The sequence below is a fragment of the Lampetra fluviatilis genome, chromosome 62 (genome assembly GCF_964198595.1).
Source record: "Lampetra fluviatilis chromosome 62, kcLamFluv1.1, whole genome shotgun sequence".
NCBI classification, from domain to species: Eukaryota; Metazoa; Chordata; class Hyperoartia; order Petromyzontiformes; family Petromyzontidae; genus Lampetra; species Lampetra fluviatilis.
In genome coordinates, this window is record NC_136336.1 from 5,439,301 (window position 1) to 5,511,389 (window position 72,089).

General features: G+C 48.5%; 2 protein-coding genes across 4 annotated transcripts in view; one reads left to right on the forward strand and one right to left on the reverse strand.

Annotated features, from left to right (window-relative positions):
- The window catches only part of LOC144951505 (uncharacterized), a 6,904-nt gene extending 4,255 nt beyond the window's left edge, over positions 1-2,649 (forward strand). The window contains exon 2 of the mRNA XM_078881830.1: positions 204-2,649. Within this exon, the coding sequence (XP_078737956.1) occupies positions 204-709 (506 nt within the window). The 3' untranslated portion in view covers positions 710-2,649. The remainder of the gene's footprint in view (positions 1-203) is intronic.
- Positions 2,650-13,215: 10,566 nt separating this feature from the next.
- On the reverse strand, positions 13,216-56,063 carry EFTUD2 (elongation factor Tu GTP binding domain containing 2). 3 transcript variants are annotated; one of them, XM_078881581.1, is made up of 28 exons: positions 55,882-56,063; positions 53,992-54,112; positions 49,666-49,825; positions 49,136-49,214; positions 45,204-45,279; positions 43,161-43,226; positions 40,522-40,557; positions 37,557-37,647; positions 35,898-35,980; positions 34,277-34,443; positions 33,944-34,071; positions 33,358-33,421; positions 32,143-32,233; positions 31,066-31,201; positions 30,504-30,631; positions 29,955-30,148; positions 29,127-29,238; positions 27,782-27,922; positions 25,935-26,036; positions 24,066-24,148; positions 22,875-22,961; positions 21,491-21,617; positions 19,991-20,078; positions 19,404-19,522; positions 18,673-18,767; positions 17,509-17,662; positions 15,651-15,758; positions 13,216-14,807 (listed from the first exon to the last, which is right to left on the reverse strand). In XM_078881581.1, the coding sequence occupies exons 2-28, from the start codon at positions 54,085-54,087 to the stop codon at positions 14,712-14,714; spliced, it is 2,907 nt and encodes a 968-aa protein (XP_078737707.1). In that variant the 5' UTR covers positions 54,088-54,112; positions 55,882-56,063; the 3' UTR covers positions 13,216-14,711. The 3 variants fall into 3 exon arrangements, with proteins under 3 accessions (XP_078737707.1, XP_078737705.1, XP_078737706.1); XM_078881579.1 differs by having other exon boundaries at positions 53,980-54,112; XM_078881580.1 differs by having other exon boundaries at positions 53,980-54,133.
- Positions 56,064-72,089: the final 16,026 nt, after the last annotated feature.

Here is a 72,089-nt window from a genome sequence, read left to right on the forward strand (position 1 = left end):
TAGCTACTACTACACGTGTAGTAGCTGCTACTACACGTGTAGTAGCTGTGTAGTAGCTGCTACTACACGTGTAGTAGCAGCTACTACACGTGTAGCCAATTGTGCTACTACGATACTACGATAATCCAACACTGCATCCCAGACTGCCTTTCCAACAATCCGCAGCGCCTCGTCGTCACCGCCCCTTCTCCCCCGCGTGCCAGACAGCGAAAGAGAACGGGACGCAGAACAAAGGGAAGAGGAACCCACGTGTCGAGAGGTGCGCGTCGCTCGACACGTGACCGAGGGCGCATGCGTGAGCGCGCGACCGCTCAAGCAAGTGCTGTGCTCGGGCCACTGCACCCCATCACGACTCCTCTCCAACCTCGCCGTGGCCGCGGGCATCCGACCGCACCTCGCCCGCGATCGCCGCAGGCCCGCCTGGCGCTGCGTGCCGGGACCGACGCGTGTCGCCCGGGTGTCCCTGAGCTGCCCAGGGGGTCACTGGAGGACGGCGAGAGTGACGGTGGCCAGCGCGTGTCGTTGCAAGCGAGCGCAGCGACGGCACAACGAGTCTCGCTCCTGGTGGGATCGCGTGGATGGAGCTGCGGTGGGAGAACACGGTGGTGGTGATGGTGGTGGTGGTGCACGTGTTGGTGGTGGCGGTGCACGTGGTGGTGGTGGTAGTAACAATGGGAGCAATCCCCTGCTCAGCAATGATTTTGAATGATTTGAGTTGTTCAATCTGGCTGTGACGGTCCCACCTGATGACGGAGACTTGTGTTGCCTCCGAAACGTCGTGATTTTATTGTTTTATTTTTATTAATTTTAATTTCATTTCTTTTTACCTACGTGACTTTACCGAAAGAACTAAGAGTACGAATCCTTGCGGTCACGAAAGCTTCAAATGTAGAATTGTTCAATCTTGATTTGAAGCTTTCGTGACTGCAGGACGTAGATAGAAAATAAGAATAAAAGAAAAGAAAACACGAAGTTTCGGTCGCAACACAAGAGTCCGTCTTCAGGTGTGAAAACATGATTTGCTGTTGCGGCTTCATATAGGCACTCCCCCCTCCTCTCCCCTGCCGAAATAAAGCCACAACAGCAGATCATGTTTTCACACCTGAAGACGGACGCTTGTGTTGCGAGCGATACGTGGTGTTTTCTTTCATTTTATTATTTTTTTCTTCATCTATCTTAGTGACTTGACCGAGTGAACCAGAGAGATTGAGTCCTTATCGTTGTTGTTGTTGTTGGGTGTTCGCGGTTGTGCTGCAGAGCTGGCCGAAGCGTGCTCGGCTTGTTCCGAGTCGTCTTAACTCTGACGTCAAGACGCTTCGCTCCACGTTCTTGCGAGGCTCCTCGGGAACCGAACGTCCGTCGTTGTCGTCGTCATTGTCGTCTTCTTCGCGGTTTTGGTTTCCCAATTGTACGAAGAGAACGGCTCGTGGAAGAAGCTGTCACAGAACTGCTTCCAAGATGCCATTGAAAGTGATTGCTTAACCCAAGGCCGTAGCCATGGAGTCAACATTGGGGGGGACCAAATCTTCCAGGGGGTCTGGGGGTCCCCCCCCCCCTCAGACAAAAAAAAAAATCTAAATTCGAAAACGAATTTCCTGCCATTTCCTACCTAAAATCTTAAGTTCACTAACACATGTGATGAACTTTTAATTTATTTTTTACAATAATGTCTAATAGTGTATTGTATTACATTGCTCTGTTTTAATTTTTTTTTACCTTTTCTTGTTTCATTGTATGTAATGGCAGAGATTAGAGATTCATAAAGTACAACCATAACCACAATCACATAAACAGAAATCTATTTTATAGCAATAAATTTGTCCCCACCCCCCCCCCCCCCCAATATATATTATAATTACGGCCTTGGCTTAACCACACGCAGGGAGCGCTGCACTTTCCCATGCGCTCCGTTACAGAGATAATCATCGCGTGGCAGTACAACTGAACGTTTTAATTCTCGCTGCTGGGATTTTTGCGAAGTTTAGTGCGGGGCAGAAAGAAAAACAAATGTATTCGCAATGAGCTTTTTTCGTGTACTCATTAGTGACCAGGCCAAGTTTGTTAAGGGCGCCACGGTGGCTGGGAGATGTTAACTACTTCCCCTGGTGTACAGGAGGTCGTGGGTTCGATCCAGACCCTGACGCCTGCTGCTGTATATTTGGTGTTTTCGTGTCTCTCTAATCATCATCACGGTGGGTAGGAGATGTTAACAACCTCCCCTGGTGTACAGGAGGTCGTGGGTTCGATCCAGACTCTGACGCCTGCTGCTGTATATTTTGAGTTTGCGTGTCTCTCTTTCTCTCTGTCGGTGGTCGCGTGGATTTTTCTCCGGGTCCTCCGGAGGTTTTCCCTCCAAATTTAGAATCGACATCACCACGCGTTTGGAGTATTTGGCTATCTTGCGATACATTTCCACGCGATAAGCCCACTTCGTTAACCTATCATTTGCGGCCGTGTCGCTTCATAGCTCGGTGAGCCTAACCCGTTGAAATATTAAGTTGAAACAGTTTATTCTTTGGTTCTTTCGGTTAAGTCACGTCTAAAGATAAAGTAATAAATTAAAATAATTGCATATTACGACGTTTCGATTGCAACACAAGCAATCATCATCAGGCATGAAAGAAATAGCAACAAAAATCTAACTAGAAAACTATAGACAGACATACAAGCAGACAGACATCACAAGGACACACAGAGAGAAGACATATCGGCACAAAGAGATATGTGTCCTCTCTCTGTGTGTCCTTGTGATGTCTGTCTGCTTGTATGTCTGTCTATAGTTTTCTAGTTAGATTTTTGTTGGTATTTCTTTTATGCCTGATGATGATTGCTTGCGTTGCAATCGAAACGTCGTAATATGCTATTATTTTAATTTATTATTTTATCTTTAGACGTGACTTAACCGAAAGAACCAAAGAATAATTCCTGCAGTCACGAAAGCTCCAAAATTAAGATTGAAACAGTTTATCAAATCGCTGACTCTTGGAAACCCAATTCAGCCTCGGGTGGTTGAAACTAAAATCCTAATCCAGGACCTCCGACGTTCCTGGCTCCGCACTTCACATCTTCCGTGGCATTTCTCGCGCCCGTCACTCGCCGACCCACAAGTTCACCGCTTCTCGCAGAGCAGAGGTCGCAAACGGGTTTTGATTCCTTACCCGTTACCCGTACCCGGCCGCACCAGGGTCGCAATCGGGTACCCTACCCGATACCCGGCTACCCGTACCCGGCCGGGTATCGGGTAGGGTACGGGTATCGGGTACCCGATTGCGACCTCTGGGATGAAGCCATGTTGCAGGCGCGGGTGGGTTGATTCTAGGAACTTGAATTGTGAGAAGAGACAAAACGTTGGGAAACGAGTGACAAACGGTGACTCACCAGTGACTCACGGCCTACCCGTACCCGGCCGCACCAGGGTCGCAAACGGGTACCCGTACCCGGCCGGGTACGGGTACCCGGCCGGGTATCGGGTAGGGTACGGGTATCGGGTACCCGGTTGCGACCTCTGTCGCAGAGACCGTCCCATCCCGCAATTTTTCCCCCTTTCTCGGGGCAAATGTTCATGATCGCTGAAAGCAGGACGAGCAGGAAGAAACATTCAACGTGGCCACAAACGAAGCCGCGAGCGTACGATTCTGATCTTGTGCGGCTCCTTATCGTTCTGTAACATCACCCTTCTACCCACCCCCCCAGCTATGATGTTTTTTACATTATTTTCTTACCTTAGTGAGTCTCTGGGTATATATGCGAGTCTATGGCTCTCTGTGTGAGTCTATGGGTCTCTGTGTGAGTCTGTGGCTCTCTGTGTGAGTCTATGGGTCTCTGTGTAGTCTATAGCTCTCTGTGTCTATGGGTTTCTGTGCGGGTCTATGGCTCCCTGTGTAAGTCAATGGGTTTCTGTGCGGGTCTGTGGCTCTCTATGCGAGTCTATGGCTCTCTGTGTGAGTCTATGGGTCTCTGTGTAGTCTATAGCTCTCTGTGTCTATGGGTTTCTGTGCGGGTCTATGGCTCCCTGTGTGAGTCTATGGGTTTCTGTGCGGGGCTATGGCTCCCTGTGTGAGTCTATGGGTCTCTATGCGAGTCTATGGGGTTCTGTGCGGGTCTATGGCTTTCTAGGTCAGTCTATGGGTCTCTGTGCGAGTCTATGGCTTTCTAGGTCAGTCTATGGGTCTCTGTGCGGGTCTACGGCTCTCTGTGCGAGTCTATGGGTTTCTGTGCGAGTCTATGGGTTTCTATACCAGTCTATGGGTTTCTGTACTATGCGAGTCTGTCGTTGTCATCAGTCGGAATCTATTTGGTGTTTGAACATTTTAACACAACACCTGTTTTATTGCCAGAAAGGCCTATTCTTTTTTTTCTCATCATTTTGATATTGGCAAAACAAAATAGGTCCCAAAGATGACTCTCCACTGCTGTCAAATGCCTCCCCTCCCCTTCCCCCCATTCACTCCCATTCCCTCCTTTTCCCAGAGGGCTCGCGACCAGTCGTGACCTCCTGCAGGGCCGTATTATCCCAAAGGTCACACAGGTAGGCACCGCGTCGAGGACCTTCGAAAACTAAAGGGGCCTAGGAAATATATGTGACCGTGTTTTTTTTTTGTAAGATAAAAAAAAGATGTAACCGAGATATCTTCCGGAATCAATATATTTATATATATATAGCAAGTATAGGCACAGTGTGTATACAAAGAGGCTGAGTCTTATCAATAGTTTATTGTTTCATAAGGTGAGATATACTCACACTGGAGATGAACTTCTCGGGACGTTTTTTTTTCATTGCAAAATTAGCTATTAGGGGCCGTCCATAAATGACGTCACGCACCTAGGGGGGGATCAAACATTTGTGACGATGTGTGACGAAATGTGACGTCACATAAAAATGCGCAACTTTAAATAAATATAGACAACACGTTCAACTTATGATAATAGTTTTTTTACCCTTCTATATGGCAACAAAACTGACACCTTTTTACAAGGAGTCATGTTTGCATAGACCGCAATACCTGCAGTCATAATACAAACAAAAGAACATAACTGATAATGTGCACTATGTTCTTTTGTTTGCATTATGACTGCAGGTATTGCGGTCTATGCAAACATGACTCCTTGTAAAAAGGTGTCAAGTTTTGTTGCCATATAGAAGGGTAAAAAACCAAGTATCATATTTTTACTGGCAAATGAGGTTCCCATAATGTTCAACTTAATTAAATAGACTTTGTAATAAATGTTTTCTCCTACAACATCAGAGTGCAGCGCCACATTAAATACGCACTACAATGACAATAGTTTAAAGAGATTCGAAGCATGTTTTATATATATTTTGGGGGGGGGGGGGTGGGGGCAGAGCTTTGTAACGTCATATTTGAGGGGGGGGGGGGTGGTCTGACTTTTTGTGACGCCGTGTGACGAAGGGGTGGAGAGGGGAGGTAAAAAATCGTCCAAAATCGCGTGACGTCATTTATGGGCGGCCCCTTAACGCCTTCAAATTGTGTGTTTTCCGCGCAATCTCCTTCTCAACGGAGAGCGGTGCAAGGGGAGACGAAGCGGCCTTGTTGTCCTGTGGTGGATCGGAGACAAGTCGGCTGTCGCCTGATGAAGCTGGTTGTGATTACTGGCGAAACGTCGAACTCGGATTGTAAATGTTGTGGCTTGGCTCTCCGACACACAACCGGTGGTGCTGTACTAGTAGACTACACTATACACTACTATACACCAGAGGTGGGACAAAGTCATTGTTATGCAAGTCCAAGTCGAGTCGCAAGTCATCAAATTCATGACTCGAGTCTGACTCGAGTCCAAGTCACATGACTCGAGTCCACACCTCTGCTATACACTACACTACTATACTATACCACTATACACTACTATACACTACACTATACACTACACTCTACACTACACTATACACTACTATACACTACACTAAACACTATACACTATAATCGATACTATAACACAACAATCGGCTGATAATGTGTTTAATCTAACAAATGCTAACCAAATTAACAAATTTTCTAGACTTTACAATAAACAAATCCCTATTAAAAATGAACAATTTAAAAACAAAACCGTAATGAACTTGACTAACACTGATTTAACCACTGACATGATTTCTGTCCTTTCTAAAGGCCTTAACTTTGCCGTTACCCCACACACAATTCCAGTGGATGAGATAATTGCTGAGGTAGAATCAGCAGTAAGACTCCTTCCACATAATGAGGCAGAGATGACTAGACACGAGGTTGCCAAAATTATTGAGAATAGTAAAGCACCTAAAGTAAATATTAGCTCGAACGAGGCAAAAGCCTTAAGAGAGCTTCGTCTAAACAAAGATATTAAAATCCTAGCAGCTGACAAGGGCCGCACTACAGTAGTGATGTCACGAGCCGATTATGATAATAAAATTAAAGATTTATTAGAGGAAAGTACCTACATTAAAATTAAACGAGATCCAACTAATACTTTGGAACGTAAGACTACTGCAATCATTGCAAATTCATTAATCCCAAAAAATGAGCAATTCCTAATTAAGCCAAGGGCTTCAAAACCACCTAGACTGTATGGGCTACCAAAGATCCATAAAGTCGGCATCCCTTTACGACCTATAGTCAGTACAATTGGCTCTGCCACATATAAATTAGCAAAATATGTAACTAAACAAATACAGCCTTACATCGGTAGGACATCATCATTCATAAGAAATTCAGAACATCTTGTGAATATGATCAAAGATATTAAACTTAACCCTAACGATATTTTGGTGAGTTTTGATGTGGTTTCGCTATTCACTAAGGTTCCAGTGAGCGAGTCGCTTAAATTACTTGATACACTGGTAAAGAATACAGGTTTACCAAAAGATATTCCGAAACTCGCAGACCATTGTTTAAATAACACTTACTTCTTATGGAGAGGCGAATTCTTTAAACAAAGGGAGGGAGCAGCAATGGGCTCTCCTTTATCTCCTGCTATAGCAAATTTGTACATGGAAAACTTTGAAACCAGAGCACTTGCCTCGAGCACATTAAAACCATCCTTTTGGTTTAGATATGTGGATGACACTTTGGTTGTCTGGCCACATGGTAAAGATACACAACGATTTTCTAAATCATCTCAATGCACAAAACCCGGCCATTCAGTTCACCATGGAAATGTAGGTGAATAACACACTCCCGTTCCTGGATATTTTACTTGGGCATGGCATAAATGATAAAATAACACACAGCGCTTACAGAAAGCAAACGCACACTGATGCCTATCTGAATGCAGATTCACATCATCACCCAGCTCAGAAATCCTCTCTTATCAAGACGCTCATACATCGGGCTAAAACAGTGTCAGATGGTGAAAGTCTAGTGAGAGAGATTAAACATGTTAAAGAAGCACTAAGACAGAATGGCTACAATAATGCTCAAATTAACAGAGCACTAAAAGCCAAATCACGATCGCAAAGCAACACTGCTGAAAGCGATCAGATTATTAAAACAATAAAAATACCATTTATCTCAGGAGTAACTGACAAATTAGCCCGTGTTTTGCAAAAGCAAAACATTACAGTAAGATTTGGTACAGTACACAAAATTCAACAACTAGTAACGTGCACTAAAGACGAATTACCTAAATTATCAACAGAGGGTGTATATCGGATTAATTGTGTATGTGGCAGATGCTATATTGGACAGACAGGGCGTAACGTTAGCGTAAGACTAAAAGAACACCAGAGAAATATTAAACTATCACAAACACAACTGTCGGCAGTGGCAGAACATGCATGCCAACAGGGACACTCAATTGATTTTGACAACGTGGAAGTGTTGTGTAAAACTAGTTACTACTGGCAAAGACTAATTAGAGAATCGATTGAAATTGAGAGAAACAGAAATAACTTTAATCGCTCAGACAGCTACAGGCTTAGTGCGGCCTGGAAGCGTATTATTAAATAAGATGCATTACAATTCCTTATAAGGGAAACAAACATTAACTGATTACTAATGTAGCATAATCACAATAAAACACATTCCAAATGATTACTAATCTACAACTCGCATCGTAACAATAGCCTGATTACTAATCTAGTATATAATTACAATCACTCCCCCCTTGAATCTTTGCACCTGATGAGTTAATGAGTTAATGATGACGTCACCCTGCTGCTGCTGCTCTATATAAGAACGGGAGACACAGCAGAGCCTCACCATTCTGGCGAATTGCCCGATGATGCTGGATGCAATTACCAGCGAAACGTCGTACTCAAATTGTAAATGTTGTGGCTTCAACACACCGGTGGGCTAAAGCAGTGAACTATTTGTCTTTTGTCAACGTGACACATTTTTACTGATTGGCCGTGTCGGGTGGTGGAGGGTTACGACACATTTATAAATAACGCGATCTAAACCCAAAAACGTTGATTATGAATACACTAAACACTACACTATACACTACACTGTACACTACTATACACTACACTGTACACTACTATATACTACACTATACACTACTATACACTACACTATACACTACACTATACACTACTATACACTACACTATACACTACTATACACTATACACGACTACACTATACACTACACACTACTATACACTACACTATACACTACTATACACTACACTATACACTACACTATACACTACTATACACTACACTATACACGACTACACTATACGCTACACTATACACTACTATACACTACACTACTATACACTACACACTAGTGATGTACTAGCGACGAATTGGCCACGTTCTGTTTACGTGACAACCCCTTACTATTTTTGGTTCTTTCGGTAAAGTCACATAGAAGGGAAACTAAAATTTTTGTATTTTATTATTTCCCTTCTAATATAATAAAAATATAAAACAATATATTTGTATTATTTTATTGCTTCCCTTCTACGTCACTTTACCGAAAGAACCAAGAATATGAATCCCTGCAGTCACAAAAGCTTTAAATAAAAAACAACCTTACTAGTTGGCTGTGTCGGGTGGTGGCAGGTTTTAACGACACACATATTTACGCGATCTAACGCAAAAAAAAACCTCGATTATGCATCAAGGCCCAACGATACAGAAGTGCCTAGGGCCGACAAGAACCTTAATCCGGATCTGACCTCCCGACCTCTCTCCCACGTCGTCTGCCCTTGCTGCCGTCTGCCCCCCGCTTCTCTTCCCACCTCCCTGACCATCTCTTCACGTGCCCCTTCTCATCTCTCATCAGCTACATCATGGGACCTCCTTTGCCAGTACCAAAATATACCAATAGGGGTTTTCCCCTTTTTTCTGGCAGTGGATTGAGCATCGGCAGAGGATGTGAAGCGAGTAGAAAGCGGTTGGATTTCGTTTTCAGTTTATTTTAAAAATATAAATAAAGAATTCATACTCATAAATACGTCAAAATATATTTGGCTCTCAGTTTTGTTGCCAGAAAAAAGGGGAAAAACCCTATTGCTCTCATCAGCTGTTATCGAGACGCATCCTGCCCCGGCTTTGCACGTGGTCGTCTTCGCTTACAACAGCAGCAACGCCTGCTGGTGCATCGATGACCGCTGTTTCTATGCCTCGAGTCTTCATTTGCTGCGCTAGAAAGTAAAAAGTTACGTTCGTGACGCATGAGAGAAAACCCCCATAAACGACCACGATCGGAAGATGATGATTTCAAAAAGAGCAAAGAGAAGTATGCATGCTGAACTTCTTTCACAACGTACGTAGCCAACCGTTGACATATAACCGGAGGTGCGGTGTATGTACGTGTTGAATTTCTTTCGCACCATACGTAACCAAACGTGCTAATCGGAGGTGCGGTGTGTACGTGCGTTGAACTTCTTTCACACCGTACGTAGCCAACCGTTGACATATAACCGGAGGTGCGGTGTATGTACGTGTGTTGAATTTCTTTCGCACCATACGTAACCAACCGTTGCTAATCGATTAACAGGACAAGGAACTCCACACAACATCAAGCAGAGAGGCGGTCTGGGGGAAGTGGATTGAGCATCGACAGAGGATGTGAAGCGAGTAGAAAGCGGTTGGATTTCGTTTTAAGTTTATTTTAAATATATAAATAAAGAATTCATACTAATAATAAAGTTTCAAAATAAAATTGGCTGTAAATCACAACTTGTATTCAGACGAGACTCGCCAGGAAGAGATAATAACGTCCTCCGATAAAACAGGTTACAGATGTCACCCGGTACTAAACAACCCCAATTATTTATCCAGAAAAGCCCTCACTCAGTCTCATGAGTTGCGTGTGTGGGGGGGGGGGCGGTGGCTCACGGCCAACAACCAGTGACGATTCTCTGAACCGGTCCACGGCCTCCTCCCCTAGGTCGACTCGGCCTCAAATGAGTACCCGGTGCGGCGTGTAAACATCGCCACTGGGGAGACAAAGGCGGTCGGGCGTGGTGCTGGCCACCCACCCCCTCGTGTACCGTGCCGGCCTCATTTATAGGTGCTCGCTAACAGCACTTGCCCCTACAGTCTGTTAAGGCTATACGGGGAGGGGGAATCTTTGTCTTTGTGAAATTCACGCAGCAGGATGGTGGTGTCAGCGTGAGGATGTTCATGGCCAAGTTCCATTCGTTGGCTTCGTGTTGCAGGAAAGGAAAGCAGAGAGGCAGCACGGATAGAACCCACCAGGCTGGATAGGGGGAGCGGGATGGGGGAGGTTCGGGAGAGGTTGAGGGGGGGGAGGTGAGGGGGAGGTGAGGGGGAGGTGGGGGGAGGCGAGGGAGAGGTTCGGGGGAGGCGAGGGGGAGGCGAGGGGGGAGATGGGGGGAGGTTCGGGGGAGGTGGGGCTGGATGGGGAAGGGCTGGTCACCCCGTGGTGTCCTAATAAAACAACGTTTAACCTACTCACGCCGGCTTGTGCCCGCCCTCACAGTCGGGCATATTTGCGGAATACACCACGCCGCCGTTGACCCTGGCCATTGACCGAGCAACCCAACGTTCCTACCAACTCCCTCCGCAGGAATGTGTTTTTTGTTCAGATTACAGGGCGTGATTTTTGAACGTTCATATAATTCGAACTGCTTTTTGTGTTAAATTTCTTGTGCTTCCCCCGCACCTCCGATTAGCACGGTCGGCTACGTACGGTGCGAAAGAAGTTCCACATACACACAGGACAATGCTTCGTCTCCATTCAGGCTTTGTAAACGAACGCTTTGAGGTGACCCAGCAGGAATCAGAAAAGGTTATCGATACTGATAATAGATACAATATTAACTTAAAGGATAAGCAATTAGTGTTTTAATGCCAGTGTTAAAATTCGATGAAATAACCATTCGTGTATGCTGACTTTTGGTCCACCCTGTATATTTTATATTCTTGTGGAGCCGTTGGTTGCAGTATACAAATACTTTTACACTACGAAACCTCCTTTACCAGTGGAGAAATATGGTACATTTTGACTGCTTGTGTTGTGGTTATTGCAAACATGATCCCTTGTTTATAGGTGTCAGTTTTTGTACCAGATGAAAGGGTAAAAACCTATTACTATATTTTGCCACTGCTAAAGGAGGTCTCATAGTGTAAATGCTTACCCCGAGCTCTCAATACTCTGATAGTGCACTGTTTTTGAGTTGTACGCCTTTTGGCGTCATCTGGTCCAACACCAATGGAGACTAGGCTCTAAGAAAAGCTGTCTCGGGTGTGGACCAATCAACTTCAAGGACAGTGCATATCATTATCATCATCAGAGTTGTTTCTTTTTGTTTGCATTTTGACTGCTTGTGTTGTGGTTATTGCAAACATGATCCCTTGTATAAAGGTGTCAGTTTTTGTACCAGACGAAAGGGTAAAAACCTATTACTATAAAAATACTTTATGAAGATGTGTACGACGCACGCACTATTTATCTTAACCGATCGAGTACAGCAACGGTTCCTCCGGCATCGCTGTCTTGAAACGACTAAATATTTGTCGCGTCCGCTTTAAAACGTAATATTGTGTAAAAGCCAAGGCCGTCCCCGTGCAAGAGGTTTTCTGGGTTAGAACGGGTAAATACAAATGTGTTGTTAAACCCGCCACCACCCGACATAGCCAATCAGTAAGGTTCGTCACGTAAACAGAATGTGCCAATTCGTCATTAGTACAGCACATTGGCACGTTCTGTTTACGTGCCAACACTTACGAATTGGCTGTGTCGGGTGGTGGCGGGTTTAAGAACACATTTATATTTACACGCTCTAACCCCCCCAAAAAAACTCTTATTATGGATAATATTGGTCGCGAGCCTCCTGTTAATATTCGGTGTTAAACTAGCTAAGGCCGTTTTGTGGCATTTCATTAAACCGCTATTTAATAATAATAAAACATGTATAAAATTACCGTACGACAAAATGTGCCTTAATATTTAAATCGACACCCACGACAACCCCTGGGACTCCAAACACCAGTGAGACCCCCACCCCCTTCTGGTAAGAACCTTCGGGAGAAACGCAAGAAACCATGGCAGAGGGAGCAGGAATCCGAGAAAGGCCCCAAGCAACCGAGGCACAGAACCCACTCAACGACAGTCCGCACACGGGGGGCCAAGTCCCTCCCACTTCGCATCGCTCGCAGCGGCGTTCACACTCTGCGACGCGTTCTCGCGATGATTTTTTTTTCCCATTCGGGGGAACACTTTTCGTACAACGCGGAACGCTATAACAGTAATGCATATTCTTGGTTCTTTCGGTAAAGTCACGTAGAAGGGAAATAATAAAATAATAATAAATATATAAAACAATAAAATTCTCACTTTACCGAAATAACCAAGAATATGAATCCCTGCAGTCACGAAAGCTTTAAATCGAAATTTAACAGTAATGCAGTTGTGGTGTACTCTCGGTTATTTGTCCCGCCCTCTCACTGTGCGGTGTGCGTAGTAGTGGTCGTATTACGTCGTTCCACGTTGCACGAAAAGCCTTCCCGAATGGAAGAACCCCGTGCTCGCTAAGACGCGCTGCGACGTGAACACTGGGCAATAAGCGAAGGGACTTGGCGTACGAGAGAAAACGTGGCAGCATTGGGTCGTCAAAGAACTTGCCGATGAAGCGCACGTCGAGAAAATAAAGCAAGCGGGTCGGCAGAAATAATGGCCCTTGCGATTTATGTTTTACGTACAAAAAAAAAAGTGGAACCACACCACCCGCTTGAACAGCACGAGTTAAAACTTTCACACTGTAAGACAGGATCGACAAAGAGGAGGCAAAGGTTCCAACGCATCCGTTTCTCAAAAAGAGAATGCATTTAATTGCGTAAAAACAACGTTCAACAAATATCACCTTCACAAACCTCAACCCACGTGGGGCGTGCCGGCGCGCAAAACGTAAAAAAAAGATCGTCGCGCGAGACCGAGCCGCAGAGGTCACAACCGGGTACCCGATACCCGTACCCTACCCGATACCCGGCTACCCGTACCCAGCCCGGTACGGGTACCCAGCCGGGTACGGGTAGCCGTTTGCGACCCTGGTGCGGCCGGGTACGGGTAGGCCGTGAGTCACTGGTGAGTAACTGTTTGTCACTCATTTCGGGTAGGGTACGGGTACGGAACGGGTACCCATTTGCGACCCTGGTGCGGCCGGGTACGGGTAAGGAATCAAAACCCGTTTGCGACCTTTGCCGAGCCGATGACCGCACCACAATCCCCTGGTTCGACACACCCTGCTCGCGGGTAAATAACGCCGGCAACGCACGCACGCACGCGTGTGTGTGTGTGTAAACGCAGCGGCTATTTGTATTTGCGGCGACAGCCTCCGATGTTTGGTCCACGATGCCGGGCAGTCGAATCGATCGCTCCGCGTAGCCGTTGTTTGTCGTTCGGGCCACGATGTCCGACGTTTCGCTCCACGCGCCGGGCACTTTTATCGAGAAACCGACACCACGCAAGAACGACTAAAAACGAAAATATTTTGTATTTTCCCAGGCAAGGCCCGCTGAGCTACAAATAGCTCTTCTTGCAGACGCGACCTGGCGATCACAAATGGCAGCTCAACAGCAAAGTGGCTTATCGTCATCATGTGGAAAATTATCGCAGCCAAATAATCTAAATGCGTGATGTCCGAGCGCACGTCGATTCCAAATGTGGAGGGAAAAACTGCGACCAGGGGGAGAGAGAGAGACACGCAAACTCCAAATATACAGCAGGGTTGGGATTGAACCCACGACCTTCCTGTACACTAGGCGAGAGAGTTAACATCTCCTAGCCACCGTGATGATGATGAGAGAGAGACGCAAACTCCAAATATACAGCAGGTGTCTGGGTCGGGATCGAACCCACGGCCTCCTGTATACCAGGCGAGGTAGTTAACATCTTCTAGCCACTGCGGCGCCCACAACACGCGATACAACACAGCCCCCCAAGTCAACAATCGGAGGGGCTAAACCTACGCTCACCTTGTGGATCTATTTCACTGCGGTTGCTGCTTTGCGCGATCGAGCGAAACGATGACGGACTGGAATCAGAGGCTACGTACGGGGGGGGGGCGGGGGGGGGGTTTGGTTTACCGCATGACGAGGCAATTCTCATCGCCGAATGACCGCGCGACAACGGCTACGGTAACGACACGCACCGATTTACAAGTGAGCGACCGTTGCGCTGCCGTGGGAAAAAACGAGTCGGGCGGAAGAAGGGGCCGGGAGGAGTTTGGCGGATGACGCGGGCCGCACGCACGCAAGTTGAACTTCTTTCGCACCGCACGTAGGCCCTACCCACGGCCAATCACATCGGGTAGTTGAACATGACGTCCTGTTTGGCCAGCTCCAGCAACATGGGGTCGTCGAAGAACTTGCTGATGCTTACGTCCTCGCTCAGCCCCTGCGGAGAGCGGAGGGGACGTGCCGTGGGGCACAGTGGTTAGGAAACGCAGCGAAACAAGAGCGGTCCTCCCCCCCTCCTCCCCGCCACCATCCCAGAACCGCTTGAGCAGTGGTTCTGCTTCTTCTTCTTAACCGGCGCGTCCTTCGTGCCGCCAACCCCGCCCGGGGGTCGGAGATGCCCCTTTCCGGGGGGGTGGGGGGGGGGTGAGCGAGACGTGGCCACATTTTTTTCAGAAGGTAAATCACCGATAATACAAATTGAGCACGGGGCACGCGGGTATACACGTGCTTACCACTGGGGGAGAGGATTTTTGCACCGGTTCAACCTCCTGGCGCGGCAGGTTGATACAAACGAGCCTACCTCTCCCTCGAGGAAGAGTAGGCCTCAAGAGGCCCTTCAGCCAGCGGTGGCGTGCGCAAGCAATTGCAGTCCTGCCCATTAACCCGATCAAGGTCACTCAGCTGTAAGCGTAGACCAGTGTTGTTCATCACAAGGGCCCGGGGCTCAACTAGCGGCCCCTGAAGGCCTTTAGTGCGGCCCCTGACGTGCGGCCCTCCCCCCCCCCCCCCTCCTGACAATACACAGCGACAACACCCCACACCATCATCATCCTCATCGTGCTGCTGTCACAAACCCCACAATGGTTTCAAATGGTGTGGCAGGCCGTCCTCACTCGCACTGATGATGTCTCATCGGTGCCACTCCCCCCCCCCCCCCCACCTTTTGACAACGTAGTGAAGACCGCCGGCGTAGAGCACTGCGTGAATGAAGACGCCCAACGTCATAATTGTTAGGCGGTGATCGAAAAATTAAAAACCCACAAGACGCCCGCGCGTGTACCTTTCGGCGACGAGTCTTGATCATGAATTCCCTGGCGAGGTGAGGGGCCGGCTGCGGCTCCAGTGGACGGATCACGATGCTCTTGTCCAAGGGATCTCCTGGCACGATCTTGGTGTGTGCGCGAAAAAAAATCAACGACAAACACTTGGCGCCGAGTTTGACACGTAGGCTTTCGCGACCAATATTATTCGATCGCGCAAGTACAAACGTGTCGTTCGGCCAGAATTCTGGCAAATTCGCTGAATGTGATTACCAGCGAAACGTCAGAGTACTCAAATTGTAAATGTTGTGGATTCACTCTCCGAATACACAAGCGGTGGGCTGAACTAGTAACGAATTGGCACGTTTTGTTTACGTGATGGTGGTGGGTCAACGACACATTTATATTAACGCCAACTAACCCAAAAAGCTTTACGATGGACTTGGTGCTTGCCTACTTAACTGGCCATTAAATAAGACATCAGTTGATCGATAACAAAGTAGGGGTTTCCCCTACGATGTACGCGGCGGTAGTAGTTAGTAATAGTAGCGGATGCGTTCCAAAAGAAGACAGCTGCCTGGCGAGTAGCGCACACAGTACACATACACAGTACACATACAGTACACACAGCATACATACAGTACACACAAACAGTACACACAGCAATACACACACAGGCAACATGGTACATACACAGTACATAGAGTAAACACAGTACACACACAGTACAAGTACACACACAGTACACATAGTACACACACAGCACACACGGTACACATACACAGAACATAGAGTAAATACGGTACACAGAGTACAAGCAGTACACACACGGTACACACACAGTACACACAGTACACATACAAAGTAAACACGGTACACACACAGTACAAGCAGTACACACAGGGTACACACACGGTTCACATACAGTACACACACAGTACAAATGTTGTCCACGTCCTGAAATGTTTTCCAAAGACGTCAAGGGGATCTTTAATGTCCACTGTGAAACAGACGGTTGTGCATTTCAGCTAAATGCACAAACAGCGAGAACCAGGGCAGCTTGCTGGCAGTAACCTATTTTCACACGGTGGTGTGTCATTTTCTGTAGGTGTTCACAAATCCGACCAAAGCTGTTGTATGTGTATATATATATATGTTGAACTTCTTTCGCACCGTACGTAGCCAAACGTGCTAATCGGAGGTGCGGGGGGGGAAGGACAACACACTAAACACAAAAACCAGCTCTAAAAAAACGAGTACTCAATCTCGATTATTTCAGTGCACAGCTCCTAAAATCGGAGGAGCGTTCCAGACGGCCGCAGAAGCTCATCTGAAAGCGCCGCGCGATGCGGTGGCCAGCTAAAAGCTGCTGCTGCTGCTGCTGCTGCTGCGAGGATGACCGGAGTTCGTGTGACGGTTTATTGCTCCTTGACGACATCGGCGAGGTATCGTGGTTCACTTGCGGCGAGAACTTTGCGTGTAACGAGTGCCAAAGATTTGTGTTTGTCGAGCACCGTCGTCATCATAATAATAACTTGGGAGACGAGAAACGACGGGAGGAGGGAATGCCAAAGTGGAGCAGTGCAGCGAAGACGAGGGCACACCTTCTCGGTTCTTTCGGTAAAGTCACAAAGAAGGGAAATAATAAAATAATAAAAATAAAACATAATCAAATACAATTCTCACGACGTTTCGGCCACAACGCAAGCAGCTGTCCTCAGGTGAAGAACAGGGCTGTCGGAAAGAGGGAACACGTCGTGACCTGCCGGCACGCGGCGGTACAGACCAGCGGCGCGACGGACACGACAAAACATCCGGCGCGTCACGCGGTGCCCGTGCGCGCACGAACGACACGCGCCGACGCAACACGGCCGTTACCTGCCAGTGGTGGAACACGGACAGGCAGAAGGCCTGCCCCTGCGTGTGCGTCCGAAGGTCGGTCTCGAACCCGAACGAGTCGATGGCGGGGATGAAAGCCTTGATGGTGTAGAGCGGCGAGCCGGGGATGGGCGCGTCCTGCGTCACGTGGCCTCTGCGCGCGGCGGGCAAAACGAAACGGTCGCCCTGGATCATGCGGGGGTGGGGTAGGAGAGAGACCTGGTGGTCCTCTATTGGTTAGGGCCGCTGGGGCGAGCGGCATTGCTACTCTCGAGCCCGGGCCGCCCCCCGCCCCCCCTCCAAGCGACGTCGCAGAAATACATCGAGCAAGCGACGAATGAGAAGGCCCGGGTCGTTGGGTTTTAGCAGGAGGGGTTGTTGTTGCACGTGCCCCCCCCCCCCCCGCCATGTGAAAACGAGTTATTGTGCCAACCCTCCACACCCAGGGGAGATCCCGATGGAATGCGGTTTCTATTTAAACTCCCATTCAATTAAAGCGATAACTTTCACGACGACGGAAAAACCAATCGCCCGGCTGCACACGGCGGAGGCACATCAATAAACAAAGCGAACCATGCTGAGCAGAGGTCGCAAACGGGTTTTGATTCCTTACCCGTACCCGGCCGCACCAGCGTCGCAAACGGGTACCCGTACCCGGCCGTACCCGTACCCTACCCGGCACCTTTTTTACAAGGAGTCATGTTTGCATAGAGCACAATACCTGCAGTCATAATGCAAACAAAAAACATAACAATTATCATATTTTTTACTGGCAAATGAGGTTCCAATGGTGTAAATGCTTATCCCGAGTTCTCATACTCTGATGGTGCATTGTCTTTGAGTTGTGCGCCTTTTGGCGTCATCTGGTCCAACACCATGTGAGACTAGGCTCTAAGGAAAGCTGTCTCGGGTGTGGACCGATCAACTTCAAGGACAGTGCATATCATTATCAGACTTGTTTCTTTTTGTTTGCATTTTGACTGCTTGTGTTGTGGTTATTGCAAACATGATGCCTTGTATAAAGGTGTCAGTTTTGTACCAGTTGCAAGGGTAAAAACCTATTACTGGAAGTCAGTTTTTAAACGTTCGTGAAAATAAACGCGGCAACACCGCGTCCCGAATTCCTGGGCCGTCGCCACACTGTGCCGCCACGGTGGTACATGCCTTCGCCGAGCCAGCACGGTGTAGACGGCAGACACGCAGTCGGCCGGGGCCTGCACCTCCACGAAGTAGTAGGGCTCCATGAGACGCGGCGTCGCCTGCAACAGACGCGGGCGAGCCGCGGGTTACAGGGTCGCCCAACGCGCGGGTTATCGCACTTCAAACTCGCGCACGTGACCTGCGTGCGTGTTGATCTTCTCTCGCACCGTACATGTAGCCAACCATGCTAATCGCAGGTGCGGGCGGGGGGGAAGGACAACAAACTAACACACGCAAAGTAGTTAGAAAGAAATGAGTTTTCAATGGAGATGATTTCCAAGTGCATGGCTCGCAGGGGATTCCTAATATCGGAATGAAGAGAGCGTTCCAGACGGCCGCAGCAGCGGTGCTTTCGCAGAACACGGCGCGGGTTGTAATAATCATAATACTTTCATTTGATACGGCGTCATTCGTGCTAATAAGCATGCCAAAACGCTGTACGTTAATTATATACGAGGACCAAATCCCGTATGCGGCCACTACCAAGCAAAGTGAAAACCCTGCTACGACCAAGTGAAATAAAAAATGAATCAACAAATGAAGAAATAGCACCAAAACAAAAAAGCGCAAACGACGATAGCAACAAAAGCAACAACAAGCCGCGCCGACCGTCGCGCGGAGGGCAGCGTCCAACGTCAGGTTGACGCGGACGACTTATTCGGCAGGGGAGGGGACACGCGCACGTGCGCACCCACCATGAGGAACGCCGAGTAGACAACCCGACGCGCCGTCGGGATGATCTGACCACCGCCCCGGTGCAGCGGCTCGTTGGCGATGACCGCATCCAGGATCTTGAACTTCACATTGCGGATCGCTGAGCGCCAGACAAACGCGCGAGCAGCACACACACACACGGCACGCGGCACTGCGTTAACATCGCTTTCTTCGCTGCCGCTGTGGCCGCTACTTTGGTCGCTGCTCAGACCCAAAGGGCTGTTTTTACGCGTGGCGTACGGTTCAAGCAAAGCCTGCGTGAAACAAGCATTTCAAATAATATTCTTAGGTTTTTTTTCCGGTAAAGTCACGTAGGTAAAAATGTTTAATTAATAAACAGAAGTGCAAACAGAAAATCCAAGAAAAGACAGCAAAATATTGCAGAAAAAAGCACCGTACACCAACACTGTGTGCAAATATCCCAGTGGGATGCAAGTCAAACAACAACAACCACAAGACAACTTCGATTAAGGCCATCAGTCTAACTGATGGGGGTGCAGGAGGGGTGCCCGGTGAGGTGGGACGGCTCAGCTGGACGGGGCGGAGGATGAGGTGGTGGGTGACTCACGCTCGTCGCAGAGTGGGCCCTCGCGAGTGCCCCACTGAAAGCCCTGCACGATGCTGTCCTTCACCGAGCCCAGCAGCGCCTTGTCCACCTGCGCACACGCGGAACCACAGACACAGGTCAAAGGTCAAGACAACCACCCTCGGTTGAAAGCTTTCGTCACTGCAGGGATACATATTCTTGGTTCTTTCGGTAAAGTCACGTAGAAGGGAAATAATAAAAATAAAAAATAAAAATTCTCACGACGTCTCGACAACAAGAAAAAGATTATTATGATGATTGATTGTGTTGCAGTCGAAACGTCGTGAGAATTTTATTGTTTTCTTTTTATTATTGTATTATTTCCCTTCTACGTGACTTTACCGAAAGAACCAAGAATAGATAACCGCCCTCCCCCACTCCCCCCGGTGTGGGGGCAAGTGCTGTTAAGCGAGCACCTGCCAAGGGTGGGGGCACGGCACGCCAAATGGCGGTGATGGCCGGCACCGCGCCATGGCTGCCTTTGTCTCCCGAGTGGCGACGCTTAATAACTAATTTCTTTACAACTTCTTTTTGTGTTTAGTTCGTTGTTCTTCCCCTGCACCTCCGATTAGCACGGTTGGCGACATACGGTGCGAAATAAGTTCAACATACATACATACATAGACTCACACAGAGACCCAAAGACTCACACAGACCCATAGAGTCACGCTTTGGCCCACAGACCACATCGAGACCCATAGAGACCCATAGACTGATATATATACACACCCCCGCAGAATTCACATGGGTGAACCAACTCTCTTGCCATCACTTGCCATGCCCTACAACAACCCACTGTGCGCCACCGGGTACAGGAACAGCCCTGCAAGTACGAACACACGCGCTGAATGACGGCGTCAATCTGCAGCTGTGTGGGGGACAGGGTAGTAGAGTATTTGGCTGCTGTAAATTTCCACACGGCGACGAGCCACTTCAATGAACCATCATTTGTGATAGCCAGGTCGGTTCTGAAAAAGAGTTATGTAGATTGCTCAGGGGGCCTTACCTGGTAAAATAAAAAAAATAAAAACTACGGCACTGCATTGCGCCGTTAATCGCCAACTGGCCTTTTGGAATACAGCCCTTTTAAACGAATATTCGTAGCGACCTCAGACCAGGCCTGAACATCATCCAAAAGCAAACCGATGGCTCAATACGGTCCGGGGGGGGGGGGGGGGGGGTTTCGCCACTTCTGCGCCGGTATGCCCCGAGTCAAAGAATAAACGCGCGTGTCTTCTTCACGTGCGCACGCACAAAAGCGGAAATGTAGAATTTTGATATTCGTAGGTTTTTTCGGTAAAGTCACGTAGATAAAAAATTAAAATTTATAAAAGTAAAATAAAAATTACTTTACTTTTATTAATTTTAATTTTTTACCTACGTGACTTTACCGACAAAACCTAAGAATATGAATCCTTGCAGTCACGAAAGCTTCAAATCTAGAAGTAGAATTTTGACTGTGAACACAAGTGGACGCAGCACCTCCGAAGGCAGGGTGTCGTCCACCAGGATGTTGGGCCCAGTGGTGTCGGGGCCGAAGGCCCAGATGGACCGGGCGGCGAGCAGATCCCAGTCGTACTTGGTCTGGAAAAACTCTCCGAGCTTCTTCCTGCGAGGGGGGGGGGGGAAGCCAGAAGGCGACGGTTAATTACCTGCAGGCCTCAAGGTGCACATGGCCTGGCACAAGCGTTGTGGTGACGTCACCACCACTTAGTGGCGAATGGCGGTTGTTGTTGTGTGTACGCGTGTGTGTATACGTGTGTGTATACGTGTGTGTGTGTACGTGGCCTCAAGGTGCACATGGCCTGGCACAAGCGTCGTGGTGACGCCACCACCACTTAGTGGCGAATGGCGGTTGTTGTTGTTGTGTACGTGCGTGTGCGTGCGTGTGCAAAGGGCACAGATGGTGCATCGGTCAGTCATCTCAGTCGAGCCATGGCGCCTGGTTCTGTTCCGTGACCTCCTGCAAGCGGCCGTTCGACATTTCACGTGGCTTTAAAGTGCACATAGCCTGGCACAAGCGCTGTGGTGATGTCACCGCCACATCGTGGCGAACGGCAATTGTTGTTGTTGTACGTGTGCGTGTAGGGAGCGGTACTGCAGCGGTTAGCGCGCTGCGCTACGAACCAGGTCGACCCGCCGTTCGATTCCCGCTCGCGGCCACCAACAGGAGTGACGATTATCTGAACCGGTCCTGGGTACTTCCCTAGCTTGACTCAAATGAGTAACCAGTGGTGTGGTGTGTAAACATCGCCACTGGGGGAGACATGGCGGCGTTCCCACTACGCGGGGGGTTAGCACGCACACAGTAAACCCCATAATTTGTGGCCAGGTCACAACTGAAAAATAAGTTAATACCTCAGTGGCCTTGGGCAGGTAAGATAAACAAAAAAAATTGTTAGTTTTATTTGTATAGATTTTGAAAAAAGAAGTCAAGACAGTGAGTGAGAGAGTGAGCGAGCGTGCGAGAGAGAATTCCACTGCGCGGATTTCGTGGTCGTACTGCGCGGCTCTCCGATGCGCTTTCTGGTCGTACTAACCGCGCGTCGTTTAGACGATTTGACTGCTGCTATAAACGTCCACGTGACGATAAGCCACTTCGTCGGGTTATCGTTTGTGGCCAGGTCGCTTCTGAAAAATAACTGATAGCTCCAGTGGGCTTTACCTGGTAAAATAAATATAGTTTTGGTTCAATTGAATTTTTTTATGATTTGCTTACCTTTCCTACACTTTGTAACGCTCTGACCCCCGTGACCTGCCTGAACATCTGTGAAAAAGAGCTTCATAGCTCATCGGATTCCTCCAGCATAAATAAATATTCTGACTTTGACTCTGAAACCCAGACCGCCTTCGGCAAGCGCGTTACCTGTTCCAGGTGATTTGCACCACCTCGTTCTCGATGTCCTCGGCCAAGCCTTTCTCCAGCGGCTCGGCAATCATTGTGATCTTGTTCCTGCGAAAGCAACGATCCACACACGTCAACAAACAACCGGAGTTGCTCCAGATGCTCCTCCGGTTTCCTCCCCACACCTAAAGCACTCATACAGGTAGTAACAACAGTTCCACACTGCCCACCAGGGATTATTTGTCTGTCTGTCGTGCATTGCCACGCCCTCGATTTGTATTTCATAGAGCGCTTCGGGCGGGCTGAGCACCACGTGACGCGCAGCCCCACGCAGCTTGCGCTGCGTGACACGGATCGCACGAATACGCTGTCCAACCAAGTTCCTACCTGCCCACTCCGAAGGAACGCGTTTAATTGTCCGATAATTATAGCTGAACATATACACAGTGGACCGCAGAGCTTGGGCAATTTGTTAGTGCCGGCTCATCGTCAGGCTGCCGCCTTCCCACTCGCCTGTGGTTCCTCCCCCTCGCACGCCCCAGTCGTTGCTCTCTCTTTCTTCGAGAGTGAACGAATAATACTTGGCAGCATCACGCAACAAGTTCAGATTAACACGTTCCTTCGGAGTGGGCAGGTAGGAACTTGGTTGGACAGCGCATTCGTGCACGACAGACAAACATGCTCGACAGACAGACAAATAATCCCTGGTGGGCAGTGTGGAACCCCGTTGTTCCTACCTGTATAACAAGATAACTTGACTTGAGGTAGCCAGGCAGCCAGCCAGGTAGCCAGCCCCCTTAACTATCGGCCCCTCCCCCTTGCTTAGGCCCCTCCCCTTAGCCACCCCTCCCTTAGGCCCATCCTCTGACCCCCCCTCCCTCAGGCCCCTCCGCTGACCCCCCTCCCTCAGGCCCCTCCGCTGACCCCCCTCCCTTAGGCCCCTCCCCTCTCCGTACCCGGCAGTAGGTCTCCACCAATCAAAGAGCTGTTTATATTATATATTTATTTATGCACGACAGACAGTCAGACAAGACAAAAAATCCCCGGTGGGCAGTGTAGAACATATTGTTCCTACCTGTATTATTGTTATTTAGAAGCGCCGTGAATTCTAATACGCCGGAAACCGGCGGAACGAGAGCCACCTGTGCAACCTCGCACTGGGGGGCGGGGGTGGGGGTGGGGGTGAGTGGGGGGGGACGAGAGGGGACTTACTTCTTGTTGGGAGTCTCAGCAAAGCACTTCAAGGAGGAGGTCTCCACCACGGTCTCACAGAAAGACACGACCGGATCAGCAACCTGCGGAAGGACGTGGGGACATAACCTTCATCACGCAGCACAGGAGATCTAACATTTATTTTTATTTAACCAGGTGTAGTGCCATAAGAGGGGAGGGGGCTGCTGGGGGCTCTGGGACCCTAGACAGTTAAGCCCCTTGGCGCCAGGCGCTGGGATCCCAGGCACCCCAGACAGTTAAGCCCCTTGGCGCCACCAACGGGGGGGGGCTGTGTGTGCTCTGTGGGATATCTGGGAGCGCACACAACCCCACCCCTCGTTGGGGACGAGGCATAAAAGGGCAGCTCCCTGGCCGATCGGGGCCAGTCGCAGCTCAAGACCCAAGACCCGTCAGCCAGCCAGCTTAGGACCCTGGACCCCCTCGTCCCGCTTGTTCTTGTAAGGGCCGGGACGCTGTGAGGGCCAGTGGTGGGACTCTGGTGCTCCCGGCTCTACGTCCTTGTAAGGGCGAGTTCCGAGGAAGCCAGAGTCCAGACCCTTACCTTGGCTGGGTCGGGTCAGGTAGCCTCCCCTAGGGTAGTTGTAGCCGGAGGACCCCAGAGCGTAGCCAGAGTAGTGTATCTAGGCTGTGTACCTAGGCTGTGTACCTAGGCTGTGTATCTAGGCTGTGTATCTAGGCTGTGTTCATAGGCTGTGTATCTAGGCTGTGTATCTAGGCTGTGTATCTAGGCTGTGTATCTAGGCTGTGTATCTAGGCTGTGTATCTAGGCTGTGTACCTAGGCTGTGTATCTAGGCTGTGTACCTAGGCTGTGTATCTAGGCTGTGTATCTAGGCTGTGTATCTAGGCTGTGTATCTAGGCTGTGTACCTAGGCTGTGTACCTAGGCTGTGTACCTAGGCTGTGTACCTAGGCTGTGTATCTAGGCTGTGTATCTAGGCTGTGTACCTAGGCTGTGTATCTAGGCTGTGTATCTAGGCTGTAACAGAGTGTCAGGACTGTTGGAGTGTTGGACTGTAATAAAGAAGTAACCTCTACAAGTGTCTCCGGAACCCATTACACAGGTAAGGCCCACTTCTGAGCTACATAAGCTCCGTGTCAGAAGCGACCTGGCTGTCACAAGCGTTAGCTCAACGAAGTGGCTTATCATCGCGTGAAGATTTAAAGCAGCCAAATGCTCTAAACACGTGATGTCGATTCTAAACGTGGAGGGGAAAAAAAATCGAAGAGACCACCAGGAGAACGTGCAAACTCCAAATATACAGCAGGCGTCAAGGGTTGGGATCGAACACACGACCTCCTGTATACCGGGGCGAGGTAGTTAACATCTCCTAGCCACCGCGATTGGTGCGGGCAACAGACCAGAAGAGATACTAGCTTAAAATTACACGCACACAGTGATATTAATCATGCCACTGGCTTTTAACATTATTGCGTGGAGAATACTTAAACTTGTTAATGCATGGCGATGATCGTGAATGTAACGATTTACCCCCTCACACTGGTCCGATCGCTCTCGGAGCGCCGGGACCAATGGGCTTGGTGCAATCGGTAAAGTGATAAAATAAACACTACAAGCCGTTTGCTGATTCAGCTGCACGTTGACTAGACAAGTTTTAAAATAAAATCCCCACAGCAGACTCGAGACCCTAAGATCTTGTGGGAGAGAAGACAGAGTTCCAGATTCTGGGGTCTGTTACACCGACAGGAAACAGCTCGGATCCCCCCCGCTCACGCCATCGACCGAAGCCTCTGTAACCCGGCAAAACGCAGCGAAGATTCGCATCCCCACGTCTTAAAGAGGCTTCCGTTCACACAGCCAGCGGTGCAACGGTCGCAAAAAGCGCAAACCTTGATGTCGATCTCGGAGTACATCTTGCGAAGGTCGTGCATCACGCAGTCCAGGTAGAGCTCCCCGGTGCCCAGGATGATGTGCTCCCCCGACTCCTCCACCTGCGCCCGACGACGAACAGAGCTGTCAACTCAAGTCGGCACGCCCGATTCCGCTTTTCCACTGGCACATCCGAGTCAAGCTGAGCCGAGCCAGCGCAGGAAGTGGGTTTTCCACTGGCCACCTGCCATGTGCCGAGGGCCAGAACTAGGCCATGAGTCAATGGCTTCGCCAGACATTCAAATCTGGCTCAGGGTGGTGGGGTGGGGCCAAGCAGGGCCAGGAGGGAGGCTAACGACGGGTTTGTCGCGAGCGACGTCGGCCTGTACGGCATCACCGGTCGTTTATCGCGGGTGACGGCGGTGGCACGGCTCGGCATTCTGCAAGTGGAAAAACAAACCTGGCGCCAACTGAGCTACAACCGGGCTGGGCTCGGCATGGGCCTGGCGCGGTTCGGTTGTTATGCAGTGGAAAAAGAGATGTGAAAAAAAAACGACAGCTTTACATTTCTAGATTTGAAGCTTTCGTGACTACAAGGATTCATATTCTTAGGTTTTTTCTGGTAAAGTCACGTAGGTAAAAAAATTAAATTAATAAAAGTAAAATAAAAATAAAAATCACGACGTTTCGGAGGCAACACAAGCTTCCGTCTTCAGGTGGAACTGTCACAGGACGAATTTCGATTTAAAGCTTTCGTGACTGCAGGGATTCATCTTCTTGGTTCTTTCGGTAAAGTCACGTAGAAGGGAAGTAATAAAATAATAAAAATAAAACATAATAAAACAATTCTCACGACGTTTCGGCCACAACGCAAGCAGCCATCCTCAGGCGAAGAATGAAACACCCCAAGCTTGGAGCGTATATTTAAGCTGGGTTAGAGGGGGGGGAGGTGGGAAGAAGAGCGCCTAAACAAAATAATTTGCATATCAAGAGGAATTCAGCATATGGAAAATGCGTAGGAGGTGGGCGGGGGGGGTTCCAAATCAATACTATGCCCGTGCATTATGCAGGATTAGCAGCATCAAAGGGGGGGGGGGGAAGGGGGGGAGCATTAACAAAGGAAAGGAATGTTAATAGTATGTAGCTGTAGTTACTAAACAACCACGTAAAAAACTACAGTATAAACTGCATGACAAACTAAAGTATAAACTACATAGCATCATCAGTAAACTTACTATACTCTACAATAAGCTGAGTTACTAACAGTAAGTAATACATGAAAAATTCTACGTTGTAAAAAATTATATAATATGCTTCCATCTAAACTTTATTCTCTTACATCACACGCGTCTATACCGTACTATATACTTCCATAGGCAAAACCAACATTAAATTACATACTGTATTGCTATAAACCACCCTATACCTTATACATTTTTAATATAACACTATGTATTATTCTACCCACCCTAATGTGTATCAAAATGGTTTATTACGTCCTTCCAGTGATTGCTAAGCCAGAATCCATCTTCTCGGTTAAAATTGTCTCTGTGTTTGTAAATGTGGATCGCCTCATGTACGAATCTCTCATGATAGCCAGATGGCTTGCAGAGAACCTCTGTCTTGGAGAAGTCAATGTCATGTGAGCCCACTGAGTTGTATTATTATTTTATTACTTCCCTTCTACGTGACTTTACCGAAAGAACCAAGAAGATGTCACAGGACGATTGCTGTATCAAGTGAGAGAAATTCCAAGAACACTGTATTTGTATATATACTGGTTGAGGGTGGGAGGAGCTTTACATTTAGCGGAGAATGCCGTTGGAAGAGCAGCAAGCGCCCTCTCCCGCCGAGTGAGGACGCGTACCTTGGTCGTGAGGACGGGATAACTCTTGTTGACCTTACGCAGGCCGTCCAACATCTTCGGCAGCTCCGACGGGTTCACGGGCTCGACGGCAATCTTGATGACAGACGACGTGTTGAACTTGAGCGGTCGGAAGATCTGGGCCTGGTCGCGCGAGCACAAGGGAGAAAGGGATCGTATCCTCACGACCAAAGCCCTTCGCAGACAACCCCCGCCCCCCTTAAAATGCAGTGGGGTTCTCAACCTTTGCCGTACGGCCGTGATATGTATGAATGTATGTATTTATGTAGCCAACCGTGAGAATCGGAGGCGCGGGGCGGGGGGGAGGCGGGCGGGACAACAAACTAAACACAAAAAGCAGGTTCTAAAAAAAATTAACCCGTAAAAACAAAGTTTTTCACTATAAATCCTTTATATGCGTGGCGGCTAGAGTCCTCTCGTCCTCTGGCTTGAGATGGCTGCCACCTATGGGTCAGATGATTGCCTGCCACCATTAAGCAATTGGCAATTAAATATAAAAAAAAAATTCCTAAAAGGTGTAAAGTTATGGAAATTTTTTTCACGAAAATAAATTGTCACGCACAACGAGTCTGTGTGCAAAATGTCAGCTCGATTGGATCACGGGAAGTGGGTTAAAAAACGACCGAAAGATTTGCACGGTCGTAAGCGCGCAAGCAAGCAAGTGAACTGAATATAAAGGATTTAAAAATGGGTTTTCATTCTAGATTTCAAAGTGCATGGCTCCTAGTGGCTTCCGAACATCGGCCGTAGAAGCGCATCTGAAAGCGGGCGATGCGGTCGTCACCGTCTTTGTTTGATGGCCAGCCAAAAACCACTGCTGCTGCTGCTCCTGCTGCGAGTTTGCGCGATGATAGTTTATGCTCCTTGACCAGATTGGCAAGGTATTGTGGTTCACTCGTGGCAAGCCGCTTTGTGTGTGATGAGTGCAGGTGAAACTTTTTTTTTTTGGTATAGCCCTGTTAGCCATTCGGCTCTTGAATCGGGTGCAACCGCAACAAACAAAAAAAACATGAACAAGAAAACATCTTCAAGTGACTATGTGACTATGCGCGAAAAGAAAAATCCAGGAAAAAACTTCCAGAAAAAAAAGCACCGTACACCAACGCCGTGTGCAAAAATCCCAGTGGGATGCAAGTCAAACAACAACAACAACCACAAGGCAACTTAAATTAAAGCCATCATTCTAACTCTAACAAACAAATATGGCCAAACCAAAAAAACTTTTCCAAATCGCCAAAATAAAGCCATAAAAGCAACCAGCGGTGGAGAAAGAAAAAAGAGAAAGAAAATAGCAAAGCTTCATTTCAGAGAGCTCTGCGGTGGATACCTCATCGGTGCCCGTGGGCTCTGTAATTGTAGCCGTCTTCACAATGGGCTGATCCACACCTTCGATGAGGACCCAGTTTCCAGCCGGGACTCTGCTCACTTCAATGCGGTACCTGTACACGGCAACCCATGGTCAACATTGCGAGCACAAAGATAAAGGCAAAAGAACCCTCAACACCCCAGTATAGCCTTCACAGACTGTTGGGGCAAGTGCTGTTAGCGAGCACCTATGAAGGCCTGCACGGCAGACGAGGGAGGGTGGGTGGCCAGCACCACGCCCGGCCGAATTTATCTCCCGAGTGCTGATGTTTACACACCGTACCAGGTACTCATTTGAGGCTGAGTTGACCTACGGCAGACCCAGTACTGGCGTTGACCGTAAGCGGGAATCGAATCTGGGTCGTCGGATTCGTAGCGCAGCGCGCTAACCGCTACACTACAGCCACACACACACCCACCCACACACAAAGATAAATATCCCCCGTGTAGCCTTAAATGACTATAGGGGCAAGTGCTGTTAGCGAGCACCTATGAAGGCCGGAACGGTATGCGAGGGGGTGGGTGGCCAGCAACACGCCCGACCGCCTTTGTCTCCCCAGTGACAATGTTTACACATCGCACCAGGTACTCATTTGAGGATGAGTCGACCTAGGGGAGGCCCAGGACCGGTTAAGATAATGGTCACTGGTGTTGGCCGTGAGCGGGAATCGAACTCGGCTCGTCGGATTCGTAGCGCAGCGTGCTAACCCCTACACTACACCCACACACACACACCCCCAAACACACGCACACACACACCAATTCCCCGCCGCCTCCAGCGCCCACCCACCTCGCCACGGAGATCCAGAGGCGCCCGACGGCGCAGATGCGCGAGTCCTCCTCGTCCTCCAGCGTGTAGTTCTCCCCGAGCACGCGGGCGTCCTGCCCCGCGTGCAGCGTGCCACCGAGCACGCGGCCAAACGCGTGGAAGTGCACGCCGTCCTCCGTGCTGTACATCTTGGTCGTGTGGCACATGAGAGGGCCCTGCCGTCAGGAAGGGGGGGGGCGGACACACACGCGTGTGTGTATTTTTAAATTATTTTGCACCGTAAGTAGCTGACCATGATAATCGGAGGAACGAGGGAAGGACAGCAAACTATACACACACAATGAGCAGTTATGAATAAACGAGTTGACGTATGTAAAGAAATGACGAGCGTCAAAGGCAGGAGGTGAGACGCTTGCGTCTTGAACGACGTTTTATTTCTGAACGTCCGCATGATGACGACGACGAAGATGATGATGACGACGATGATTTCGACGGTGAAGATGACGACGATGAAGACGACGACGAGGATGAAGATGACGACGACGATGCGTGAAGCTCAAGCGCACTCACGTCGGGGTCACAGTCCAGCATGGCGTCGGCCAGCTCCGAGTCCAGGGGGCCCGTGTAGGTGTGCTCAATCTTGGTGCGTGCGCCGGCCTGCGGCGACGGCACGTGCTCCACGCACATGTCCACTAGCCCTGCGCGCACGGTCAACGCGTAACGCCGGCTCACTCGCAACGCCAGCGACGCCGCGTCGCCCACACGCGTCTCCGCTTGGTTGCCGTGCGCCACGTCGGTCGGCGAGCCGCGAGGACGCGGCGTGATGGTGCCAGCTACAGGCGTCTCAATTCGTTCAGTCGGTACACAGCGAGCACACTGCGGCACCGACGCACGGCTCGACACGTTCACCGAGTGGCACGACAGTCGGTACACCGCGAGGACACGGCGTCCCGGTGTCACCGCGTCACCGACGCGCGCCTCGACTTGTTCAGTGCGCGCGACGTCAGCGGCACGGCTCAGGTTCGGCAGTCGAAGAGGTTTTCACGTACCATAGTGTGGCCCTGCTGCGGTTATTACGTATTTCGTTACACACTGGGGAACAGAGCACGCGGACACTCATCACAAGCGTTACCGGTCATGTCGCCGAAGAAGCGCTTGCAGACGAGGCGCAGGAGGGGCCGGATGTTCATCTTGAGCTCCTCCTTCGTGAGATGCACGCCGAGCTCTTCCAGCGTCCGTGGAAGGAGCACATCCACATCCCCCACCACCTGGACAGCAGCATTCACATCCCCATTCACTCAATCGTTCGTCGCAACACCGTCAGCGAGGGACCGTTGTGCCAAACGTGTGAACTTCTCGAGAAGGCGCCATCGACTCCCAGCCTAGCGGGCCCTCCCCGTTTTTCCCTCCCCATTTAGAATCGACGTGCGTTTTGGAGAATTTGCCCGCTGTACATTTGCACGCGATAAGCCACTTCGTCGAGCTATCGTTTGTGGCCGGGTCACTTCTGAAAAAATTGAAGCCGTATAGCTCAGTGGGCCTTACCTGGTTAAAAAAAAATCTAATAATGCAGCCCATGGTGGCCTGGTCTAAGCGTCTCTAGGACAGGGGTCGCCAACATGCGGCTCCGGAGCAGCACAAGGCTTCATACTCTTAGTTCTTTCGGTAAAGTCGCGTAGGTAAAAAATGAAATTAAAATTAATAAAAATTAAACAATAAAATCACAGCCAGATTTGCTGCATCAAGGGCTGTGACGGTCCCACCTGATGACGGAGACTTGTGTTGCCTCCGAAACGTCGTGATTTTATTGTTTTATTTTTATTAATTTTAATTTCATTTTTTACCTACGTGACTTTACCGAAAGAACTAAGAGTATGAATCCTTGCAGTCACGAAAGCTTCAAATCCAGCACAAGGCTCTTTCAGGACCGCTCCGTGACGTTATTTATCAAAGAACACCGTCTCTTGTATTCACCGCGTGGCTTTAAAAAAAGGCCCTCCTTGTCATTTTGGGTGCAGGCCCCCTGGCTCCAGGGGGCGACGCGTGGGGTCGTGGGGACGCGGTCGGTGCACGAGCACTCAGGAGAGCCGCTTCTAATGCGGCCCACCCAGGAGCGCCGCTCTCGCGCGGCCCACAGAGCGAGGGGGAAGACCCTGCGCGCCAGCGGCGGTCGCGGCCGGGCGAGCGAGCGGGCGAGCGGGGCGGGCACCTGCGAGAAGATCTTGTAGACCGGCTCGAGGACGAACTCCACGAAGCTGCGCTGAGCGTTGGTGTCCGGCTGCTTCTTGGTGAAGCGCCGCCTGCCACGGGGATCGGCAACGGATCAGTGTCCGCTCGCTCGCAATTTTGACGAGTGGCAAGGCACCACAACTGCACGGAATACAGCCTGCGACCAGCATACCACCGAGGACCCCTTTAAAGCCTCAAAGCCAAGAGCCCCTGAAAAGCATTACCTGTCAAATGCAGGGCCCACCACAGAGGTCGCAAACGGGTTTTGATTCCTTACCCGTACCCGGCCGCACCAGGGTCGCAAACGGGTACCCGTACCCTACCCGATACCCGGCTACCCGTACCCGGCCGGGTATCGAGTAGGGTACGGGTACCCGATTGCGACCTCTGGGATGAAGCAATGTTGCAGGCGCGGGTGGGTTGATTCTAGGAACTTGAATTGTGAGAAGAGACAAGACGTTGGGAAATGAGTGACAAACGGTGACTCACCCGTACCCGTACCCGGCCGCACCAGGGTCGTAAACGGGTACCCGTACCCGGCCGGGTACGGGTAGCCGGGTATCAGGTAGGGTACGGGTATCGGGTACCCGATTGCGACCTCTGGCCCACCAGCAGAAGTGATGTCTAGCAAGGTGACACCAGCAAAGATGTCCTTTCTCTGCCAGTTTAAGTTACCAAGCCACACCAACCTCCCCCCCCCACCCCCTATTCAAAGTGAGAAACGATGACCAGCAGCCAAGCAGGTGACAGCCACCACAATTCTTTGCGGAGAAACGCCTGTTCCTCCTTTCCAAACGATCAGATTCATAATATTTATTTATACTGCAGAAGGAATCCGATGAGCTATGAAGCTCTTTGTTTACAGATGTCAAGTCGGGGCACGCGGTAAGAACGCTACGAGAACAAACAGTACAAGAACACGATACAAGAAAGGTAAACGGATCACCCAAACACAAACAAATACAACAACTAAACCATCCCCACCCTACCAGACAATGCCCCCATTGCGCAATTCACTTATTTTCCAAAAGCGACCTGACCACAGACGATAGCTCAACAAAGTCGCTTATCATTTGGACAGTAATAGCCGCAAAGTAATCGAAAGCAGTGAACAAAGCCACTGTTCCCCCCCCCATCACCAGCCCTGTGGTTAAGCTGCACGCACGTCCGGCTGCACCGTTGACAAAGGACTCACGTCTTGGGGTTGAAGTAAACGTCTCCCCAGAGGCGTCTGGCAAACTCTTGGTAACTGACATCGCCTGTAAAAATCAAACAAGACGGTTTTTAACGGGATGCAAACGCACGACGGGCACCGTGTTGTATTTACAACGGGCCTGAACGTCACAGGCCCAAAGTTGAGGGCCCCATTGGCAGTGGCACAGACTGTTGGAGCAAGTTCTGTTAGCGAGTAGCACCTATGAAGGTCGGCACGGCACACGAGGGGGTGGGTGGCCAGCACCCCACGCCCGACCGCCTTGTCTCTCCAGTGGCGATGTTTACACACCGCACCGGGTACTCATTTGAGGCCGAGTCGACCTAGGGGAGGCCCAGGACCGGTTCAGATATTTCGTCACTGGCGTTGGCCGTGAGTGGGAATCGAACTCGTGGTCGCCGGGTCCGTAACCTCAGCACGCCAACCACTACCCCACCACACACGCACTCGGCTACCTTCGTCAGTAGCACCGCCTTATAACTTACAGCAGCGTGGCAACATGGCCACGGACGGACCCCCCCCCACCCGACCTTGCGCGAGCAATGTTCGTCTTTTTAACAAAGCTCACCGTAGACGTCGGAGTAGATCTTGGCGAAGGAGCCAAGCGTGAAGCAGACGCTGTACTCCGAACTGGCGAAGCACACGTTGCCCAGCAGTGGCGACACCACGAGGCCGTCCTCGCTCTCCGAGTACAAACTGCGGCGGCGTAAGCGCACGGGGTCCAGGTCAACGCGTTGCAAAGGGCGCAATGCAGAGAGAGACACGACGAAAGATCGGCGGCGCGAGACCGTCCGAGCACACCTTGACCCCTTTCCCGGTCCGCGACGTTCACCTCTGAACCATTTTCTCGGGGCGAGCGAGAGATCGGGCGGGTTCGACGCGCGCGCACGACCTGACGCACCTCAGCAGGCTGTTGACCTCGTCCACAATGTGTCGCAACTTGAAGTAGGCGTCTGTGGGCGGCAGCTTGAGCTCCAGCACCAGCCGGTCGATCTTGTTGATGCACACGGTGATGGCGAGGCGCTCCTGGACCGCGTGCTTGATCAGCCGCTCGGTGTTGAGCATCACCTGGGGGCGGACGGGCGGCGGAGCGGTGTTGGCGCGACTGCTGGCGCTACGAAAGCCGGCGGGGGGGGGGCCCCGAGATCGATTCCCGCTCACGGCCGCCCCTAGATTGACTCGGCCTCAAATGAGCACCCGGTGCGATGCGTGGTAAACATCGCCACTAGGGAGTCAAAGGCGGCCGGGCGCGGTGCCGGCCACCCACCCCGTCGTGCGCCGTGTCGGCCTTCATAGGTGCTCGCTAACAGCACTCGCCTCAACAGTCCGTTACAGGCTATACGGGGGATCTTTATCTTTGTGTCGAGACCACGATGGACAAGCCAAACGCTGGGCCGTGTCCACTCCGAAGCGAGCGGTTGCTCGGCTTGAGAGTTGCTTGCAACCGAATAGCTTACATGTGGATGCCCGTGCAACCAGTTGCTCAACAGAGTTGCACGGGCAGTTCACACTGGGCACCAAGGCGTCAGTGATTCGCTGCTCAAACGAGCACCCAAGGTGGCGCTCATCTTCCGTTCACAGGCCGCCATCGGGGGCGTTATATACGACATACTTCACCAGCTGTGTTAATGACCGTGCTGCTGAACCATAATGCCATAGCAGGCGGTAATGCACTGAATCAAGTGGGAAAGCGAGGCCTGCTGCTGATGCAAACAGTCTGCATCAGCAGCAGGACATGCTTTCCCACCTGATGACGGACGCTTGTGTTGCGCCCGAAACGTCCTGATTTATTTTATTTTTATACCTACGTGACTTTACCAAAAGAACCAAAGAGTATGGATTCCTGCAGTCACGATAGCTTCAAATCAAGATTGAATCAAGTATTGGAGTACTTCTAATCGGTGTGCTGCAGGTACATCGAGAGCTATATGTTAGAGAGGCATCCAAATACTCCGAATGATAATCCAAATCGACCGCGTTCTGTAAATGATTGTAAATGTTGTAGTGGGTTTACTCTCCAACACACAAGCGGTGTGCTGAACAAGTAACCAATTGGCATGTTTGGTTTATGTGACAAACCTTTATGTTTTCTTTTGATTATTTAATTATTTCCATTCTACGTGATTTTACCGAAAGAACCAAGAAGATAAACCTTTACTAATTGGTTGTGTCTGGTGGTGGTGGTTCAACGGCAATTTGCATATTTACGTGATCTAACCCCGAAAAACCCCCTCTATTATGGATATTGGTCGCGAAGGCCTACGCGTTATGTTAAACTGATGAGGAAAAACGTTATCGCAACAAGAAAATGCGTGAAGGCCTGAAACAAATCGGCGTTGACAAAAGCAGACGAGGCAGAGCGTTGCACGTGCCATTTGGTGGTCACGTGGACAGTGGCACGCAAGGCATGATGGGAGTCGCACCGCCTTATGATCGTTTAATGGCTAATGTTACTTCATGCCGGCGAGTTAATAAACACGCAATAGAATACAGGGTGTGTAACAAAAATAAATTAACCTCACCCCCTCTGCTGCATCAATGAAGAGCACAACGCCGTCGCACAGCCTGAAGGAGGCCGTGGCTTCGTCGGAGAAATTGACGTGCCCTGAAAGAAGAAAATGCCATCGTCAACTTCAAATCCCACACAACAACAACCGCCATTCGCCACTAAGTGGCGGTGACGTCACCACGGCGCTTGTGCCAGGCTATGTGCACGTTGAGGCCACGTGAAGTGTCGAATGCCCGCTGGCAGGAGAGGTCACGGGGCAGACCCAGGTGTCACGGGTCGACTGACTGAGATAACTGACCGATGCACCGCCTGTGCCCGCTACTGTGACACACGCGCCCACCACCAAACCCTCCCCCCACCAAACGCGACGACAATAGTCACACGCTGTGAGAGAGCACGTGGGGGAGAACACGGCGGGACCAGCAACGGAGCCTCATTTGCAACAGTGACCCTGGGTCACCAACGCAAAAAGAGCAAAACCAGCAAAGCAAGCAAACTAAATCGGATGGGGGAACACAAAACGAATAAGGCTTTGGACCCTTTCGGGCAATAATACAGGCATCAAGTCTGCATTCAACGCACATGCTTGCGGTAAAACGTGTAAACAAACGTGCTTTTATAATGTACGTGTAGTGTTTGTGGATCCAGGAGACGTCGGAGACGCTTCTTGGAGCCAACACTATTTTTATTAACACCACACTCGGCAGTACAATCCCAAGAACACTCAGGGCTACACCACTGTCTCGAGAGGTACTGCCTCCGGGCTAACGTGCCCTAACACACAGGACTACACTCAGGCTCCTCCGGCTATGGGTGCCTAGGGGGAGGCTATTCTAACTCGCCCGAGCCAGCGTGCGAGTTCCGACCACTGACCCACTGGACCCGGCCCTCACAAGGACGTCGGGCCAGAGGTTCCCAGGGTCTCACCACTGAGTCCCGGCCCTGACAAGCACAGCGGGGCTAGGGGCCTCAGGGTCCAACCTAGCTGCTTTTCGGTCTTCAACTGGTCCCGATCGGCTGGGGAGGTGCCCTTTTATGCCCCCTGCCCATCGAGGGTTGGGGCTGCGTGGGATCCCAGATCCCCCGCAGCCCCCCCCCCCCCCCCCCGTTGTGGGCGCCAAGGGGCTTAGCTGTGTGGGATCCTGAGCCCCCAGCAGCCCCTCCCCTCTTGGGCTGGCAGTGCAGCCCCTCGCCTGGCGGTACGAGGCACCGACCTAGATGGGCCCCGTCCACCATTGCAGGTAAGTGCGGCCCATCTACGGCGCTACACACGCATTGACTTTGAAACGGATCGGCCTACACCAGAGACAGCCTCCCCTTCATGGCCTTGTCTCACCACCAGCGTTAGACGAGAGAACGCCAAAAGGCAAACAGCATAAAGGTTGGAAATATCAAGGTATTACTAGCGTGGATTGAGCAAGTATTTGAACATCCTAACACCTGTAATTGTTGCCGGACAGGGTAAAGCCGATTCATTTCTCATCGTTTTGACGAGCAAACCGCCCTTCCGCCAAAAGAAATGGTCCCGTAGAAAAAGAAAACCGAAACACAAAAAACAACCGCACCGCACGCGGAATTGAAAAAACCCATTCCCATTTGTACCGCGCACCGCAGAGTTTCGCAAACCGCGACAAAGCGGGCAAGCGCAGGCGGCGGTGACCGCATCACTCACCCGGCGTGTCCATGATGTTGAAGAGGAAGGACTTCCCCTTCGAGTCGGGCAGCACCATGGTCACCGGAGTGCTCTTGATGCTCACCCCTCTCTGCGCAGAGAGCGGCACGGCCACGCGAAACATTTCAAACGACTACCCCAAAGCGTTGCACCACGACGCAGCAAAATCGTCGCCGGCGCCGGCGTCGTCGTCGTCGTCGACATCGGCCATGAGGATCGCCTTTGTTCTCTGATCTAACACTGGTGCAGACTAGGCCATAAAGAAGGCCGTAGCTCTGGCGTGAGCTAATCAGTTTCAGAGGCAACGCGTGTATTATCAGAGAGCATTTCTGCTCGCAAGTTTCGCCACAAGTACCTGTGTGGCAGAGGTCGCAAAAGGGTTTTGATTTCTTACCCGTACCCGGCCGCACTAGGGTCGCAAACGGGTACCCGTACCTGGCCGTACCAGTACCCTACCCGTACCCGGCCGGGTACGGGTAGGTATCTGGTACCTGATTTGCGACCTCTGGGATGAAGCCATGTTGCAGGCGCGGGTGGGTTGATTCTAGGAACTTGAATTGTGAGAAGAGACGAGACGTTGGGAAATGAGTGACAAACAGTTACTCACCAGTGACTCACGGTCTACCCGTACCCGTACCCGGCCGCACCAGGGTCGCAAACGGGTACCCGGTTGCGACCTCTGCTGTGTGGTTCATGCGGGGGGCTTGACATCTTGCAATAGGTGTCTGTTTGGTGTGTGAACATTTTAAAAGCTATTCTTGTTTTTTTCGGTAAAGTCACGTAGAAGGGAAATAATAAAATAATAAAAATATTAAACAATAAAATTCTCACGGCGTTTCGACTGCAACACAAGCAATCATCATCAGGTGTGAAATTCACAGCAAGAAAATTTGTGGATTTCACACCTGATGATGATTGCTTGTGTTGCAGTCGAAACGTCGTGAGAATGTTATTGTTTAATATTTGTATTATTTTATTATTTCCCTTCTACGTGACTTTACCGAAAGAACCAAGAATATGAAAATTTAAAACATGTTACATTGCCAGAAAGGGGTAAAGCCTATTTTTCTATCCTGGCAAAAGGGTCCCATAGAAATAGGACCACAAAAACGGATGATAGCAAGACGCAAACCCAAAGGGGAAACATCTCTCGTCGTCTTTCTAGGCCGTGTCCCAGACTGCCCAACACAAATGTGACGAACTGTGAACAAATTACGGGTGTGGACCAAAGCACCTAATGGCCCGTTCAAAATCGATCGTCACGCTTCCTGATTCGTGACAATCGTGTGGGGTGGTGACGTCACAGCCCGGTGGTGGCCGAGTCCCCGCCGCTTGTCACGGGGGTGCCACGGTGGCTAAGAGATGTTAACTACCTCGCCTGGTATACGGGAGGTCGTCGGTTCGATTTCGACCCCGATACCTGCTGTATATTTTGAGTTTGAGTGTCTCTCTCTCTCTCTCTCTCGCCGTGGTCGCGTGGATTTTTTCTCTGGGTCCTCCGTCATTTCCTTCCACGTTTAGAATCAATATCACGCGTTTAGAGTATTTAGCTGCTGCTATAAATTTCCACATGACGATAAGCCCACTTCGTTGAGCTATCATTTGTGATAGCCAGGCCACTTCGGAGAAAGAGCTTCATAGCTCAGTGGGCCTTACCTGGTAAAATAAAAAAAGTTTAGCTTATTCCTAGAGGTTCGCCATACGAATCGGCCCAGGTTAATACTGGCCGTGCACCAACCATCAAAAACACTAAACAAATACGCTCCGTGCACTTAGCAGAGGACGTTAAAATTGCAGTGGTGTGATTGCAAGAGGGAGCAGGTGATTGTGCAGCGGCGGTGGCGGCATTTTCCAAATTCGAAAAATGAACCCGCAAATCAATAAATTGGGAAACGCTTAGCAGAGGTCGCAAACGGGTTTTGATTCCTTACCCGTACCCGGCCGCACCAGGGTCGCAAACGGGTACCCGTACCCTACCCGATACCCGGCTACCCGTACCCGGCCGGGTATCGAGTAGGGTACGAGTACCCGATTGCGACCTCTGGGATGAAGCCATGTTGCAGGCGCAGGTGGGTTGATTCTAGGAACTTGAATTGTGAGAAGAGACAAGACGTTGGGAAATGAGTGACAAACGGTTACTCACCACTATGGGAACCTCATTTGCCAGTAAAAATATGAGTCACTGGTTACTCACCAGTGAATCACGGCCTACCCGTACCTGGCCGCACCAGGGTCGCAAACGGGTACCCGTACCCGGCCGGGTACGGGTAGCCGGGTATCGGGTAGGGTACGGGTATCGGGTACCCGGTTGTGACCTCTTGACGCTTAGCAATCGCCAACACCTACTGCTAAACCCTGGCAGGAACCTCTCGAGTTCAATTAACAAGTGTAATAAATCATATACATGTGATTGAAAAGTATGTTCGTATAGTAATAGGTTTTTACCCTTTTATCTGGCAACAAAACTGACACCTTTATACAAGGGATCATGTTTGCATTAACCACAACACTTGCGGTCAAAATGCAAACAAAAAGACAACTCTGATAATGTATGCACTGTCCTTGAAATTGATTGGTCCACACCCGACACAACTTTTTCTTACAACCCAGTCTCACATGGTGTTGAACCAGATGACGCCAAAAGGCGCACAACTCAAAGACAACGCACCATCAGAGTATTGAGAGCTCGGGGTAAGCATTTACATTATGAGACCTCCTTCAGTTTTGTTGCTAGATAAAAGGGTAAAAACCTATTACTATTCTTTCGCACCGTACGGATCCAACCATGCTAATCGGAGGTGCGGTGTATGTTTAACTTCTTTTGCACCGCACGTAGTCAACCGTGATAATCGAAACGCTGGAGGGGGAGACGACAAGATTTGAACCAAAGCTCTGGGTGGTGAAAATCTCCGCGGGGTGTCTGTCGGTGGTTGTGAAAAGGGAATCAGGCGCGAAAAATCGTTACCTCTTGCTCCGTGAACAGCGTGTCGGTGTACCGCAGCTGCACACAACGACACACGCACACAAACGCGTCAATACAAACAATTTCAACATCGATTAAAGGACTGCAGTTTGACGCGGCACATATAGCCACGTCAACTGACGCACAAATTGCTACGCGGTGTGATGATACTGCCCGAAGGAAAAAAATAAATACATACTCTTTTTTTTTTCCGGTAAAGTCACGTAGGTAATTTTTTTTTTTAATAAAAGAAATGAAAACAACGAAATTAAATCACGACGTTTCGGGCGCAACACAAGCGTCCTTCTTCAGGTGTGGACAATGTAGCGAAAGCACGGCGCGCTCGCTACGTTTATTTTATTTATAAAAAAAAAAAAATTACCTACGTGACTTTACCGTAAAAAAACCAAAGAGTATGAATCCTTGCAGTCACGAAAGCTTCAAATCTAAAAAGATATATGCCTAACGTTTTTAAGATTTTATTTTTTTCACTATTAATAAAACATACGGATGAAAGCAAACTCCACCCCCGCGTGCCTCGTATGCCACGACTCCAGCAGAGAGTGCTGTTGTTTTTACTCAATTCTCTTGTGGACATTTGTTCAGCGCGCCAAACGTTTATCCCGATTGTGCGATCGGCTTCACACGCGCCGAGACGAAAATCAATTCACCCACTCTTTGGTTTTTTCGGTAAAGTCACGTAGGTAAAAAATAAATGTTCTTAGGTTTTTTCGGTAAAGTCACGTAAGTAAAAAATGTAAATTAATAAAAGTAAAATAAAATAAAAATCGCGACGTTTCGGAGGCAACACAAGCTTCCGTCTTCAGGTGGAACCGTCACAGCACGATAGCTGTATCACTTGATATCACTTGATACAGCTATCGTGCTGTGACGGTTCCACCTGAAGACGGAATCTTGTGTTACCTCCGAAACGTCGTGATTTTTATTTTATTTTACTTTTATTAATTTTAATTTTTTACCTACGTGACTTTACCGAAAAAAACCTAAGAATATGAATCCTTGCAGTCACAAAAGTTTCAAATCTAGAAGTAAAAAATAAAATAAATTAAAAATGAAAACAACTGCTTTCGCTACGTTGTCCCCACCTGAAGACGGACGCTTGTGTTGCGCCCGAAACGTCGCGATTTAATTTAGTCGTTTCATTTTTTTTTTTACCTACGTAATTTTTCCCCAAAAAACCAGTGTATGGATCCTTGCAGTCACGAAAACTTCAAATCTCGACTCAATTCACCTCTCTACGAGCGCAGTGGCGGCCCTTCGCGCTCGGGTAGAAGGGCCCACCACAGAGCTACCGCTTACATCCCTTCATGTGACCTCCAGTCCATACAGTCGGGGGGGGGGCGGGTGGCACGCTTCATCGCCCGCTCTGCGAATGGCAGCAACGCCCCGTCTCACGACGGCAAAACCGATAGCGTCATTCTCAAAGAGCTGGAAATGAGCCAAATTACGCGCCAAAGGAAATGCAACGCGCTAGGTATTTTGGCACAATCATAGGTGACCGGGGTGAGACAATCAGCTACCAACAACACTCCAGCTGGGTTATCTTAACGAGACCCAACGCAGGTGAGAGCGAACACAGAATTCCCATGTGCACGCGCGCTGCCAAACTCTGTGGGGGTCAACTTGGTGATCTACGGTCCAATTTTATCGCAAGCCTTAACGGCCACAGCACCTCTCCGGCAAACACAATTACTCGGAGAAACCACGGGGAGAATTGGAAGGGCAACGTCACAGCGTGGCCTAAGTTCTGTCTGATCAATGGAAAAAAAAAAGTTTGTTGAAGACTTAGTTCGATGATCAAAAACGAGCGGTCGGCTCACTGCAACCTGTGGGGGCAGTCACGTGACCTCCGTGATCCGACGCAAAACATGGGTCGGCAACCGAAATAATGAGGGCAATTTTTGGGGGAATTCGCAAAAAAAAAACCTCAACATTTCAAGAGCTGCATTGCACTGTGTTCTCCTTCATGAACAGCGGTGGCAAAAAAAAAAAAAGTGTCAGTTTTGTTGCCAGATGGAAGGGTAAAAAAAAAACAATTATCATATTTTTTTACTGGCAAATGAGGTTCCAATGGTGGCAAAGCCGTTCCTCAAAGAGCCGCATGAGGCTCCTGAGCCGCAGGTTCCCGCCTCCTGGACCGGAAAGCGTCCGTCCCAGTTGCTCGCCATGAGCAGCAACAAACCAGATTTGCCCACATATGGGAAACTTAAATCGATAAAGAGTAACAAAAAATGCGTGACGGCCATTGGAAGTGACGACCTCCTGGCAACGATCGCCCTACGCTGCCCCCAGGGTGTTATGGCTGCCTTCAGGGACCAGGGTGTTGCGTAGGGCCATCAAAATTTTGTGGAGGCGCAGGGCAATATGCCAAATGTGTCCTCATCTCAAGTCCCCTTGGCCCTTTCTGAGGTCCCCTTCGGACCTGAGGCCTGGAACAAACTGCCCTACTTCCCCCCACCCCAACCCACCCCTCCCCCACCACCACCACCAGCATCCCTCCACCCCCGACTAAACCTCCGACTTCTGTAGCCAAACGAGGATGCTGGGCTCAAGCGTTCTAATGCGAAACCTGAAAATCACGGGGGGGGGGGGGGGGGGGGGGCAAATATCGAGGCACTCACATCCTTGTCATCTCTCTTGCGGATTTCAGGATGCGTTTGCTCGATCAAGCAGTCCACGAACGACGTCTGCAATTGAGAGAGAAGGTTGTGACGCGCGCTCCGCACAGGTCAACAGAATGTTACGCGAAGCCGACGATGGTACCATTTCTATGCCGGCCAATTCCTGCCCTGAGACCGTTGGGATTTTACGGATGAAAACGCGCCTTGCAAATGTAAATTGTTATTGGTACGGCTTGATTAATTCCATACACCGTGCTAAGCAATTAACGAACAAAAACCACGGGCAACAACACGAGTAGAAAAATGTTACCGCAAAATCACAATATTCGAAGCGCTTTAATTTTCCTTGGAAATCTGGATGAAAAGCAACGGGCCGAACGTTACAAGAGATGGCGAGTGCCAGACCCCGTTGTTAATCTGGCGGCTCGAACGACATTGGCCAACATAGGCAGATTAAAATATTGACCGCTGCGTAACAACACGACAGTCAATGAAGGATGCGGGGAATGAAAAGAGACACAACTCAACAAACCCATTGCTGCCCTTAACAGCTCCTTACGAACTTCACGACATGTAAATCTAATCGCAACCCAGGGGCATCATAAGCAGACCATCTCATAAGTAGCTCATACATTTCGATTTAAAGCTTTCCTGACTGCAGGGATTCATCTTCTGGTAAAGTCACGTAGAAGGGAAATAATAAAATAATAAAAATAAAACATAATAAAATACAATTCCCGCGACGTTTCGGCCACAACGCAAGCAGCCGTCCTCAGGTGAAGAACAGGTCTGTCGGAAAGACAGCGTCTGAATGGGACAGCGTCTCATTATTTCCCTTCTACGTGACTTTACCGAAAGAACCAAGTAGATAGCTCGTACATATGTCATCATTATGATAGTCGTCAATCCACTGCTGGATGAAGGGCCCCCCCTCTCAAGCTGCCCGCCATCTCTCGCCATCCTGCCATGTCATTAATCCACGGAGCACCTCCAAAGTGGGCCCATTTCACAGCCCCATCTTGACACAGTTGCATGCCTTCTCAGTACACGTTCCATGCCTTGGCTGCCACTAGTTATTATCCTCGACCCATCGTCCACCGTTCACGCCATCTCGTAAAAAGTGTCCTGCCCAATTTGACACCTAGTAGGCTTTCGCGACCAATATTATTCATAATCAAGGTTTATTTTTGGGTTAGGTCGCGTCAGTATAAATGTGTCATTCGCCCGCCACAGCCAACCAGATTAAGGGTTTGTCACGTAAACAAAATTTACTTCAGCACACCGGTGCGTTGGAGAGTAAATCCAGAACATTTTGGTCAATTCTGGCCAAGTCGCCCGATGATGCTGGATGTAATTACCGGCGAAATGTCACAGTACTCAAATTGTAAATGTTGTGGATTTACTCTCCAACACACAACCAACCGGTGGGGCTGAACTGGTAACTAATTGGCCCGTCTTCTTTACGTGAAAAATCTTATCGGTTGGCTGCTTCTGGTGGTGGCGGATTAACGACACATTTATACTCACGCGATCGAACCCAAAAAAAAAACATCATGTCCTGCCCAAGCCAACTTCACTGTTCTCCCAATGCAATTGACGCATCGTGATAATCGACTGCCCTTCGCAACGTCGGCCAGTAACGCCGCAAGGTAACGGCGGCGCCTCCGGCCGCGAGAGAGTACGGACGACGACATTTTCGGCGACGTGAGTGTTGGGGAAGGGTGGGGCGGGTTGAGGCGACGGCAAAAAATCGGGTCGCTGTGTTAATCGAGCGGCGACGTGTTGGCGAAACGGACGTTAAAAAAAAGGGGGGGGACGTAAATCCGCGGTATTACTGAATTTCCCTAGTCGAGGGTTTGTGTTGGGTGGGGGGGGGTGGTGTTATTTTTCCATGATGCAGGCGTCCAAACACGTCTTCACTGTTAATAAAGTGACGACACGTGTTTGTGAAACGACATAAAAGCGGGGAGAGCCGAGGGTTTGTGGACGGTGGGGGACGGTGGGTGGAGGTGGGTGGTGGTGGGTGGTGGTGGGGAGTGTTACCTTTCCGTGATGCAGGTGCCCGCACACCGCTATGTTCCTGATGAGGTCAGGGCTGTCCATCAGATCGGCCAAAAACCTGCAGGAAAGGATCACCCACAGCCAGCGCGGTTAATCTACGCACAGTGCTGCACTTTCTTTTGAAACGGACCGGTGCTCGCGAACCGCTGTTCACGTCGCGAATCAATCCCAAACTGACACGCACAAAAAATATATATTGACGTACAAACACTCTGCAGCAGCATCTGTTGTTCCGCGCAGCGTCTGTCGTTCAGGGCGGTCGTGTGCCCAACCGTTTGCTCGTCACGCAACTCTAAACTCTTACCGCGTTAGCCCGACCGGGTGCTGTCATCTGCCTGCGCGGGGGTTACTCAATCGTACTTCACGCATCAGTCAGCGTGTGCTGCCGAAGGCAGGTGGTGGGGGGGGAGCGTAGCGTAGACATGGAAAGCACAGGAAGTACGCGCCGAAGACAACCCGCTGTTACGTACGTGACGGCAGTTGCTTTTTTGCTCGGACTGCGATTTGCTTCAGGAGCTTGCGTTTCACTTTATTGCCTATTTACCGTTTGCTTTCGTCACGTTGGCGACCACGGGGGGTTCACCCGTTGACCAGCGGCGGGGACTTCATCCTGGCACTCTCGAGGCTCTCGCCTCGTCGAAACACAGAGAGACGTCTCACGGCGGGCTGACCGTCCAAACGCTATCCAGGCGCTAACAAAATCCTGCCGAGCTTCCGAGCTCCGACAAAGATCGGGTAGGAAAATTCTCCAAAAAATGGTGGGGGGGGGGGGGTGGAAGGGATTGTGAATAATAACAAATTGTTGTTAAACCGACTGGCATTAAGAAAAACACAGGCACTGGCGAAGCCCACAGGGCAGACGAGCCGGTCGATTTATCGTGGCAGCGCGCGGTAAGAAAAAAACGCCGTTGCTTCGGCGATCGCAACTTTCTCCCCAATGCACAGAACGCAGATTTCAAAACGGTTTTTTTTGCTGCGCAAAGCAAAGGGCACATCATGACCATCGCGGGTCCACAGAGTTCCGCTCGCTGCGCACGGGAAGCCTCGTCTTGCAGGTATTAAACGCCGGCTAAGAAAGCCGAGCCCGCACAGTGCACCTTGCACCTCGCGCTCGCGGACACGGCACGAGCGGACGGGACACTTTGTGTCGTTGGAAGTGGAGTCCAAGTCGGGGGGGGGTGGGGAGATAGTGGTGCTGCCAAACAGCTGTGAGAATTGAACTGTGGAGAACTTCAAAAGGGACCGGGGGAGAGTCGAACCCAGGTCACGAGAACGACGCAAAAAGGGCGAAAACAAAATTTACCGCAAGGACGTTAAAAGGTAAATCACGAGCGTGAGCCAACTCAACTTTATTCTCTGCATGATGACCCTAAAGATGCCTTCAATATTAACCTACTGGGCTAGGGACAAGCGAGGCGCAAACACGCCTTCACACATCCGTCAACTGCACTCTAAAATCTCGATCACACACCTTCCATATAACAATGCGGGGTCTCTCTAATTGATCAATTGGTATAGCGATATATCAACAAAGAAAGGCAATTATCCCCCGTATAGCCTTAATAGACTATCGGGGCAAGTGCTGTTAGCGAGCACCTATGAAGGCCCGCACGGCACACGAGGGGGTGGGTGGCCAGCACCATGCCAGACAGCCTTTGTCTCCCCAGTGGCAATGTTTACACCGCACCAGGTACTCATTTGAGGCTGTGTCGACCTAGGAGAGGCCTGGGACCGGCTCAGATAATCGTCACCGGTGTTGGCCGTGTGCGGGAATCGAACCCGGGTCGTAGTGCAGCACAACCGCTCCCCATATATACGAGGGCGCGCACACACCCACCACACACATCAACTTTCAATTCCGAGTACACGCAATAAAATTATCTGCAAATTGGATTTCCCAGCAGGGCGTTATTGATCCGCGAACCAAACCAAATTATTGCCGGGCGGCAAAGCACGACTTTTTGGCTAAATTCAATGTTATTAAAAATGTCACTTTCAACGACATTAACATACAAGCACGCACGCACGCACGCGCCGTCCCGTTGAATTTCTTCCTACTCATCTGCCCCCCCCCCACCAGCCAAGGCACTCCCCAAGCTGTCAACAGTTTAAGCGAGAGACACAAGCCCCAAATGTCTCGTCTCGCGAGAAAGCCACGCAATTGTTTTGTGGCCTCTGGGCACAATTTCCAACACAATAATCTACACACCCCCCCCCGCCCACACACCACCACCACGCTGCCGCAGGGGAAAAGCATGCATTTAAGTGGAGTTTTTTGGGGGTTTTCAAAGCCAGCGTGATCCCTTTTACATCTGTCACCACCGTCTGTGTGATTCATAATACGAACGAGCGTTTTTTTTTTGCCACTGTGGCGAGATGTTAACGACCTCGCCTGGGATACAGGAGGTCGTGGGTTAGATCCCGACCCTGACGCCTGCTGCTGTATATTTGGAGTTTGCGTGTCTCTCTCTCATCAACATCACAGTGGCTAGGAGATGTTAACTACCTCGCCTGGTATACAGGAGGTCGTGGGTTCGATCCCGACCCTGCCTCCCGCTGTATATTTTGAGTTTGCGTGTCTATCTCTCTCTCTCTCCGTGGTGAGATGTTAACGACCTCGCCTGGTATACAGGAGGTCGTAGGTTCGATCCCGACCGGAACCCCGACGCCTGCTGTATATTTTTTAATTCGCGTGCCTCTCTCTCTCTCCCAGTGGTAGCGTGGATTTCTCTGAAAAACAGCTATGCAGCAGCTGAGTGGGCCTTACCTGGCACAATAAAAAAAAATTATTTATCCATAATACGGTCAGGCGACGCTCAAAAGGGACGACATGCGGCTCGCATTAACTCGCCGAGGAGAGAGAGAAACCCACGCCCCCCCCCCCCCCCCCTTTTGCTTGTTTTACAACACGGAGTAGGAGAATTGCCTCGACTTACAAAGGCGACTGCTCGCTCGTGCCACTGCTGGCGATAGGGCCTCTTCAAGAGGGAACTGTCAAGAGCGCCCCCCCCCCCACCATCACCCCCCCCAACCTCCGAGGGAATATTAACAATAAAAAAAAACATTTTCAACACGCAAATATTCTTTTTGTAAAATGGACGAGTTCATGTCCGATCGCAACTCGCTAAGACGAGCGATCGAGCATAAGGCCAACGCTTCCAATTTGGTATTTGGACATCTGAACACCCTGTTTTATTTCCAGAAAGGAAAACATTAGTTCGACTTTCAAAACCGCCACCCCCCCTCCTGCGTGAACCAGAGGCCACGTGGAGAGATGGGGCGGTAAATGTCTGTGGACATCCACTTCCGCGAGCACGTTTCCTCGAACGCGCGGAGGGCGCTGCAAACGATCCAAACGGATTCTCTGGTGAGGCTTTCCACAATTAAATGACATTCTTGAGAAATCTTCTTGGTTCTTTCGGTAAAATCACGTAGAAGGGAAATAATAAAAATAAAACATAATAAAATAATTCTCACGACGTTTCGGCCACAACGCAAGCAGCCGTCCTCAGGTGAAGAACAGGTCTGTTGGAAAGACAGCGTCTCAAGTCCGACAGACCTGTTCTTCACCCGAGGACGGCTGCTTACGTTGTGGCCGAAACGTCGTGAGAATTATTTTATTGTTTTATTTTTATTATTTTATTATTTCCCTTCTACGTGACTTTACCGAAAGAACCAAGAAGATGAATCCCTGCAGTTACGAAAGCTTTAAATCGAAATTCTTGAGAATTTACACCGCTAACCGACAGCCAGGGAGACAACCGCGCGCCCATTTCATCGATTCGTGCAAATGCGTCACACATCGCCATCTTGATGTGCCGTCGACAGCACAATCCGGATGGAATTGGGAGGGGAAAATTATGAAAAGATTGAAGCGGAAACCCGGTAATTGAGTCTTTAAAGCGGAGCCTTACTCCATTTCGTAGACTGTGGGTGGCAGCTCCTGCTCCACCATGCTGAACTTCTTCGTTTTCACGGGTTTGATGATTGGCTCTGCAGGGCACATTTGCACAAGCGCAAAGGCATGCACGTACGCACGCATGAACCACCACAGCACGACGGAAGCCCCTAAACTTCTTCCCTCCCCTTCCCTACCCTCCAGGCACCCCTCCATCTTTGACCCCCCCTTCCCTCCCTACCCCAACGCACCCCTCCATCATGACCACCTCCCCTACCCCTCTCTATCCCCTCCGCACCCCTCTGTGGTCACCCATTCCTCACACCTTGCATGCCCCTGTTTGATTGCTAACATCACTAACCAGCGATCGCTAACCGCCACTAACCAGCGATCGCTAACATCACTAACCAGCGATCGCTAACATCACTAACCAGCGATCGCTAACATCACTAACCAGCGATCGCTAACATCACTAACCAGCGATCGCTAACATCACTACCCAGCGATCGCTAACATCACTAACCAGCGATCGCTAACATCACTAACCAGTGAGCGGCTGCGTGTCCTCTTCCTGCACCACAGTCTCCACCTCTGGTCCGTACACCTCTTCAGCAGTGGGGTAGTACTTCTTATCCTCATGCAGCACCACCTCCATTCCCACGGGCTCCTCTTCACCGTCACCTGCCTCCTCCTCATCCTCTTCAGCCTAAAGGCGAAACAACGGGAACGTTATTATTCAGCATTTTCCCACATTTTTTTTTATTGTTTACCGGCCCAGGGCTGTATTATACACAGGTGACGAGCACCCGGCCTTAACGCTAACGTAAGCAAGAAATCGCTTGGCTTTGTATTATTATGATGATGATGCAGAAGCAGTGAGGGGACATCTGCTGGGATATGTGCGGCGGTGGGCGGGGGGGCAGCAGCCCTTGAGTGGGGGGCAGGAAACGTTGATGATGCTGGGAGCTGGAAGCTGCGGAGAATCTGCCTTGGGGGGGAATGGAGTCATGGGGAGGTGGATAACGGATGCGACCGCCCCCGCGCCCCCCCTCCATACGCCCCCCCCTACCCCGGGCATGCACGACACGCCACGTATCATGTGCCGCGGAGCCCGCTTGAGCACACAAACACCCACCTGCTGTCTCGCGCAGCGAAACTTGTACACAACAGCAGCTGCCCTAGTTTGTTGTTGTAACCGTCATCATGCAGAACGGGACACGGGACGTAATTGCCCGTGATGTTTGTGTTTGTGTTGTCGTTACGTTTCCGTTTTAATGCCGGGTTTTCCGACCGCGACGTGTAGAAACGGACGCGCAAGGCGCTTTCAAAGATGCTGCGTTGCGTCCCAAGGGCAAAGGGGGCGAAGGGGGTGACGACCTTGCCACAGCGGCCCCCTGTCGTGTCGCTGTTGTGCGTGTGGTGTGCGAACCGCCAACACGGCGAATACAGAATCAGTCTTTATTTACACTGCAGAGGAATCTGCTGAGCTGTGAAGCTCTTTTTCACACATGTCCAGTAGGGGCGGGTCAGAAAGTTACAACGCCACACAGCGCAAAAACACAATTGGCGTGCAAAGTATAGCAAAGGTAGGAAAATCACTCATTAAAATACCCAATATAAGAACTATTTTTTATTTTACCAGGTAAAGCCCACTTAGCTAATCACTTCTTTTTCAGAAGCGACCTGGCGATGATAGTTCAAAAAAATTAACTCGTAAAAACAAAGTTTTTCACTATAAATCCTTTATATGCGTGGCGGCTAGAGTCCTCTCGTCCTCTGGCTTGAGATGGCTGCCACATATGGGTTAGATGATTTTCTGCCACCATTAAGCAATTGGTAATTAAATATCTTTTTTTTTCCTAAAAAGGGTAAAGTTTTGGAAAAAAAATTTCACGAAAATTAATTGTCACGCACAACGAGTCTGTGTGGAAAATGTCAGCTCGATTGGATCACGGGAAGTGGGTTAAAAAACGACTGAAAGATTTGCACGGTCGTAAGCGCGCAAGCAAGCAAGTAAGTGAACTTAATATAAAGGATTTAAAAAGTGACTTATCACCCGTGGAAATGTATAACAGCCAAATAGAGTCAAAGGCCTGATGATCGGTGATGCCAACAACGGCAAAACTTTTCACGCCTCTAAGTCATTTTCTCTCGACGGTGAGCGAATAACTGTGCGCGTCACACAAGTTGAGATTAATATCACTACTACTATTTTAGTACCATAAATTTATTTATATGGCTATCAAGAGTGACGCAATGATAACCCGCCCAATTCAAATGGCTGTCACGTCATTTAGTGTTATTGGCCATTAAAGTAAATTGGAACTCCTGAAGTAACACGCCACCTCAGGTAGTACGGACAAGTGAAATATCTGGCTATAGAACCCTGGGACCAGTGCTCTGCCTACACCACCTCAACGCAGAGAGGCTGTCGCGGGTAAAGTGCGATTATCTTCAGAGAACTACCCAAGAACAACACGGATATCAAGTGATGAAACAAAAAAAGGTCACAAGACTTAAAATATAGTCCAAAAAGTTAAAGTGTTTTTTTTGTTGCTCGAATGAGCATTGGAAGGGCCGTGCATCCTCAGCCATTGTTAACTTACCCACAAAATGGTATATAGTTTATCGACCATAGGGGGATGATGGACTATCAACCCCCCCACCCAACATGATTTGAATCTCCTCTACCACTCAGCCACCTGTCAGCTTAAAATATTAGAGTACATACTACATTTGTAAATTGCTCTTTTTATTGCCATGATCATTGGACTTGTAATAACCATGCATCTCTCCTGACGTTTAAAAACGGTTCCTTCCCAATCAGTCTTTTATGGGAAATTGGATTTCCTGAGTGGTCATTAGGAATATAATTGCTTTTGAACTATACCCTATTACACAGATGAAGTGTATGTTACTGGATTTAAGTTATACATTTAACACATGACTGTACGCTATTATCATTTCATTCATGTTGTTCATCTACTGTTGCTGAATGTTTATGTCATTTTAACACGTAGGCTTTCGCGACCAATATTATTCATAATCAACATTTTTGTGTTAGACCGCGTTATTTATAAATGTGTTGTAACCCTCCACCACCCGACACGGCCAATCAGTAAAAAAGTGTCACGTTGACAAAAGACAAATAGTTCACTGCTTTAGCCCACCGGTGTGTTGAAGCGTGAAACCACAAAAAAAATTGTAAATATTGTGGTTTCACGCTTCAACACACCGGGGGGCTAAAGCAGTGAACTATTTGTCTTTTGTCAACGAGACACTCTTTTTTTTGCTGATTGGCCGTATCGGGTGGTGGAGGGTTACGACACATTTATAAATAATGCGATCTAACCCAAAAACGTTGATTATGAATGTATTAATGTCGCTCAGATTTTTTTTAATAGGTTAGATGTTTACTGTTGCTTAGTGTCAAGAGCACTGAGTCGGCACTGGCGATGTCTCAAGTTCCAGCCCAGATCACAGCTCAGGGACTCAAAAGGTTTACGATTTTGTACAAGCTTTTGTACAAAATCTGAAAGAAAAAAACACGGCAATTTATGACCAACGTGCAGCCAATTCCACGACAAAATATGCACCCATTCCACTACGCCTTACGACGCAGTTGTGAATTAGCAACAAAGTGGGCAAGGTTAGGGAGGGAACCATCGATGGCCATTGTGCAGTCACATCAATCACACTTTGGGGGCATGGTTTTTATCCATTTACTCCTCTTACTAAACTAAAAACTAAACTTTTTTTTACACGCTTTTATTTAACTCACTCTGTCTGTTGTCGTATCCTCAAATCTTGACACTACATTTTTACCCACTTCCCAATGTGCTATCGACTGCAAACTTGGTATACGTATGTCATACTGACGACAATACTATATTCTATGATTAATTTTTTTTTATCAATCTTTTTAATATGTTATGTTTCGCCTTGGGTCTAATTGTCCACGCTCAACTCACGTTGGCTGTAAATCACCACGGCCCCTTACGCTGTGGCAAGTTTCGGGGCCACTTCCTGGAGTCGTGGAGTTCTGCCATTACTCATACGGTACATTTCATTAAAGCGTGTTTAAAAAAAAAGTATTTTTTTATTTTACTTATTATTTTAACAGGTAAAGCCCCACTGAGCAATACAGCTTTTTTCCCCGAAGCGACCTGGCCACAAATGATAGCCCACACAAGTATTATTGATGAATTTGCTCAGTGTTTTTTGTGAATTGTACTTTACTTAGCTTTTTTTTTTTGCTAACATCAGTAGTAATATCCGAATCGGTCCTGGGTTCAGCCTTTTACCAACCCGCGCTGAGCAGTGTGCCGAAGTTTATTTTTATTTTTAATTTCACCAGCTAAGGCCCACTGAGCTACATAGCTTTTTTTCAGAAGCGACCTGGCCACAAATGATAGCTCAACGAAGCGGCTTATCGAGTGTAAATGTATGGCGGGCCAAATACACTTAAACACATGTGGACTCTAAATGTAGAGGAAATCAAGGGAGGACCCAGAGAAAAATCCGCACGACCACGGGGAGAGAGACACGCAAACTCAAAATATACAGCAGACGCCACGGTCGGGATTGAACCCACGGCCTCCTGTATACCAGGCGAGGTCGTTAACATCTCACCACGGGGAGAGAGAGTCACGCAAACTCAAAACATACAGCGCGAGGCAGGGTCGGAATCGAACCCACAACCTCCTGTATACCAGGCGAGGTCATTAACATGTCACCACAGGAAGAGAGAGAGACATGCAAACTCACAATATACACCAGACGCCAGGGTCGGGATTAAACCCACGGCCTCCTGTATACCAGGCGAGGGAGTTAACATCTCACCAACGTGGTGCCCGTTACCTCGTCTCTTGCCTGGTCATCTCGTTCGACCTCATCATCCTCCTCGTCGTCCGAGTCCAGCTCCGGTCCGATGTAATTGCCAAACTCATCATAGAGGTCTGTGTCCATGCTGGCGGCTGCTAATCAGGACGCCCTGCAGTTGCGGGGAGGGGGACTGGGTGAAGAGAGACAAAATTATTAATAATTGAAAGCACTGCGACTAAAATTCAATCTTGACTGAAAGCTTTCGTGACTGCAGGAATTCATATTGTTTGGGTCTTTCGGTAAAGTCACGTAGATAGGGTCAAATTAATAAAAAATAAATGAATAAAAACTACGACGTTTCGATCACAACACAAGCGATCGTCCTCCTAATGACAATCGCTTGTGTTGTGCTCGAAACTTAGCATTTTTTTTTTATATTTAACTTTTATTAATTTGAACCTATCTACGTGACTTTACCGAAAGACCCAAATAATATAATTAAATCACTTCAAAATCGCAAAGTGTACAGCCAGTTGCCAAAGCACTGAAAAGTCTTTAATATCAGACAACTTGACAATATCGACAGAATGCATACATTGTGTGGATATAAGTAGCATTTTGTAGTTCTATAAAATCAAGAGGCCTCTTGGGTAACAGTCTCCCGTTTGTATCTTCCACATTTCTATGGCCGGTGCTAGCCATTCATAGGACAAACACAAAAATAGGAACACAAGCCTGTCCATAAATTGCAATGAATAACTGTGCAATACTGGGCTGTATAATGTAAGAAAGGCATAATATAGCACCATATAATGTATGGTAAAAAATTCAAAATGTATCACACGTGGGAAGGGGGTGATGTATGGAAACATAAAAGGTAGGCAAAGGTTACAAAGTAAAATAAAATGGGAAATGTATGAAAAACAAATGGAGAAACGGGCGCAAAGGGTCAGCAAAGTTGCGGATGTTGAACTTCTTTCGCACCGTACGTAGCCAACCGTGCAGAGGTCGCTACCGGGTACCCGATACCCGTACCCTACCCGATATCCGGCTACCCGTACCCGGCCGGGTACCCGTTTGCGACCATGGTGCGGCCGGGTACGGGTAGGCAACGAGTCACTGGTGACTAGCCGTTTGTCACTCATTTCATCCTACAGAGTCACTATACACTTACTCTACTATACACTACATTACTATACACTACACTATTACATACCTGTCAACCCCTTATTAGTGACCTATCTTATTACAGACCAACTCAGACCCTATTGGTCACCCCATGGCCCTTATACATCTCAACGTTCATCCTACAAAGTCACTATACACTACATTACTATACACTACACTATACACTACATTATTACGTACCTGTCAACCCCTTATTAGTGCCCTACCTTATTACAGACCAAGTCAGACCTCACTGGTCACCCCGTGGCCCTTATACATCTCAACGTTCATCCTACAAAGTCCACATCACAAGGGAAAAACAGACATGTTTTTGTGCCCGTATTGAAACGGCTGTTCGCCGCGTGGACCTGCAAACTCGATTTCCCTGGACAAGAATACGGGGTACAACCGCACGGGTTGACAGGTACACGGCAACATCGATCGCTGCTCGATCTACACTCGTCCGTAAGTAAACACCTTCACAAAACCGCGCACCCATTGACCAGGGCAGTGGAGTTTGATGTCAAACAACACTACCACCCTCAGGCCGTACGGAAGCCCCCTTCCATCCAGCAGTGGATTGATTTTTTATTGATTTTTAAACCCACAACCCCCCCCCCGGGGCTTGTACATTAATCATAAACCGTATCGTGTGCTTAAAAAAATAACTGTAATTGTTTACAACAGCCCGATCCTTGTGGTGGAGCGATTTGGCGGAAACCGTGGCCGAGCGAAGCCTGCACCAGGCCCATGCGAGCGCGGCCCGCGTACCAATGGGGGCGTTTCGGCTCCTGCGACGAGATTGAGAGGAAGAGACGAGGAGGGCGGACGAGGTGGAGAAGAAGAGCGAGGAGGAGGGGGGAAGAGGAGAAGTAGAAGAAGTCGTGGCGGCAAGATAAGAAACCGGGGAGAAACGACGCCTGCTGTGTTGAGCAGCGTGGTTACCACGCTGTGTACGGCGCGTCGGAAGGGGAGTGGGTGGGGGGGGGAGACCCACGCGGAACGCGATTGTAAAATAGCGAACAGCATCCTGACGGTCCTCGAGTTGCGGGAGCCCCGACTTACGGAAGCCCGACCTACGGAAGCCCGACCTTATGGAAATGTTACAAAAAATGGGACCTTTTTTTGCCAGTATGAAAAAATAAGAATAGTTTTTTGTTACCATTTCTGGCAATCAAACAGGTGTTAAGATGTTCAAACAACAAATCATGTCTGCATTAAATTTCGATTTAAAGCTTTCGTGACTGCAGGGATTCATCTTCTTGGTTCTTTCGGTAAAGTCACGTAGAAGGGAAATAATAAAATAAAAAAATAAACCATGATAAAATATAATAAAATTTCGATTTAAAGCTTTCGTGACTGCAGGGATTCATCTTCTTGGTTCTTTCGGTAAAGTCACGTAGAAGGGAAATAATAAAATTAAAAAATAAACCATGATAAAATATAATAAAATTTCGATTTAAAGCTTTCGTGACTGCAGGGATTCATCTTCTTGGTTCTTTCGGTAAAGTCACTTAGAAGGGAAATAATAAAATAAATAAAATAAAACATAATAAAATATAATAAAATTTCGATTTAAAGCTTTCGTGACTGCAGGGATTCATCTTCTTGGTTCTTTCGGTAAAGTCACTTAGAAGGGAAGTAATAAAATAAGAACCAAGAAGATGTCTGCATTAATCACACGTACAGTACTTGTGGTGAACAAAATATGCTCCAATAAAATTAGATTTGACTTTGAAACTAATTGTTCTACACCAGAGACAGCCTTTTCACACATGATTCCTTGCAAAAAGTTTCTATTTAGTGTTTGAACATCTTAACACCTTCAGTTTTTTTTTGCCAGAAAGGATCAAACCTATTCTTATTTTCTCATACTTTGATACAGGAAAAAGAAGTCTCATTTTGTAGCTGCTCACCCCGAGTTATAAATGCCCTGATGGTGCATTGTGTCTTTGTATTGTTCGCCTTTTGGCGGCGTTCTCTGGCCCTGCACTGGTGAGACTAAGGAAATGCTCCCATAAATCATCTTTGCGTTAGTTACGTAAACGCAACTAGTGCATCGCGGTGAGGTTGCGAATGAATACCGTGGAGCGAGACGTAAGACGGGTAGCCTTACGCCTCGCTAGGATTAAGGATTCATGTAATTTATCTTGATTTTGGGGGGAAATTGTCCAGTTCCTGACATACGGAAAATTCGGGTTACGGATCATTCTCGGGAACCTATCCCTTCCGTAACCTGGGGACTGTCTGTACTGTCGGGAGGCCCCACACTATAATTCTCCTGCAGTGACGGCAGCAGCAACTGCGTTCAGGAGCTCGGCGACCCGATGTTAAAGTCTGCAAGCCACTACGAGAGGGGCTTCGGGAGAGACGCCGTTCGTGGAGTTTTGCTCAGCGCATGCTACAGCCGTTTACTCGATGGGTCCATAGTTTGGATAGCAAGGCCACAATTGCACTACTGTGGCTCGTCTTCAATGTATCTCTATGGGTATCTGTGTCAATGTATCTCTGTGTCTCTATGGATTTACTCTATGGGTCCATAGTTTGTATTGCAAGGCCACAATTGCACTACTGTGGCTTGTTTTCAATGTATTTATATGGATCTCTATGGGCTTATTCCGTATCTCTATGGGTCTCTGTGTCCATGTATCTCTGTGTCTCTGTGAGATTACTATATGGGTCCATAGTTTGGATTGCAAGGCCACAATTGCACTACTGTGGCTTGTTTTCAATATATCTCTATGGGTCTCTATGGGTTTACTCTGTATATCTATGGGTCTCTGTGTCAATGTATCTCTGTGTCTCTATGGCATTACTCTATGGGTCCATAGTTTGGATTGCAAGGCCACAATTGCACGACTGTGGCTTGTCTTCATTGTATCTCTATGGGTCTCTATGGGTTTACTCCGTATCTATATGGGTCTCTGTGTCAATGTATCCCTGTGTCTCTGTGAGATTTACTCTCTGGGTCCATAGTTGGCGTTGCAAAGCCACAATCGCACGGCGGTGGCCTGTGGCTTTTATTTCCCATTCAGAAATATCGCTCCTCTTCCTCTCTCCACGATTTGCCAACCCCGCGTCCAATGGGACATGAACAAATACGCTCGCGTTAAAAAATAAGTATTTGTACGTGTCAGCCAGCCAGCTTGCATCCTGTATCTAACCAGATGAAATACACCCTGCACTGAGACACATTTGCAAGGGCGGCCGGAACGTGCGCGCGCGTGCGTGCAGAGACAGACACGTCACGTGCTTCTCGACGGCGAAGATCAATCCTGGGTCTATCTTCTAGTTCTCTCTTTCTGCGTCAGCCTCCCCCACACCCTACCTCCTCCTCCTCCTTCCTCCTCTCTCTGTACCTTGAAGGTTGATACCCTCTGACAGCAAACGGCCGTCTTCAGACCGTGCTTGCTGAAAAGGTCAAACACAGCGTACTGCTGCAGCCCGCGGCGATGAAACTCCGACTCATCACTCGCGATGCCCCACGGTGCCATTTGCTGAAGTCACCCCGGGCACGGCAGAGACAAAGATCCCCCGTATAGCCTCTAACAGACTGGTGGGGCAAGGGCTGTCAGCGAGCAGCAGCACCTATTGAGGCCGGCGCTGTAGACGAAGGGGGTGGGGTGGCCAGCACCACGCCCGGTCGCCTTTGTCTCCCCCAGTGACGATGTTTATACAAAACTGACACTTTTTTTACAAGTTTTTCATTTTTTTCATTTTTCATTTATTAGGTATAGCCCTGTGAGCCATTCGGCTCTTGAATCGGGTGCAACCGCAACAAACAAAAAAACAAAAACATGAAAAAAAACACATCTTAAAGTGACTATGTGCAAACAGAAAATCCAAGAAAAGACAGCAAAATATTGCAGAAAAAGCACCGTACACCAACCCTGTGCAAATATCCCAGTGGGATGCAAGTCAAACAACAACAACCACAAGACAACTTAGATTAAGGCCATCAGTCTAACTCTGTACTACAACAAACAAACATGGCCAAACCGAAAAACTTTTCAAAAATCACCAAAATAAAGCCATAAAAGCAATGAAACAGTGATCATAGGAACTGTGACCGAATTTTCACAATAAACGACGTAGCTGGCTGCATGAGTCACTCCACAACAGCAGGAGCATCAGTCAAGGAGTCATGTTTGCATTGACCACAATACCTGCGGTCGGAATGCAAACAAAAAACACAACTCTGATAATGTATGCACTGTCCTTGAAATTGATTGGTCCACACCCGAGACAGCTTTTCTTAGAGCCTAGTCTCACATGGTGTTGGACCAGATGACGCCAAAAGGCACACAACTCAAAGACAATGCACCATCAGAGTATGAGAGCTCAGGGTAAGCATTTTAAAAAGGTGTCAGTTTTGTTGCCAGAGGTAGTTAACAACTCACCACGGAGAGAGAAAGAGACACGCAAACTTACAATAAAGAGCGGGAGGCAGGGTCGGGATCGAACCCACGACCTCCTGTATACCAGGCGAGGTAGTTAACATCTCACACGGAGAGAGAGACACGCAAACTCAAAATATACAGCGGGAGGCAGGGTCGCAATCGAACCCACGACCTCCTGTATACCAGGCGAGGTAGTTACCATCTCACACGGAGATAGAGACACGCAAACTCAAAATATACAGCGGGAGGCAGGGTCGCAATCGAACCCACGACCTCCTGTATACCAGGCGAGGTAGTGAACATCTCACCACGGAGAGAGAGAGACACGCAAACTAAAAATATACAGTGGGAGGCAGAGTCTGGATCGAACCCAGGACCTCCTGTATACCAGGCGAGGTAGTGAACATCTCACCACTTGCTTGCTTTCGCCAAACAGGCAGACGTCTTGAATTTCAAAGACCCTTCCAGTTCACTTTGATCTCACGGTCACCGTGACTGTTATTCTCTCTCTTGTCTCCCTCTCATCTACCAGATTTATCTCAGCCATGTTTCAACTATTCATACGTTTATACTTCTATCAAGGTTGCTGAGCACAGGCCCAAAGAATCCAGACGTCAAGCGAGCCAGCCACAAACAGCACTATCTACCGGGCATCTTTGACAAAGAGCGTTACAGCTCATGGGATTCCTCCAGTATAAATATTCTGTTGAAGGTATGATAGATAAAGAGTTGCTAACTCTGCTTGGATTACCGATACCTTTTTTCCAATTTGAACAAAAAGTTGTTCGGTGTTGAGAAGTAGAAGATAGAAATAAAGAAAACAACATTCTACAGGATTGCTCCTTTGCTGTGTCGCCCATCAATCACATCACACCCTGGCCTCGGTAGAAGTTCTCCCCTGCGGATCCGATGTGGTGCTTTTTTCGTCGCCACAAAACAAACGAAACTAAAAAAAAACCCACAAAAAGCAACGCGACAAGATGTCACAATTAGTTGGCGTCAAACGGACGCGACAAACAGTTGAGGGGGACTTCAGACCGCCGGACGTACGCGTTCGTGCGCGCTCGGGGCCAAATGTCTTCACGAGACGCCTTTAAATCAGCGTGACACTTGGGACGGGACCGCTTCTTCCTTACACCCGCCTGCTGTCACACGGTAGAAGTTTCGGCGAAGGATCACGGTTGTTGTTTTTTTTGGTTGGTTGGTTTTGTTTCGCTCGGCTCTGTGTGCGAAACGGTTCAGCGGCTAGCGAGCGGTGTTTCGTTCGTGTCGGTGATTGAGAGATCATTGCGATTGCGGTCTTCGACGGTGTTGGATTATCGTAGTAGCTACATATGGATGTGGCTACATACAGTGAGGGAAAAAAGTATTTGATCCCCTGCTGATTTTGTACGTTTGCCCACTGACAAAGAAATGATCAGTCTATAATTTTAATGGTAGGTTTATTTGAACAGTGAGAGACAGAATAACAACAACAAAATCCAGAAAAACGCATGTCAAAAATGTTATAAATTGATTTGCATTTTAATGAGGGAAATAAGTATTTGACCCCTCTGCAAAACATGACTTAGTGCTTGGTGGCAAAACCCTTGTTGGCAATCACAGAGGTCAGACGTTTCTTGTAGTTGGCCACCAGGTTTGCACACATCTCAGGAGGGATTTTGATCATTTCTTTGTCAGTGGGCAAACGTACAAAATCAGCAGGGGACCAAATACTTTTCCCTCACTGTAGCTACAGTACATGTGTAGTAGTAGCTACTACATATGTAGTTTACACGGGAACCTCCTGATATGATGGTGTTGGGTTTGGTCACATGACCAGGAAGTTACGATTTAAGGTTCTCGAAGCCACGAGGCAGGGGTGTCAGCCATTACACAGACTAAACAAGTATAACCCGTAAAAACAAAGTTTTTCACTATAAATCCTTTATATGCGTGGCGGCTAGAGTCCTCTCGTCCTCTGGCTTGAGATGGCTGCCACCTATGGGTCAGATGATTGCATGGCAGCATTAAGCAATTGGTAATTAAATATAATATTTTTGTCCTAAAAAGTGTAAAATTTTGGAAAAAAAATTTCACGAACATTAATTGTCACGCACAACGAGTCTGTGTGGAAAATGTCAGCTCGATTGGATCACGGGAAGTGGGTTAAAAAACGACCGAAAGATTTGCACGGTCCTAAGCAAGCAAGCAAGTGAACTTAATATAAAGGATTTAAAAATGGAGGCACAATTAGCGTCTCAGTGAAGACGAGGGCATCTGTTCATTGTGGGACTTTAAGAGCCATTGTCTGTAAGTTCGTTGATGTTCTTATAACACTGGAAATGCTGTTATAATGTTAGGATTGCCGTTATAATGCTGTAAAATGCCTTTATAATGCTGTTCAATTGTTATGGTAAATATGAGGCCGAGTTAACAACGAAGCCTGCCACTTGCATTACTGTGAATGTTATTTGTAGTTGGATAAGTCAAGCTGGACTTGTGCCCATTTAACTTTAATGCGTTCTTGAGAGCAAGGATGAAGAAGTATCTCATCCACAGTTCAGTGTTATGTGCAGCGCTGTACATTTGGACTGCAGTATGGTGATTGCACAAAGTGACCTTATTTAACACAGTAGCTTATTCTCTTGTTGTATAGTTATTCAGTGCTAATGTAGGTGCCTGGTCCATCCAGGACCTATTATTGAGATTCATGTTATCAGAGGTGGGACAAAGTCATTGTTATGCAAGTCCAAGTCGAGTCGCAAGTCATCAAATTCATGACTCGAGTCTGACTCGAGTCCAAGTCACATGACTCGAGTCCACATCTCATAGGTGGGACAAAGTCATTGTTATGCAAGTCCAAGTCGAGTCGCAAGTCATCAAATTCATGACTCGAGTCTGACTCGAGTCCAAGTCACATGACTCGAGTCCACACCTCTGCATGTTATCAAAGACAATGTTACGATGCTGCAGTGTTCATTCATTGTATTGATGTTGCAAGTATTAACAGGATGCTGTATGTTGTGCTGTGTTTTCCCCTCAGTTTTACCTCATTCTATTCATTAAATACGTTGGAGTCGGATGTTCACCCTGGCTCTGAAAGTGTATTGAATGCGAGGTTAACTACTCGGATAGTGGTGCAACGCAGCGCACAGCGTGCCTGGGACACGACGGTTTCTCAAACTTTGTCCTTTGGCCCACGGATTGCTCGGCCGATGAAAACATTCCCTCCACGGGTCACCAGAGGTGGGACGAAGTCATTGTTATGCAAGTCCAAGTCGAGTCGCAAGTCATCAAATTCATGACTCGAGTCTGACTCGAGTCCAAGTCACATGACTCGAGTCCACATCTCATAGGTGGGACAAAGTCATTGTTATGCAAGTCCAAGTCGAGTCGCAAGTCATCAAATTCATGACTCGAGTCTGACTCGAGTCCAAGTCACATGACTCGAGTCCACATCTCATAGGTGGGACAAAGTCATTGTTATGCAAGTCCAAGTCGAGTCGCAAGTCATCAAATTCATGACTCGAGTCTGACTCGAGTCCAAGTCACATGACTCGAGTCCACATCTCATAGGTGGGACAAAGTCATTGTTATGCAAGTCCAAGTCGAGTCGCAAGTCATCAAATTCATGACTCGAGTCTGACTCGAGTCCAAGTCACATGACTCGAGTCCACATCTCATAGGTGGGACAAAGTCATTGTTATGCAAGTCCAAGTCGAGTCGCAAGTCATCAAATTGATGACTCGAATCTGACTCGAGTCCAAGTCACATGACTCGAGTCCACACCTCTGCGGGTCACCCCCAAACACCCCCAGCCACCCCCTGGTGACAAAACGCATTCAACTTGTCTCTCTAAACACCACTCATACAACGTGATTTATGTTACCGGAACATGCAACAATTTTTTTTTTTACAGGGGCATTTAGACCCTAGGGTTAGGGTAGTTGAATCAGTGGTAGTTTATTAAATATCACGAGTCAAATATTAATTGAGAAGGTAAAATAAACGTTGTCATTATTGTCCGGATCAAGCTGCGTTTGCATCACAGCCACCGTGGGCCACGCTGGAGGACGTCACAAACCTCTGTTGGTGTGAGGACCACGCTCTAAGAACCACTGGTGGTGTGTGGACCACACTTTGATAACCGCTGGTATAAAGCGATCACCGTCTCGGGAAAGAACGCAGCTGTCCAATTAACGCGGGACTGTCCGGGTCAAACTGAGACGGGTGGCAACCTTTGCTTCCGCTCCATCCCACACAAAACACGGACAAAGATCTCCCAGGTAGGCAATGCAGACTCTTCGTTGAGGCCAAGTTGCCATTAGCGGGGGGACGCATGCGTCGACAAACGGCCGCACACCTTCTGCCTTGATGCTTCTCAGCGGGCCTCGTGTCGCGCGCTGCGCTGATGGAGTTCGACCCGGGGAACCGTCATTCATTCAAATATAAATCGATGTACCCCTTCCTTCCATCCTCACCTTCCTTCAAGTTGCAATGCTGCATTCATTCATGGCGTTCAATTCGTACCACGCGTTAACAAACGAACAACAACAACCTATAGGTTTTTTTGGGTTAGATCGCGTGAATATATAAATGTGTAGTTAAACCCGCCACCACCCGACACAGCCAATTCGTAAGGTTTGTCACGTAAATAGAACGTGGCCAATTCGTTACGAATACAGCACACCGGTAATTGCAACTAGCTTCATCAGGTGAAAGCCACAAATTCAGACTCTGTCTCCTCGACAGACCTGTTCTCCACCTGAGGACGGCTGCTTGCGTTGTGGCCGAAACGTCGTGAGAATTATTTTATTATGTTTTATTATGCCGTGTGAACAGACTCCCACGGCAATGCCTTCATATCCGCACCTCCAGTTTCTTCATCCTCCCACTCCCAGCCCCGCCCACTTCCCCCCCCCCCCCAGCATTCCCTTGCTCGTTTCCTAATCCCCTCCCCCTACCCCCCTCTCTATCTCTCCTCCCTGGCTCCTCCCCCCTCTCTTACCTATATAGTCTCTTGTTACAGCAGCCCTTTTGCCCACTTCAGAAATTGTTTCTTGCTGTGGTTGTCCCACCTGATGACGGACGCTTGTGTTGCGTCCGAAACGTGGTGATTTAATTTATTTTATTTTATACCCACGTGACTTTACCGAAAGAACCAAAGAGTATGGATCCCTGCAGTCACGAAAACTTCAAATCTATCCTGACGCCTGTTGTATATTTGGAGTTTGCGTGTCTCTCGCTCTCTCTCCGTGGTCGTGTGCATTTTTCTCCGGGTCCTCTGGGTCTTTCCCTCCACACTTAAAAATCAACGTCACGCGTTTCGAGTAGTTTGCTTCTTGTGAAAAAATGTCCGCGTGATGATGATAAGGCACTTCGTTAAGCTATCGTTTGTGATCGCCAGGTCGCTTCTGAAACAGAGCTACATTGTATAGTTCAGTTGGCCTTGTCTGGTAAAATAAAAACGTATCTAGTTTAATCTTCTTGGTTCTTTCGGTAAAGTCACGTAGAAGGGAAATAATAAAATAATAAAAAATAAAACATAATAACAGGTCTGTCGGAAAGACAGCGTCTTTCCGACAGACCTGTTCTTCACCTGAGGACGGCTGCTTGCGTTGTGGCCGAAACGTCGTGAGAATTATTTTATGTTTTATTTTTATTATTTCCCTTCTACGTGACTTTACCGAAAGAAGTATATAGTTTAAGTTTAGAATCAAACCAGTGATTGCAAGTTCAGTGTGCGTATAAATCATCGCACGTTGGCAGCATCTGTGGTTTGTACTATTTTCTACACAGGACACATTAGAGGTGCGAGGGTGTATCGATTCGTATTGACTTTTAAGTTCACGATACGCGCGTAGAATTGCGCGCGTGTGCAAGAAGCGGTGTGTTTTTATTCACCGTGTCATTGCAAGCTGCGATCGGAGCGCTGGCCCAGAAATTGGTGCCCTGCATCATGAACCCAGCCGGTAAAGTTCAATTCCTGGACGCGGCTAACGACCACCATTATCAAATATAAATTTTCCACCAACCTGTGCACTGACCAGCGTGGTGAAGGATGGCCAAGCAGGACCCGTTGACCACAATTCCATGCGGGAGGTTTCGCCCCAGAAATAAATTTAACAAACGGCAAAAATTTGACGTAAAGCTTTCGTGACTGCAGCGATTCATATTCTTGGTTCTTTCGGTAAAGTAACGTAGAAGGGAAATAATAAAATAATACAAATATTAAACAATACAATTCTCACTACGTGACTTTACCGAAAGAACCAAGAATATAAACGGCAGAAAATTTATATTATTTTTGTTCATTGAATTATTGCAGCCACGTCCTAATCTATCACTCAATATATTCCACAACGCTACTAGGGCTGCTTTGGAGTAAGGATGGGTTATCGGCATAAGGCACTACCACGAGAGTATAAGGTATAAAGTACACCCATGCATGTTATTGTACCCTTTATTATTGTACCATGTCTATATTCCCTTAATAATATGAACTGGATTATAGGGTACCGGGAGGGTAAAATAATTCGAGAATGGATTTGGCGTGGCCAAAATAATTCCCAGAACATCTTTGCTGAAACTCAATCACCGATCGTAGCAATCATAAAATATTCGCCCGGTTCACTTTTTAAACCGAGTACCGGCCATTCGATTGCAATGCGTTCACCTCGCGCAATCCGTGTGTGACGCCTTGCCTTGTCTGAAGAGAATTAACACAAGACGAGGTGAATGAAATACATGAGAGGAGGCGATGGGGGCTCATTCTGCGGTGCGTTAAATCGGTGAAAGCGAAATCGATTACGGTAAATAACGACGAATGAATGGAATGAATGGGGAACGAGTGAGATGCGGTGTACCGTAATTGGAGCCCCCTTCATTTGATCTCCCAAACAACAGAAGGGCATCCTTGAAATCTGGGAAAAAGACAGATAATCCCATCACGAGAGAGCAATAGCACAACACACACACACAGCGAGAGTGACATCCCCGCACCTGCACATCGAGAAGAAACCTCAGAATAAACATTCACCCGTCATGGATTTGTTGTTGTTGTTCTCCGTTTCATTTTTTTGAGGCTGTCGTACGCAAGTGCTGGGGGTGAGACAGGGGGGCAGGTGGTAGAGCAGACATGAGTGGACTAATGGCCTGTTTGGATTGACAATGGATCGGCAGAGAGAAAGGAGAAGGGGGGGGGGGGAACCATTTGGTGACCATGAAAGAGCCTGGCTGCCCGCATTCTTCCGTTCATTAAGAACCAAGACACACTATTTCTTCGGTTCAAAACGTATTTATTTATTTTACGATGCGCTTATCCGGACAAAAGCCTGCTTGCGTAACAAAGTTGTTATCTTCTTGGTTCTTTCGGTAAAGTCACGTAGAATGGAAATAATAAAAATAAAACATAATAAAATAATTCTCACGACGTTTCGGCCACATCGCAAGTAGCCGTCCACAGGTGGAGAACAGGTCTGTCTCATCGACACCTGAGGACAGCTACTTGCGTTTGTGGCCGAAACGTCGTGAGAATTATTTTATTATGTTTTATTTATTTTATTTTTTTATTTCCATTCTACGTGACTTTACGGAAAGAACCAAGAAGATGAATCCCTGCAGTCACGAAAGCTTTAAATCGAAATTTAAAGTTGTTATCGTGATTACATCACGGTTGCCCAACAGAAGCCCAAGCAGGGCCCAAATCCCCAATTTTTCAAGTCGCCAGCAACCAAGGGTGCGATTAAAGTTGCGAAAGATAAGAGTTGTGCAACTTGGCGTGAATTAGCGAGGGTTCATAGTTCATACGAACGTGGCGAAAGAGACGATGGGAAGGGATTCCAAAGTGGAGCGGTGAAAGGGACGAAATTGAATTATGTGCTGAGACTTGAAGTGTGGTGAGTGGGTTAGTGAGTGGGAGAGTGAATGTGATGTGACCTGCAGTGTGGTTAGTGGGTGGGTGAGTGAGTGGGTGGGTGAGTGAGTGGGTAAGTGAGTGGGTGGGAGAGTTAATGTGATGTGACCTGCAGTGTGGTGAGTGGGTGGGTGGATGAGTGGGTGGGTGGGTGAGTGAGTGGGTAAGTGAGTGGGTGGGAGAGTGAATGTGATGTGACCTGCAGTGTGGTGAGTGGGTGGGTGGATGAGTGGGTGGGTGGGTGAGTGAGTGGGTAAGTGAGTGGGTGGGAGAGTGAATGTAATGTGACCTGCAGTGTGGTGAGTGGGTGGGTGAGTGAGTGGTGGGAGAGTGAATGTGATGTGACCTGCGGTGTGGTGAGTGGGTGAGTGAGTGGGTGAGTGGGTGGGTGGGTGAGTGGGTGGGCGGGTGAGCGAGTGAGTGAGTGACTGGGGGAGTGGGTGGGTGAGTAAATGGTAAGTGTGTGGGAGAGTGAATGTGATGTGACCTGCAGTGTGGTAGGTGGGTGGGTGAGTGGGTGGGTGGGTGGGTGAGTGAGTGGGTGGGTGGGTGGGTGAGTGGGTGGGCGGGTGAGTAAGCGGGAGTGAGAGGCTGCTCACGAATATTACTTTCCCCAATAGCCTCTCAGACTTAACGGGGGCTCTTAGTCAATATGTTTATTATATAGCAGTGGATAGACCATGACTCATGATGACTCTATCAGTAACAATAACTACAATTAGAATTATGATAGACCGTGACTCATGATGACTATATCAGTGACAATAATTACGATTAGAAGCGTGGTCGCCTTTACCTGCGTCGCTAAGATGACAAAAATTAGCAACAAAAAACGTCACCACATCTACGCCTCTAAATAAGGAACGAAACAGGTGGACTTCTCCACAAATCTGGCTGTCGCCTGATGAAGCTGGTTGTAATTACTGGCGAAACGTCGTACTCAGATTGTAAATGTTGTGGCCTGGCTCTCCAACACACAACCGGTGGTGCTGTACTAGTATACTACACTATACACTACACTACTATACACTACACTATACACTACACACTAGTGCTGTACCAGTGACGAATTGGCCACGTTCTGTTTACGTGACAACCCTTACTAGTTGGCTGTGTCGGGTGGTGGCGGATTTAACGACACATTAATATATTTACGCGATATAACCCCAAATTAAGTGAATCGAAATTGTCACGAAAAAACCCCACTGCGTCACGTGAGAAATGTAAAATCTTGCATAAACGTAAACTGTATGCAGAGAGGCAAAAACATTCATGTAGATGCTTGTGCAAGCAGGGTGTGGAGAGGCGTTCACCCAGCAGTGGATAGACCACGGCTGATGATGATGACGATGATGATGATGATGACGACGATGATGATGATGACGATGATGATGACGACGATGACGATGACGACGATGACGACGACGATGATGACGACGACGATGACGACGACAATGACGACGACGACGATGATGAATGTAAAATGCGTCTGTAATTCGGCTCTAAAACAACAACACCAACAACAACAACCACCACGACACCAACAACAAATCTGCCGTCGCGAAATTAATGGAAACGTCTCAACGCCGAGACAACGTCTGAGCGAGTGCACAAATAATTGGGTTGAAGTCGCCCGAGGTCAACTGATCTCATCCGTCACCGCGGTGCTCGAGACGGAGATAATTTTCCAGGCGCGCCCCCGGGCAGACGATCCGAGCCAACAATTTATGTAAAGTGGCCACGGAACGAGGAGCAGGAGGAGGAGGAATTGGGGGGGGGGTGAAGTTATCCGTGTTCATTTGCCGACAATTCTACACCACAATTGCGCGATAATGGGGGGGGGCCCGTTCGCGTAGATTAATATATAACGTGCCACAATTTACTCTCTCTCTCTCTCTCCTCGCTATCGCTCTCTCTCTCTCTTTCTCTCGCATTTAACTGAGCGGCGAGCGAGCGAGCGAGAGAGCGAGCGCGCGCGTTCGTTTAGTCGTTCTTTCGTCGCTCGCTCTCCGACCGCGCTCTTGCCGTGCCCAATTGGATTTGACGACTGCTTATCGGAGCTCACCTGGCAGGCGGGATTGGGAGCAGGGCCACGTGGAACTACATTTGAATTTAAACACAAATGGGGGGGGAGGGGGGCGGGCAGGTGGGTGGGGAAATAACCGACAAGAGTAAACATCGCGGTAGTTTTTTTTTTATTTTCCCCCGTTGAGCCTATGATGCAGTTCAGCAAAATAGACGCGAGAAATAGACGCGAAAAATAGACGCGAGAAATAGAAAAAAAAAATAGACACGAAAAATAGAGACCAAAAAAGACACCGAAAAAATATACCGAAATAGACACAAAAAATATAAGAACCAAAATGGACACAAAAAATAGACGACAAAATAGATACTAAAACAAACACTAAAATAGGCACCAAAATAAACACCAAAACAGACACAGAAAATAGACACCAAAAATAGATACCAAAAAAGATACCAAAATTAGACCCAAAATTAGACACCAAAATATATATAAAAATACACCCAAAAACAGACACCAAAATTAGATAAAAACTAAAAACTAAAATAGACACCGATAATCGACGCCAACAATAGACACAGGAAAAGCTTCCACGACTTCTAAATTCCACTGCAAGAAGATCGCCAAAACCGCCGGCCTATCCGCCCCGACGAGTTGCCACAGTGGGCGAGATGTTAGCTACCTCGCCCGGTACACAGGAGGTCGTGGATTCGATCCCAACCCTGACGCCTGCTGCTGTATATTTGGAGTTTGCGTGTCTCTCGCTCTCTTCCCGTGATCGTGTGCGGGTCCTCCGGGTTTTTCCCTCCACACTTAAAATCAACGTCACGCGTTTTTGAGTAGTTAGCTTCTTCTAAAATGTCCGCGTGATGATGATACGCCACTTCGTTGAGCTATCGTTTGTGATAGCCAGGTCGCTTTTGCTGCTGTGTGTTTGGAGCTTGCGCGTTTCCCTCTCTCTCCCCGTAGTCGCGTGATTTGTTTTACGTCCTCCGGGAGTTTTTTCCCTCCACATATAAAATCAACGTCACGCGTTTCTAGTATTTGACTGCTGCTCATAAAAGTCCACGTGATGATGATGATGATGACGAGCCCACTTCGCAGGGCTATCATTTGTGGTGGCCAGGTCAATTCTGAAACAGAACTACGTAGCAGCTCAGCGTGGCCCTTACCTGGTAAAATAAACACAAAATTAGTTTCATCTTCTTGGTTCTTTCGGTAAAGTCACGTAGAAGGGAAGTAATAAAATAATAAAAATGAAACATATTTTATTATGTTTTATTTTTATTATTTTATTATGTTTTATTTTTATTATTTTATTACTTCCATTCTACGTGACTTTACCGAAAGAACCAAGAAGATGAATCCCTGCAGTCACGGAAGCTTTAAATCGAAAAAAAAAATTACTTTCGTTTCTGTTGTTGTTTTTCAGAAAGCCGCCAATCGTTAAGAGGAAAAGCTCCGCGCCTCTGCTCTGCCACTTAGGATGCGACAAGACACACACACACACGTGTGCGTGCGTTCCTGTTCTTCTATTGCTCGAGGCGACTGAGAGAGCGAGCGAGACAGAGACAGACAGACAGAGGGGAAACGATAAGCCGTGAAGATAGACGAGACAGGCCCCGGCGGAACGTAATGAGAAATGTCACATCGGATCATTCGCCGCTGACAATCGTGGAGGAGAGCGAGTGTCCCTTCCTCCCCTGCTTTGCCTGTTGAATGCCTCCATTAAACCACCACCCCCTCCTCCTCCTCCTCTCTCCCCGTAACTGCACAAAGAGGCAGATGTCGTGCGCACGCACGACGCGACACGCGAAAGGAAACACGTGTTTTTTTTTGTTCTCAATTAAAACTAAAAGTAAACACGTTTTTTTCTTATTTTACCAGGTAATGCCCACTGAGAAGAGACATCGCCAATTGCAAATGATAGCTCGAACGAAATGGCTTACCAACACCATTGGAACCTCATTTGCCAGTAAAAAAATATGACAATTGTTTTTTTACCCTTTTATCTGGCAACAAAAACTGACCAAAGAAGGTGTCAGTTTTGTTGCCAGATAAAAGGGTAAAAAAACTATTATCATGGCTTACCATCATCATCATCATCATATTATTCTTGGGTCTTTCGGTAAAGTCACGTAGATAGGCTACGAAAGACCCAATAATATGAATTCCTGCAGTCACGAAAGCTTTAAGTCAAAATCATCATCACGTGGAAATGCATAAGCAGCATCCAAACGACACTCTAAACGCGTGATGTTGATTCTAAATGTGGAGGAGGTGTAAAATCGGTGGCGCCCGGAGAAAAATTCCACGCGAACACGGAGAGAGAGAGAGCGAGAAAGACACGCAAACTCCAAATACACAACCTCGCCTGGTATACATGAGGTCGTGAGTTGGATCGTGACGCCTGCTGCTGTATATTTGGAGTTTGCGGGTGTCTCTCTCCCCGTGGTCGCGTGGATTTTTGTCGGGGTCTTCAGGCTTTCCCCCTCCACGTTTAGAATCAACACCACGTGTTCAGAGTGTTTGGCTGCTGTAGATGTCCACGTGACGAGGATGATGAGCCCGCTTCGTTGAGCCGTCACTTGTGATTGGCCAGGCCGCGTCTCAAAAAGAGCTAAACACCAGCTCAGTGAGACCTTCCCTGGTAAAA

Excerpts from the sequence above, each read along its gene's own strand:
- EFTUD2 (XM_078881579.1), bottom strand. The coding sequence starts at position 54,087 with ATGGACACAGACCTCTATGATGAGTTTGGCAATTACATCGGACCGGAG. Across the intron at positions 34,072-34,276 it reads GAGGTCAACAGCCTGCTGAG|TTTGTACTCGGAGAGCGAGG; the intron begins GTGCGTCAGGTC and ends ACGCCGCCGCAG. Across the intron at positions 18,768-19,403 it reads TCTACTCGGCGTTCCTCATG|GCGACGCCGCGTCTCATGGA; the intron begins GTGGGTGCGCAC and ends CGTCTGTTGCAG.